Raw genomic sequence first — 72,089 nt, 5'->3', positions numbered from 1 at the left:
AAATAGTTTTTATCAAACGAACGCAGCTTTCATTTTTAATCGCTGAAAGATTTCCGCTGCACTAATTCACCCCCCCCTCTTAGTGCTCTCGATCCTAACAAAAAGCAACGTTTGCATGCAAATTCTTAAGAGAGGAATGAGTTTAAACCCCTTTAGATATGTCTCCTATGATTAACTCCATAGGATGAGCATCTACATACTTCCAATCCTTGGGTAATGTTTCGGAAGAAGATGCATCCAAGTTGCTAGATGGAGAAAGGGTTTCATTTAAATTCAAAGAATCAAAATTAACATCATCATCAAAATTATTTTTCTTAACTTCAAAAACTTCATAACATGAATAGATTCTTCTATAATCAAAGTTCTTTTGTTAAAGATACAAAATCTTTTAGAAACAAAAGAATATCCAAGAAAAATTCCTTCATCGGATTTTGTATCAAATTTACCTAAGGCATCTTTTTCATTCAAAATAAAATATTTACATCCGAAGACTTTAAAGTATGATACGTTGAGTTTTTTGTTGTTCCACAACTCATAAGGAGTCTTGGAAAGTAGTAGTCTTACTAGAAACCTATTCATAACATAGCATGCCGTATTTATGGTTTCGGCCCAAAAATATTTGGGTAGGCTATGTTCGTTTAACATGATTCTTGCCATTTCGTATAAATTTTTATTCTTTCTTTCTATTACTCCATTTTGTTAATGATTTTTTAGAGTAGAGAATTTGTGGTTGTATCCATTAGATTCACAAAATTCTTGAAAATTATGGTTTTGAAATTCACCACCATGATCACTTCGAATTGATGAAATCATAAAACCCTTTTCATTTTGAACAAGTTTACAAAACTTAGAGAAATCCCTAACCTAAAGCATTCACTTTTGTGTGCCAAAAAATAAGTCCATGTGTATCTACTATAATCATCCACGATGACAAATATGTATTTGCTATCTCCTAGGCTTGATGTAGTAATTGGTCCGAACAAGTCCATATGGATCAATTGCAAAGGTCTAGAGGTGCTTATTTGGTTCTTAAGTTTGAAGCTACCTTTTATTTGTTTTCCTAGTTGACATGTATCACGCAAATTATCTTTGACGAACGTGATATGAGGAATTCCTCTTACAAGTTCTTCAGATGAAATTTGAGAAATTAGTTTTATTCTAGCATGACCTAATCTCCTATGCCAAAGCCAAGCATCGCCATTCAAAACCAAAAAGCACATTTCATTACAAAGATCATCAATCTCGATAGTGTATACATTATTTTATTTTAGGACAATCATAGATGTGTTTTTGTGTGGTTTTTCAATAATACAAGCATTAGATTCAAATCTAATGATATATCCTTTATCACATAATTGACTAATACTTAAAAGGTTATGTTTTAATCCATCAACTAACAATACATCTTCAATAAGAAGGTTGGATTTGTTACCTATGGTCCATTTGGCAATGATTTACCCTTGTTGTTATATCCGAAGGTGATATATCCTTCGTTGGGCTAGTGAACTTAGAGAAATGAGATGGATCTCCAGTCATATGCCTTGAGCATCTACTATCAATATACCATCTCTTGCTCCTAGCTTGTGATGGTACATTTTTCTACAAAAAGAGATGATTTTTAGGTACCCATTTGACTTTAGGTACCTCAAAAATCGAACTACATAGCTTATCATATTGCATTGAGTCATTTGAGGTTCTTTTATGAATCCAAATCAATTTATGTGGACTACGTTTCTTGAATGGACAATGATAAGCTACATGCCCAAATTTACAACAAAAGTTGCATTTGTTTCGGGATGAAACATGCAAAGTAAGGCATTTAACAAAGATGGTTGGATTTTCGTAAGAGCTACTCACAAATCAAATTCCGCCTTTTCTATGAATGTGACCCTTGTTGGTAAGGATCATGTTCAAGGACTTACTACCAACCTCCAATTTTCTTAAGGTTTCCTTTAGTAGTAAGTTTTCTTTTTGAAGTATTTCTAGTTTATCACATTTCGTACATGGAGCTAAACTATCATTGTGCTCAACTTTTAATCTATCGAAATCACTAACAAGAGAAGCATGCTCCTTTTTTAACAATTTATATTTTCTACTAATTAATTTACATTCATCAAATAGACCATTAAAAGCATTTAATAGTTCATCAAATGATAAATTTACGTCAAATGAACTTGTTACCTCATCTCCAATGGCCATTAGTGCATAGTGAGCAACTTGCTCGGTGATGGTAGGCTCCTTTTCTTCGGATGCATTTGAATCGTCCCATGTAGCTTTGAGAGCCTTCTTCTTTAGTTGCCTCCTCTTTGCTTGGGGACATTCACTCTTGAAGTGTCCCAACTTTTTGCATTCATAACATATTACTTGTTCTTTGTTAGGTTCAAATTTACTTTTAGTATCATTTTTAAATTTATTTCTTTTTATGAATCTTTTGAACTTCTTTGTTAAGAGTGCCAAGTCATCATCAAAGCCCTCATTACTTGAGTTTTCTTTCAAGTGGTCTTCTTGTGTTCTCAGTATATGTCCTCAAGCTCTTCATGAGCTTTACATGTCATTTCATAGGTCATTAGTAACCCAATTAGTTCTTCAAAAGGAAAATTATTTAGATCTTTGGCCTCTTGAATGACCGTTACTTTAGGATCCCAACTTTTTGGAAGGGATCTTAAAATCTTATTAACCAGTTCAAAATCCGAGAAACCTTTACCAAGTCCTTTTAAACCATTAACGACATTCGTAAATCGGGGGTACATGTCTCCAATGGTCTCACTCGGTTTCATTCGAAACAACTCATAAGAATGCAGGAAAAGATTAATTTTTAACTCCTTCACTCTACTAGTGCCTTCATGAATCACTTCGAGTGTGTGCCGAATGTCAAAAGTCATTTCACAAATCGATACTCGATTAAACTCATTTTCATCTAATGCATAAAATAAGACATTCATAGCCTTTGCGTTTAAAGCAAAAATCTTTTTCTCCAATTCATTCCAATCATTCATTAGAAGATAAGACTTTTGAAAGCCATTTTCTATAATATTCCATAATTTAAAATCTATTAAAATTAGGAAGATCCTCATTCTAATCTTCCAATATGTGTAATCCGTCCCATTGAATATGGGTGGACGTGTAACTGAATGACCCTCTAGGTTGCCGACAAATGCCATCTCTCTTGGGTTTAAAACCAAATGAGAGTGAACATTGCTTTGATACCAATTGTTAGGATCAAGAGCGACACTAAGAGGGGGTGTGAATTAGTGTAGCGGAAAACTTTTCAAATTCGAAAGACTTTTGTTTCGATTAAAATTGATTCGAATGAAAATGGTTTCGATTCAATCTGTTTTGGAGAGATCATGAACTTGAAAGCATTCGTCAAAGTGCAAGAGAGGATTAAGGAGGTTTATAATAATATAAATTGCTCAATTGAGAAGCAAACCAGGATTTAGAGTGGTTCGGTCAACGTGTCCTACATCCACTTTCGGATTCCTCCTCTGACGAGATCTCCAACGTCCACTATGTTGAATCTCGTATTTTGATGATGAAACTACTTGATATATGTTTATGATTTAATCTGCATTTTGAGTGACGCAGGGTGCTTCGATCAGAATGAGACAATTAAAGCAGGAACATCATGTTATGCCGGAGGAACATGTCAGAAGATTGGACGTCGGGCCGGTGGATCGGTCGACGTATCGACAGAAGGCTTCGGGCCGTGGACTCGGGCAACGGGCCAAGAAGAGCGGGTATTGTGCCACGGATATCGGAGTTGCGGAGTCAACTGGCCGATTGGGCAATAGGCTGCAGGAAAGGACGATGCGCCGAAGAATCGGACGAAGCGTCGAGGGACCAATGACATGCCGGACAACTTGGTTAATTGCTTAGGATTAATTGTCTCGATCGAAGTTTTGCTTTAAATGTGCAGGATTATCTACGATGAAAGTTAGACAAGCAGCAGGAGTTGCGCCGGAGTCAAGTTCATGATCACATTGGAAGTTCGAGAGTTCGACGGAAGTTCGGACGGTCGTCGGAGGTTCTGCGAGAACAGATCCGAGAAGTCCAGAAGCTTGCCAAGCGAAGCTCGTCGGAACTTGCCAAGTGGATCGTCGCAAAGTCCAGGAGTTTGCTGGAAGTCCGCAGGAGCATCACCGAGGGTTCATCGGATGATCGACGGAAGTTCGCCGGAAACTCGCCGGAAGAAGCGATTGACGCACCGAAGCAAAGCTGCAGAAATTGTCTTAGATTTAATCATAGTTAGCACGTTGATTAAGTTGGAAAATGGGAGGTGATCCCTTTGGCTTAATCTTGGGGCAATTGGGCCCCTGAAAGACTGAAATTGGGCCGAATGAAACTAACCATTTGGACCCTGATTGCACCAGGAGGTGCAACCGCCTAGGCCAGGAGGTGGCACCGCCTGGGCTAAGCCTCCCAGCGAGACTGGGCGGTGCAACCTCTCCAGCCGGGAGGTGGCACCGCCTGAGCTCAGTCTTCGAGCAAGACTGGGCGGTGCAACCTCCCTGACAGAGAGGTGGCACCGCCTGAGCCTAGTCTTCGAGCAAGACTGGGCGGTGCAACCTCCCTGACAGAGAGGTGGCACCGCCTGAGCTCGGTCTTCGAGCTCTGCCAGGCGGTGCAACCTCTCCAGTCAAGAGGTGCAACCGCCTGATCCCGGAATTCCGCGATTTGATCGTTTTGAGCTCGAAATTTGAATTGGGTTGGGGCCTATAAATACCCCACCCATTCAGCACTGAAAAGATACAGACCTACACCGAAATCTTGATCTTTTCTGTGATTCTAAGAGCTCAAAAGTGTTGTAAAGCCTTTAAGTCTCCTCCTTCTGTTCTTCAAGTTTCCAGTTGTAAAGTAAGGAGAGAAAGGTCTGTAAAGGTTGTCTCCTGAGCCTGTCAAAAGGAGAGAAACTGTAAAAGGGCAATTGGCCTTCGCCTATTGAAGGAAGGCCTCTAGTTGACGTCGGTAACCTCATCGGTGGAGGAAGCCAAAAGTGGAGTAGGTCAAGACTGACCGAACCACTCTAAATCTCTGGTTTGCGTTTATTTTGAGCACTTTATCATTACTGCAAACCTCCTACATAGCTACTGCTCTCTGCGCTTTTACGAACGAGTTCTGTGCAGTTTACGTTCACGTCTTGATTTCACTTACAACTGCAAACTGTCTTCTGCGCTTTTTTACGAACAAGGTTCTGTGCAGTTTACGTTTACGTCTTTTGATTTCATTTACAACTGCAAACTGTCTTCTGCGCTTTTACGAACAAGGTTCTGTGCAGTTTACGTTTACGTCTTGATTTCATTTAGAACTGCAAACTGTCATATGTGTTTAGACGCAAACTGCGTTTAGACGCAAACTGCGTTTAGACGTAAACTGCGCTTAGACGCAAACTACGTTTAGACGCAAACTGCGTTTAGACGTAAACTGCGCTTAGACGCAAACTGTGTTTAGACGCAAACTGCGCTTAGACGCAAACTGTGTTTAGACGCAAACTATGTTTAAGACGCAAACTGTGCTTAGACGCAATCTGCGCTTAGACGCAAACTGCACTTAGATACAAACTGTGAGTCAGCTTTTGCATCATAATAGTTTCTATCGAACGAACGCAGCTTTCGGTTTTAATCGCTGTAAAATTTCCGCTGCACTAATTCACCCCCCCTCTTAGTGCTCTCGATCCTAACAATTGGTATCAGAGCGGGGTATTTCTCATTTCGGATTTACACCCGAGAGAAATGGCTCTTCAAGAGGGCTTTTCGGTCTTTCGTCCACCGTTCTTTAACGGATTGGGCTACACTTATTGGAAAACTCGAATGAGAGTTTTCTTGATTTCTCTAAATCTAGATTTATGGAATATCGTTGAAAACAATTTTCAACTTCCCTCTAAACCGACGAACGAATGGTCAGATTTGGAGAAGAAGTATTTCTCTTTAAACGCAAAGGCTATGAATGCCTTATTTTGCGCTTTGGACACAAATGAGTTCAATCGGATTTCTACGTGCGAAACAGCTTTTGACATTTGGCGAACACTTGAAATCACGCACGAGGGAACTAGTAGTGTCAAAGACTCGAAAGTTAACTTTTTATTGCATGATTTCGAGCTTTTTCGAATGCAACCAAGCGAGACTATAGGCGACATGTACACCCGTTTCACGGATGTCGTCAATAGTTTAAGAGCTCTTGGAAAATGTTTTTCGGACTTTGAACTCGTAAACAAGATTTTGCGTTCTCTTTCTAAGAAGTGGGATTCAAAAGTAACTGCAATATAAGAAGCTAAAAACCTAAACAACTTACCACTTGAAGAACTAATTGGTTCATTGATGACATATGAAATGGTGCACAATGCACATGATGAACATGTTGAACACAATCACCTTCCAAAGAACAGGAAGGATTTGGAACTCTGGACAAATGAATGCCACTTGAGCGATGACTCAAGTGATGAGGACAATGATGAACAAAACAACCTTCCAAAGAACAGGAAGGATTTGGGACATAGAACATTTAAAGACCACTCGAGCATAAGCTCAAGTGATGGTGAACTTAAACTACAAATGAAACGAAAATTAAAAAGCAAAAAGAATCGAACTACTTGCTTTAAACGCAAGAAGAAGAACAAAAATTGGGATGAATCGAGCTCCTCCGAAGAAGAGAAAGTCAACAAAAGCAAGGCGGCAAACTACGCCTTAACAGCCTACAATGATGAGGTAATCGAAATCCCCCTAATTTATTTTGAAATTACTTGATGCTTTCATGATGTATTTTTCTCTTTTAATTTAGAATTAATTTTCTTAAAAATTATATGTTAAAAAAAAATTATTATGATCATACTAAGTAATTTCGAAAATAATAATATTGCATATTTTATGATAAACAAATAAAATGATCTTGATTGAAAATATGAAATCATGGTTAAGAAGTAATAATGTGTATTACGTTGATTTCCATTGTTATTTCTCGATTTTGATTAAAGATCATGTTTGATTTGAAGAAATACATAATGATGAAATTAAATATTTTGATTAACAATTTTATGCATGAGATTTTAAGCCGATGATAAGCATGTGTTATTCTCATGAGTATATTTGAAAAACTATGGCAAAAATGTGCTCGAATGCATGAACGTGTTAAGATTATTTTTCGGACATTCTTGATTCAATGTTCAAAACACTTAATTGCCATGATGAGTTTACACTATAACATGTTGGAAATTATATGTTTTGGATACATAAATTTTTATGATCATGAGCATGTTTTATCTTCATAATTGAACTTGAAAATCTATAGCAAAATCTTATCCAAATGCATGAAAGTACTAATTTCATTTTCGGATTCACTTAACAATTGGTATCCTAACAATCGGATTTTCTCATACACTTATGAAAAATATTTTTCTAAAATGGATTTGATGAAATGATTCCTGCTTATAAATTCCATCTTGAAATATGAATGATAGTGTCTTTGCTTGCAAAGATTTGTTTCACATACATATCTCCTATGATTCATGTGCAGAAAAAGAATTTATAAATCATAATACAATGAGATTTCTTATGCAAAAATAAAGTGCTTTTGTGATTCTTTGCTAAAGAGAATAATTATTAAAATCATGATCTTGATAATTATAACATGAAGCTCTTTATAAATCAAGATCGTTCATTATGCTCCCTACATTTATCAAAAAGGAGTTCTTCAAATGAAATGCAACTTGTCTTTTGATTTCATGATATTTTGTGAATCTCGAAATTAATTTTAATGACTTGATTATGAGTTTCAAGTTGACGATTTGATTTGAATAAGTTATGTCTAAATCATAATCATGATATTGCAAAATTAAAATCACAAATAATATCTTTTGGTATTCATGAATTGATACTCACAATATGAAAGTATTGGTATTCATGACTTGATTTTGATTGAAACATTACATGCTTAAATTAATCATTCTTCTATGTTTCAAAAATTCTTTAAATGCCTTATGTGATGACTGAAAATTAATTTGCTTTATGATGAATCATGAATCATGACTTGATCTATGATATTGAAATATTTTAATCATGATTCTTGGTTATATAGTTCCTTTGCCCTATTAAAAGGATTTGTTGAATGGATCATGTCCTTCTTGAACTCTCTTGATATCATGACAAGATTTTGTAATATGGCCTGTATAATAATTAAAAATTTTTGGCCATTGATTTCTCCCTTCCTTTCGACAAAAACAAAGGGGAGAAAGCTTTTGCTAGTTATAACATGCAAAGAAAAGCAATTGCAATCTTGCACATGAAGCAAGTGTTGAATTGCCATGATTGAACCTAAGAATCTTGCTATGCTTTTGTGCTTATATGTTGTGATGAAAATATAGCTTCATGTTATAAAAACTTGCATATCTTTTAAAATAGCTAGAGCTACTTCTCCTTTTGTTGATGATAAAGGGGGGGAAATATATGAATTGATACTATAAATGCCATATTTGAATTTTCATCATGTTAAGATATCAAGAACTTGCATCGTAATTCTACTTGATGATATCTTGCCATGTGATGAAATGCTACGATTTGTTGCTAAAATGATGCATGCAATACTTATGCTTTCTACGTAATGTATTGCATATGATATGAACCTTGATTAAAATTGCCTTGATTTGAATTCAAGGTTTATCTCAATTATGGAATTTTGAAATAAAAATGATTACTCACCTTTGTCATGATTTAGAAATTGACAAAAAGGGTTTTCCCTTCTTTTTGACAATGACTAAGGAGGAGATAACATGCATGCACAATTCAAGAAGAAAGCAAATTTTCACTTCTCAAAAGAGAAGAAATTGCTATCTTGAACATCTTAAGAAACAAAAAGAACAAAGGTGCTATCTTGCCTATCTCAAGAAGCAAAACATGCTAACTTGCGCATCAAGCAAAGTGGACAAAATTTTCATATTTCAAGAAGCAAGAGTTGCCTTCTTGAACATATCTAATTTGCTAGCTTGCATAATGTAGAACTTGCTATCTTGAACATCTCTAATTTTCATACCAAGTGCTATCTTGTATGCTATAAAACTTGCATATCTAAAACTTGATAGCTTGAATATTCTAAGCATGATTCAACACCTATATTTTCTAGCAAAATTGCATGATGATAAAACTTGATATTATGTTTTTCATGCAATGAGTTGAACCAATATCACAAATACTTGATTGTGATACTTCTCCTTTTTGTTGATGACAAAGGGGGAGAAGTATGTTGATGAAAGTATGTTGATGACATGACATGTGATGCATAAGTTTATGCATATGTTCATGTTGACGTGTTGCAAGTATTCATGATGAATATTGCAATGACTTGAATTCAGTTTGAATTCAAGGTTCTATCAAGATGACATATTGATAGGGGGAGTTTGTTTAAACTCCGGGAGTTAAGTTTAACTCCGTCATCAAGTGGTTGTCATCATCAAAAAGGGGGAGATTGTTGAATCTCGTATTTTGATGATGAAACTACTTGATATATGTTTATGATTTAATCTGCATTTTGAGTGACGTAGGGTGCTTCGATCAGGATGAGACAATTAAAGCAGGAACATCATGTTATGCCGGAGGAACATGTCAGAAGATTGGACGTCGGGCCGGTGGATCGGTCGACGTATCGACAGAAGGCTTCGGGCCGTGGACTCGGGCATCGGGCCAAGAAGAGCGGGTATTGTGCCAAGGATATCGGAGTTGCGGAGTCAACTGGCCGATTGGGCAATAGGCTGCAGGAAAGGACGATGCGCCGAAGAATCGGACGAAGCGTCGAGGGACCAATGACATGCCGGATAACTTGGTTAATTGCTTAGGATTAATTGTCTCGATCGAAGTTTTGCTTTAAATGTGCAGGATTATCTACGATGAAAGTTAGACAAGCAGCAGGAGTTGCGCCGGAGTCAAGTTTATGATCACATTGGAAGTTCGAGAGTTCGACGGAAGTTCGGACGGTCGTCGGAGGTTCTGCGAGAACAGATCCGAGAAGTCCAGAAGCTTGCCAAGCGAAGCTCGTCGGAACTTGCCAAGTGGATCGTCGTAAAGTCCAGGAGTTTGCCGGAAGTCCGTAGGAGCATCACCGAGGGTTCATCGGATGATCGACGGAAGTTCGCCGGAAACTCGCCGGAAGAAGCGATTGACGCACCGAAGCAAAGCTGCAGAAATTGTCTTAGATTTAATCGTAGTTAGCACGTTGATTAAGTTGGAAAATGGGAGGTGATCCCTTTGGCTTAATCTTGGGGCAATTGGGCCCCTGAAAGACTGAAATTGGGCCGAATGGAACTAACCATTCGGACCCTGATTGCACCAGGAGGTGCAACCGCCTAGGCCAGGAGGTGGCACCGCCTGGGCTAAGCCTCCCAGCGAGACTGAGCGGTGCAACCTCTCCAGCCGGGAGGTGGCACCGCCTGAGCTCAGTCTTCGAGCAAGACTGGGCGGTGCAACCTCCCTGACAGAGAGGTGGCACCGCCTGAGCTCAGTCTTCGAGCAAGACTGGGCGGTGCAACCTCCCTGACAGAGAGGTGGCACCGCCTGAGCTCGTTCTTCGAGCTCTGCCAGGCGGTGCAACCTCTCCAGTCAAGAGGTGCAACCGCCTGATCCCGGAATTCCGGGATTTGATCGTTTTGAGCTCGAAATTTGAATTGGGTTGGGGCCTATAAATACCCCACCCATTCAGCACTGAAAAGATACAGACCTACACCGAAATCTTGATCTTTTCTGTGATTCTAAGAGCTCAAAAGTGTTGTAAAGCCTTTAAGTCTCCTCCTTCTGTTCTTCATGTTTCCAGTTGTAAAGTAAGGCGAGAAAGGTCTGTAAAGGTTGTCTCCTGAGCCTGTCAAAAGGAGAGAAACTGTAAAAGGGCAGTTGGCCTTCGCCTATTGAAGGAAGGCCTCTAGTTGACGTCGGTAACCTCATCGGTGGAGGAAGCCAAAAGTGGAGTAGGTCAAGACTGACCGAACCACTCTAAATCTCTGGTTTGCGTTTATTTTGAGCACTTTATCATTACTGCAAACCTCCTACATAGCTACTGCTCTCTGCGCTTTTACGAACGAGTTCTGTGCAGTTTACGTTCACGTCTTGATTTCACTTACAACTGCAAACTGTCTTCTGCGCTTTTTTACGAACAAGGTTCTGTGCAGTTTACGTTTACGTCTTTTGATTTCATTTACAACTGCAAACTGTCTTCTGCGCTTTTACGAACAAGGTTCTGTGCAGTTTACGTTTACGTCTTGATTTCATTTAGAACTGCAAACTGTCATCTGCGTTTAGACGTAAACTGCGTTTAGACGCAAACTGCGTTTAGACGTAAACTGCGCTTAGACGCAAACTGCGTTTAGACGCAAACTGCGTTTAGACGTAAACTGCGTTTAGACGTAAACTGCGCTTAGACGCAAACTGTGTTTAGACGCAAATTGCGCTTAGACGCAAACTGTGTTTAGACGCAAACTGTGTTTAAGACGCAAACTGCGCTTAGACGCAATCTGCGCTTAGACGCAAACTGCACTTAGATACAAACTGTGAATCAGCTTTTGCATCATAATAGTTTCTATCGAACGAACGCAGCTTTCGGTTTTAATCGCTATAAAATTTCCGCTGCACTAATTCACCCCCCCCTCTTAGTGCTCTCGATCCTAACACACTAAAGCCCTTCCTTCAATAGGTGAAGACCAACCACCTCTTTTACAGCGCTTTCTCATTTTCACGGGTTTAGGAGAGAACCCTTATAAGTCTCACACCTCTCTTAAATGATCTCAAAACTTAGAAAGGAAGGAGGAGACCTCTAGCACTTGTTTATAACTCTTTTACACACCAACAACTCAAGATTATCTTAATGCTTTCGTACCCTTTCATGCAGAAAAGGATGGTATTTTTATAGGCCCCAATGACTTCAAAAATAGCGCCAAAAAGTGTCTATCCTGGGGTCCTAGCGGTACCACCGTCATTATTGGGCGGTACCACCACTTGACACCTGACACTGGGTAGTACTATCGCTCAGTCTGGGTGGTACCACCACCTGATAGAGCTCGAAGATCGAGCTCTAGCGATACTATCGCCTGACAAGGGTGGTACCACCATTGACAGTAATAACTACTAGCGGTACCACCGCCCAGATCACCTAGGAGACTGGGTCTTCTGGGTGGTGCCACCACCAGCCCTAGCGGTGCCACCGCTAGCCATGTTTTCAAGGGCTGATTGGGCTATTCAATCTAGCCCAAATTAGCCCTGTTAAGGGCCCAATTGGCCCCTAATTAAGTTAGTTGTATTACCTCCTAATCCTAACTTAATTTATACTCTAACTACGATAATTAAGACATGATCACAGCTCTTCTTGTTCTGGTGCGTCAATTGCTCTTCCGGCGAGCTTCCGACGTACTTCCGGCGAATATTCGACGAACTCTCGGCAATGCTCCGACGGACTCCCGACAAGCTCCTGGAGTTTACGACAATCTTCTTGGTAAGTTCCGATGAGCTTCTTTGGCAAGCTCTTGGACTTCTCGGTTGGTTCCGACAGAACTTTCGAGAGTTGATTACTCTAGGAGAGCCAATTGCCCACATATTTCATATTAATCAATACAGTAGTATCTATGTAATCATTAAAACTTTGAAGCTGGCTTTTTGAAAGCTGTCTACCCCTAACTTTTTCATTTGTGTACCGAACAGTATTAAAGTCACCAAGAACAATCCAAGGTACATTAAGATAGCCATTTGCAATGTTCGTCAGATCAGTATATAGTATATTTCTTTCTTGTATACTATTTGATGCATATATACTAGTGAAATTGAATTGACAGCTATTCTTTTTGTCCTCCACCTTATGATAGATGAATTATTCAGTAGTAGAAATAAACCAAGCATTAATAGAGTTAGGATGCCATAAGACTCATATCCTATCAAAAGTTTCACTAGAGTTATTGATAAACAGTTCTGCGTTTGGCCATATTAAATTATTTAGAGCATGAACACACAATTGTTTAATTTTCATTTCCACAAGAATAGCAATATCACATGCGGCATACTTAATTATTCTGTTAAGCTCCCAATATTTTTCAAGCTTATTAAGTCCACAAACATTCCAGCAGGTTATCTTCATCATAAATAAAACAAATGGAAAAGGAAGTAAGGTATTCATCCTACAACTTTGAATGGACAATACCATCCTTTTTCTTATCCTTAGATTTTGCATTTTCCTCTTGCACAATATCCTTACCTTTTAAGGCTTTATTTATATATTTATCCACTTCGTCCACAGCTTACAAATGTTTAAACTTTATACCTTGAGTCAAGTAGTCCTCATTGGCAAGGTTTGTATCATGGTTAGTATGGTTTGTTGGGGCATAAGATAGTTGAGGTAGAATATCTTTGCTGGCGGCGGGGTTTGTTGGGGCTTGAGTTTGTTGAGACTCAAAGTCCTGGTTGGCGCGATGAGTGGATATTGGAATTCCTGTTGTAGACAGATCCGATAATATAGGAAGAGATGAAGATGAAGTTTCTGACTTTTGCTTTTCTTGTCCACGAGTACCATGGGAAACTTTTGTTGTGGAAGGCTCCGACATAATAGGAAGAGATAAAGTTCCTACTTTGTCTTTCTGTTCGCGGTGCTGTCCCTACGAGTTAGAATGCTTAATTATCTTCGCCACCACCGATGCTACTACCACTGGAGGAGACTCGCCTTGTTGTTGAGGTGCTTGACGTGGCCAATAGACCTTAGTGATTGGTTTCAGAGTTTGCTGATAAGCTCCATTTGTATGACCAAAAGATAAGCAATTTTGACATCGTTGTGGCTTCCAGGAATATGAGACATGTACCTTACGGGTGTTCCCATCAAGATCACGATAAAAAACCTCATTAGGAAGATCTTCGTCAGAAGAAACCAGTACACATGCTCGTGCAAATGCTAATCTCGTCTGCGCAGCTGTTGCTTTGTCGATATAGAGTGGCTATCCTAGAGTGCTGTATAACTTTGCAATAAAATATTGATTCCAAAAATGTGGAGGAAGACCCTGAAAGGATACCTATAAGGGAATAGATTATAGGCTGTCTAACTCTAAACAGACATCAGGAGACCAACATCGTAAAATCATTAGATGACCGCGAATAGTCCAGAACCCTTCAAGAACTCATTGCAAATCTTCTTCGAAGTATAACTTACAAACAAAGAAACCGTTCTCCTATATATTAAGATCAAATGCCGATATTCCTCTTTTTAGTTTTGATAAATGAGAATAGTGGGTAATAGGATGTTTTGAGACCTACCACATAGCCAACAATTGCTATAGACCATGTCTCAATTAGCTTTGCGGAATCAGTAGTCTCGTACATAACAATCTTCTTATCAATCTGAACTTTTGGAGCAAAGAAATCCAAGCTGAGATTTGGACTTCCAACCGGAGCCTTGAAGAGGCTAGTCCAAGGCCGAGTGTTACTGGAAATGAGAGTAGGAGGCCACGATCTAGGGCGCAACCTACTTTGATGCTGCTTCGTTAAAGGTGCATCTCATCGGAAAGAAGATAGCGGAAGAGCAACTTGAGAGGTAAGAGTTGGGAGCCTCATCGTCGAATCTCCCTTCCCGCCACCGTCGCCAGCCCCTAAGACCATCGTTGCCATGTCCCTGGAACGTTGGGAGGGCTGCACACTCGCCACCCCCCAAAGAAACCCTCCTCTTGTCCACCGAGAAGGAGCGCGTAGAATTGCCGGCCCTCTTCTTCTCTATTTCTCCGATGAGAAGAGGAAGATGGCATGGGGGCTGCTCGTAGAATTAAGAAGAGGGGCTGCAGAGAGAGATCACAGCAGGTCGAAAATCCCAACCTTCCCTTTGCAGGCGGCCCACCTCACCTTTTTTCCTCCTTATGAGAAGGGGGAAGAAGGAGAGTAGAGGGCTGCACACAGTCATCGCCCCCCAAGAAACCCTCCTCTATTCCACCGACTAGAACAGGAGGAGAGTAGCGGATGCAGAACCGCCGGCCGCAGTAGAGCACTGCTGACCACGAGAAGGGTGCGATCGCAGCGGCCTTCCTTCGATCTCTCGTCTTCTGTTCCGCGAGAAGAGGAAGAAGGAGAGCAGAGGGGTTGTAGAGAACCCCTCCTCTGTTCTATGAAGAGGAAGAGCACAGGACCTCCGGCCGCTGAGAGGCGAGGGAGGGCGCTGCTGCCCCAGGTCGCCTTCCTTGTGCGCAGTAGGGTGACACTGACCACGAGAAGGGTGCGATGGTGCGATCTCCCCTATTCCTGGAGAAGGGGAAGAAGGAGAGCAGATTGCGATCTCTCCTCCTCCGCCGGATCTGTTCTCTGGTCGCAAAAAGGGGCTACGTGCAGAAACAGATCCCTGTTCCTTGAGAAAGATAGGATCACAGCAGATCCCAGCCTTCCCATTGTCGATCCCCAGTCCAGAGGAGCCGTTGCCGCTATCACCCAGCCCACCTTGCCTTTGTTCCTCGCTATGAGAAGCGGAAGGAGGAGAGCAGAGGCTGCTCGCTGTCACTGCGCCCTAAGAAACCATCCTCTATTCCACCGAGGAGAAGAGGAGCGTGCAGAACAGAAGGAGAACAGGGGATGCAGAGAGGAGCGATTACAGCCCTCTCTCCGCTCCTCTGTTCCCTTTGCGATCGTGGCCCTCTCTCCACACCCAAGCAACTTCTTTCGTTACGAATGCGATCTTTTCCTCTCTTTCGAAAGCTCCACTAGAGATAATAATTCACTCGATTCATCGACTGTGGATGTACTAGACCACTACGTCGTAGTCTCCAAACGATACAAGGGAATTCAATCCATTTGACTTATTTGTCCTCAATTACCATGTACCTATAGTCCCTTATCCATCTAATATCCCAGAGACTGTATACTGGATATGGTGCTATCAGACCCATACGATTTCTACTCGAGTCTTACTCTAATCGGATTCTCCCAGAGAACTCTTTTTCTCTCAATCTGAATAACCCTAGCCAATGATTTATTTGAGTAAAAGCATATGAGATATTCCTCTCATAACACCGAGAGTGGATGATCCTTTATTAACACTCAATAGTCCTCGTAAGGTTGGCTACCACTCTTGATGGCCAACTGTGCTAGATTTGAAACCTCCACTCAATAGTCCTCAAAGAGTGGAGTACTCATACAGGATATCCTTGGTATCTCAAGTCTAAAGACTAGATACACCACTAAGACTACAGAATCACTGTCAGACAATAAGACATCATCAACTATCTAGCATTCCATAAGCAGATCAATCAGTGAACTCATTCTCCAATGAGTACCTGTACTATATCCGTAGTGTTCCCACATGAATAACTATGAGACCAATTACATCCATCATATGGACGGATATACAATACACCAGTCTATCTATTTATCTCGATGTCCCTCTCGAATAACCTATGACCAGGATTATTTAGGATCTGTGTTTAAAGATGAATCGGACTCATCATCATGATCCGATTCCTATTACACAGATCCATGGACATTATAATATATTCAGGCAACATGAAATATAAAGTGATAAAATGTCAAATAATAATAATAAGCAAAAGGACTACGTGTCAAGTCACATATGTCATCACTCACGTGATTGACTTGCAGGGTTCCTATGACTAGCAATCTTCCACTTGACCTAAAGCCAATCACCTATGTGTTTGATCCCCATCAAACCCTCGTAATGCTCAAAGACCATCTAAGACAACAACTTTGTCAGTGGATCTATAATGTTAACTTCGGATGAAATTTTTTCTACTACTTCATCTCCTCGGATCATGATCTCTCTAATATGCTAGAATCGCCTTAGAACACTTCTAATGAGACTTGGGTTCCTTCGCTTGAGCAATCGCTCCATTGTTATAGCGATACAAGGGAATCAACTCATTGCTGCCTAGCATGACTCCTAGACCTGTGATGAGCTACTTCATCCAAACTTCCTCCTTTGCTGCCTCTGTTGTAGTAACGTACTCTACCTCTATGGATGAGTCAACAGTTGTATCTTGCTTGGAACTCTTCCAGCACACTACTTCTCCATTCAGAGTATATACTTATCCCTACTTTGACTTGCTATCATCGACATTAGATTGGAAACTTGAGTCCTTGTAGCCTTCAACTCTGAGGCTACTACCTCGATATACCAGTAAAAGATCTTTAGTCTTTCTTAAGTACTTAAGGATACACTTTATTGCTTTCCAATACTCCAAGCCTAGATCCACCTGATACATGCTCGTGACATAGAGTATGCATTATATTAGGCCTGGTACATAGCATGATATACATGATAGACTCTATTATTGAGGCATAGGGTATCCTATCCATGTTTGCCTTTTCTCCAAAAGTCTTTGAGGACATACTCCTAGAAAGCGATATCCCACATCTCATCAGTATGAGATCTCTCTTGAAATTTTTCATACCAAACCTTTTGACAATGATGTCTATGTACTTGGACTTGGACAAGCTAAGCAACCTCTCAGATCCATATATATATATTCGCATCCCCATGATATAGGATACTTCCCCTAACTTCTTTATGGAGAAGTGTCTAGATAACAAAGCCTTTACTGTGGATAGCATTCCTACATCATTCCCAATGATCAGGATATCATCCACATATAACATCAAGAAGGTGATAGCGCTCTCACTTACCTTCCTGTATACAAAAGGCTCATCTTTATTCTTAACGAAGTCATAAGATCTGATTGTCTCATCAAATCTTATGTTCCAACTTCGAAAACCTTGCTTTAGTATATAAATAGACCTAAGCAACCATCACATGAATCCCTTATCTGAGCAGTCCTTAGACACAAATCTATCAGGCTATATCATATACACCTCCTCCTCGAGGTTGCCATTGAGGAATATGATTTTCATATCCATCTGTAAGATCTCAACCAATAGAATTCGGATGAATTTTAGCATAGCTACTATCACGCCTATCGAAAAATATCAATAATATTAAAATTTTCACCACAAACCAATCTAGGATCCAAACTAACATTTGAGGACACTGAAAAATGTTCTATCAATTCACATCTATAAAACCTGTGCAGTCTATAATCATATATCACATCACTCGATAATTCATATTTATGGCAATCCAAGCCAACTTAACAAAAATGAACAACATTTATAAATCCATAAGCTTAGTAATTTATACAATCAGAACTCCAACCATTTACCATAAGTTCATATCATCGTAAATTAGACTTAACATTTCGAAATTCCAAATAAGAGATATCTTCTAACACTTTTACATGGTATATCCATTCGATTAATCGACAACATTTCATTACATACAAAATATGCTTATACAACAATAACATAATAACCAACAAGATTTGCCCACAATTTTGAATAGCTATCCACTACCTCAGCCCAATACAAATATCTCAAAAAGTGATAAGCTGACCTGAAAGATTTTATATAACAATGGAGTGAGCTAAAAACAGCTCAACAAGTGACAAAGCATATTCCGAACAAAAGGGAATGATTTCAAACAAGTAAAGTATCATAATGCTAGAAAGAATACAAGAATTCTCAAGGATACCATCTTATTAGGTACAAAATCATATAATGTCATTTCAATCGAAATATATTTGGTTCCAAAACAAATGGAGCATAGAGTATTTGGAGTATATCAATAGCGTAGGAAATGTTCCGGAGCATATCAATAGCATATGGAATATTTCGGAGCATCCCAATAACAGATGAAATATTTCAGAGCATATCAATAACGAATGAAACATTTCAGAGCTTATCAATGGCGTATGAAATATTTCGAAGCATATCAATGACAAATGAGACATTTTGGAACATATCAATAGCATATGGACCATTTCGGAGCATATCAAAGAGCAAATACGAAACAGAAGCTCAAACGCCGAATTTGACATTGCATTCATATCATTCTTATCCAAAGCATGTATAGAAACACATAACCAAAGCTCTGGATATCATATCAAACATACAGAAGGTGAAGTAGGATCATAACATAATATGGTACATCCATTTCTGAATGACCACCAAACATAAGTCTCCCACGTCTGAGAGCTCTCTCACGTCTGGGAGCTCCATCCACCCACGTTTGAGTAAAGTCATAAGGGTCGGCAGAACATCACAGGCTCTATGCATAACTCCCTTCACCATTTCTGACAAAAGTTCACAATATCCCATAACACCAGAGTACAAAAGGATAGTATGAACAATAAATAGCACATATCGGAAGCACACACAGAATAATAAAACGTATATGTACCTTTACGAGTCAATATGAAGTAAGCAATAATCTTTCACAATTGTATTCAGATTTGAAAGGAAATGAAAGCAAGAGCACATACGGATTCCAAGCAATCACATATAGCTTAATTCAAATAAGAAGGTTAGATAAATTCGATATCCAAAGGAATGAAATTGGAATAAACATATATCGAAAGCAAATGCAGGACAATGAGATATACATGTGCCTATATGAGTCAATGTGATATAGCATAAACATTACACAATATATTTCAAGAATATAAATAATTTATAGACAAGAGCAAACCAGAATTCAAGCATTAATATAAGCCTCAATTGAGTGAAAGGAACTGGATGAAATATATTTCCAAATGAATGAAAATAGATTATACGAAATCGACTAAAGCTTGATTTCTGACAGAATTCGAGAGGCACATTGAACAAATGATTTAAACTATCAATCGTGCTCCAATTTACTTAAAAAATATATCATTAGAAAGATATTTCAATCTAATTTCTTATGAAATAAGTTTCATATAAATTAAAGTTTCCAACAAAGAGTTACCATTGATTTAGTAACCAAAGTTCAAAAATAAAATCATTGTTTTGCAGAACTCATAGGGTCGGATTCAACAGATAGCAGGATAGATATTTGAATTCCAAAATTTTCAATCTATATATCAAAAGAAAGGTCTATAAGTCTAGTTTTAAATTAAGTCAGTATAAATCAGAATTTCCAACAGGGACTTATAGGCATTTTAGTATCAAAAGGTTAGAAATTTTTATCCCTGTTTTGCAGCATCCATAGGCTCATTTGAAATAGAAGTTTGGGTAAGTATTCGGTGTCCAAAATTTTTAATATTAGTATCAAAAGAAATTATAAGAGTCTAGTTTCAAACGAATAAGGTCCTGCCTAAATCCATATTTGGTGCTAAAAATTATGGCTAAAACAATTTACAAGGGTTAGTTTACCGAAAAGTTCCAGATCCATAGTTTTGTGTCTAATAAGAGAATAATCAGATTCTAAGTAGAAATCTTTCAGATTATTCAGAATCAATATAAGAATAGAGACTAATATTTCTATAGGATGGGATTAAAATATTTTCCTTTGAGAATTATGACCCCAAATGGGAAGATTTGAGCAAGAAACCTCAAAACCCCAAATTTCTCTTCTTCTTCTCCTCCCTCCCCCCCTTTTTTTTTCTTCTTCTTTCTCTATTCTTCTCTTCTTTCATGCAGTTGCCTTCTCAGGTTTCTTGAGAACGAAGGTAGAGAGGCTTAAGCAGTGGGTTTTGTAATTTTGTATATTTTATAGATTAGTCCATGTATTATTATATTTACGATTAGGTCCTCAGGGTTTACATATAGGTCCTCAGGTTTTTTTTTTTGTGAACAGATCCCTAAATCTTATGAATAAGTTCTTAGATTTATACTTTGGTTCTTTTATCAAATTTAAAATAGATACTTACATTACAACTAGAAACTTATATGAAAATTTTGTAATGAGGCATGTTATACTCTCCCCCCCTTAAAAAAAAAAAATTTAGTCCTTTAAATTTATTATACCTCTATTGATGAAAAGTCAAGGATAAACGTTTTTTCATTTCCTCCTTTAGTTCCCAGGTTGTTTCTTCTCCGGAATGATGTCTCTAAATTACTTAAACCAGAGGGATGACCCGATTCCTTAGGATCTTTTTTTTCTTATCAACAATCTGAGCCGGCTCTTCCACATAAGATAAATCTTTATCGATCTCCATCAGCTTATACTTAATAATATGAGAAGGATTAGGTATATACTTTCTAATCATCAAAATAAGAAATATATTATGGATATGGCACAACGATGGTGGCATGGTAATCCTATAAGCGACAGAACCAACCCTCTCAAGGGCCTCAAAAGCTCCAATAAATCTTGGGCTTAACTTTTCTTTCTTCCCAAACCTTATAATGCCTTTGGAAGGGGAGACCTTTAAGAACATAAAATCTCCGATTTCAAATTCAATATCTCGTCTTCTATTGTCAGCATAACTCTTTTGACGACTCTAAGTAGTTTTTAACCTTTTCCTTATAACTTGAATTTTCTCGGTAGTTTCTTATACTTTGTACGGTGCTAACAACTTTCTGTCACCAACTTCCTCCCAACATATAGGTGTTATGCACTTTCGCCTATATAAAGCTTCATAAGGAGCCATCTGAATACTGGAATGATAACTATTATTATAAGTGAACTCAATAAGTGAAATATCTTTATCCCATTCACCTTTCTAATCCATAACATAGGCTCTAAGCAAATCCTCAAGTGTTTGAATTGTTCTTTTTGACTGACCATCAGTTTGAGGATGATATGCAGCACTAAACTTGACTTTAGTGCCCATAGATTCCTGTAATCTTCTCCAGAATCTAAAGAGAAATCTGGAGTCTCTATTAGAGATGATCTCCTTTGGAATACCATGAAGTCTTACTATTTCATTGACATATAAATCTACAAGTTTATCAAGCGAATAAGTCATATTAATCGGTAGAAAATGTGCAGATTTTGTTAACCTATCAATGATAACCCAAATAACATCATGCTTTCTAGAGGTTCTGGGTAGTCCTGAAACAAAATCCATAGTAACACATTCCCATTTCTATTCAGGAATATCTAAAGGTTACAACAACCCTCCAGGTCTTTAGTGTTCTACTTTGATTTGCTGACAAGTCAAACATTTTGAAATATACATTGCAATTTCCTTCTTCATGCCTTCCCACCAATAATGACTTTGGAGATCTCTATACATTTTAGTGCTCCTAGGATGCATAGTGTACTTTGAAGTATGACTTTCCTTTAGAATTTGGTTCTTGATATCTGGTTCATTTGGTACACAAACTCTATCCCCAAATCTCAATAGGCCATCCATTGAAACTTGAAATTTTGGCTTCAATTTCCTTTCTACTTCATTCCTCAAGTAGATTAAACGTGGATCTCGTAATTGTCCTTCCTTAATTTGTTGAGTAAGATCAGATTGCACTTGAATGAAGGCCATCAATATCGTTGAGTCTTGCTCTTTCCTTATAGCATTCAAATCAAAATTTTCTTCTAATAACTTCCATTGCTTCATGACCAGATTAGCCATAAAATTTGTAGATTTTCTACTAAGTGCATCAGCTACAACATTGGCTTTGCTTGGGTGATAATGGATGGCACAATCTGTTAGGATCAAGAGCACTAAGAGGGGGGGGTTGAATTAGTGTAGCAGAAAACTTTCGACGATTAAAATCGCGTTCGTACGATAAGAGCGATTTTGGTAGAAAATCCGATTCGTAAATCACTTTAACTTGTAACCAAGCAAGATGTAGTTAAAGCAAAGATATAAAGGCAATTTGCAGTTATGATAGAAATCAGAACATAAACGCAAACTGAAATATGATGTTCGTACGATAAAAACGATTTACGTCTAAACGCCGATTCGGAAAATGCAGAGCTTAAAACACGATCGTATATGCGTAGAAGGTAGTAAGCTTTTGAGGAGGTTTGTAGTAAAGATAAGATGCTCAAAGTAAATGCAAACCGAGATTTAGAGTGGTTCGGTCAATCTTGACCTACATCCACTTTTGGCTTCCTCCTCCGACGAGGTCACCGACGTCCACTAGAGGCCTTCCTTCAATAGGCGAAGGCCAACCACCCTTTTACAGTTTCACTCCTTTTGACGGGCTTAGGAGACAACCGTTACTGAATTTTCTTTCCTCTTTTATCAGATTAGAACTTGGAAGAAAAGAGGAAGAAGAACTTTCAACTCATACAACACTTTTGAGCTCTAAATATCACAAAGTAAAATCAGAATTTCGGTGGTTTCTGGGTTCCCTTTCAGTGCTGAAAGGGTGGGGTATTTATAGGCCCCAACCTAGTCTGAATTTCGAGCTCAAAACTGTCAATTCCCGGAATTCCGAGATCTGGCGGTTGCACCGCTTGACTGAGGCGATTGCATCGCCTGGCAGAGCTCGAAGACTGAGCCTCTGGGCAATGCCACCTCCTGTCAGGGGCGGTTGCACCTCCTGCCAGAGCTCGAAGACCGAGCTCAGGCGGGGCCACCGCTTGACTGAGGCGGTTGCACCTCCTACCAGAGCTCGAAGACCGAGCTCAGGCGGTGCCACCTCCTGTCAGGGGTGGTTGCACCGCCCAGTCTCGCTTGGAGACTGAGCCCAGGTGGTGCCACCGCCTGGCTGGGGCGGTTCAAACGCCTGGCAGAAATCAGGGTCCGAATGGGTTGATCCATTCGGCCCAATTTGGGTTTTTCAAGGGCCCAATTGCCCCAAGATTAAGTTAATGGGATCACCTCCCATTTCCAACTTAATTATTATGCTAACTGCGATATTTCCTAAGACATTTACTGCAACTTGCTCCGGTGCGTCAATCGCTTCTTCCGGTGAGCTTCCGGCGAACTTCCGTCGATCATCCGATGAACCCTCTGTGATGCTCCTGCGGACTTTCGGCAAACTCCTGGACTTGCGACGATCCACTTGGCGAGTTCCAACAAGCTTCTTTGACAAGCTCATGGACTTCTCGGATTTGTTCCTGCAGAACCTCCGACGACTGTCCGAACTTCCGTCGAACTCTCGAACTCCCAACGTGATCATTGTCTTGATTCCGGCGCAACTCCTACTGCATATCTTACTTTCATCATAATTAATCCTGCACACTTAAAACAAAACTTCGATTGAGACAATTAATCATAAGCAATTAACCAAGTTGTCCGGCATGTCATTGGTTCCTCGACGCTTCGTCTGATTCTTCGACGCATCGTCCTCTCCTGCAGCCTATTGCCCAATCGGCCAGTTGATTCTGCAACTCCGATATCCTTGGCACAATGCCCGCTCTTCTTGGCCCGATGCCCGAGTCCACGGCCCGAAGCCTTCTGTCGATACGTCGACCGATCCACCGGCCCGACGTCCAATCTTCTGACATGTTCCTGTTGGGAAATCATTGGGGGCGACATCATATGCGCAGCGGAAGAACAAGAAAACAAAAATCCCCGATTCCCAAAAAGATGTTCGTCGTTGTGCGAAGATTGGTGCGCAAAAATCCGCAAAACACAAAACTGCGTATAGAGATTATGTTACCTAGGGAGATCGTATATCCCTGTTTCCTTGCAGATCCTTAGGAGAGGGTGAAGGAGGTCAAGCGTCCTCCTCTCTAGCGGTGATCCACATAGCAGGGTTGCGACGACGCTCCTCAAAACTCCAGGCCTACTCTGAGGTGGAGAGGGAGAGGAGAATAGGAAAGGCAAGCAAAGACTCTAGCCTATGAGGCTGTGAATCCCTCCTATTTATAGAGATCCCGTGTCAAACCCTAATGGGTCCTTCCCTAGTGGGTATTGGATCTGCATCCAATAAGACAAGGGCTCCGTCGGATATCTCATATCCGAACCTCTACTCATCGCAATGCCTACCATATGTGTGTGACCCTCTAGGCCCAATATCGAGCTGGCCGTGAGTCATACCTGTCAGAACTCCTTCTAACTCGGTGAATTATTATCTCTGTAATAATTCACTCGACTCATCGACTACGGACGTACTAGGCCACTACGCCGTAGTCCCCAGACGATACAGGGGAATCCAATCCATTGGACCTGTCTGTCCTCAGTTACCATGTACCTATAGTCCCTCATCCATCTAATATCCCAGAGACCGTATATCGAGCATGGTGTTGTCAGACCCATACGGTTTCTACTCGAGTCTCGCTCTAATCGGATTCTCCCGGAGAACTCTTTCTCTCTCAACCCGAATGACCCTGGCCAGGGATTTGTCTGAGCAAGAACACATAGGATATTCCTCTCATGACGCCGAGAGTGGATGATCCTCTATTGACACTCAATAGCCCTCGTAAGGTCGACTACCACTCCCAATGACCAGCTGTACTAGATCTGGGGACAGCCAAACCTATAAGTCTGGTATCAAAGAGTGGGGCACTCATACAGGACATCCTTGGTGTCTCAAGTCTAAGGACCAAATACACCACTAGGACTACGGAATCGCTGTTTGACAATAAGGCATCATCAACCATCCAGCATTCCGTAAGCGGATCAATCAGTGAACTCATTCTCCAATGAGCACCTGTACTGTATCCCTAGTGTCCCTACACGAGCAGCTATGAGACCAGCTGCATCCATCATATGGACGGGTATACAGCACACCAGTCTATCCGGTTATCACGATGTCCTTCTCGAGTAACCTATGACCGGGATTATTTAGGATATGTGTTTAAAGGTGAATCGATCTCATTATCGTGATCTCATCACGATCCGATTCCCATTGCACAAATCCAAGGACATCACAATATATATATGCATTTATGCAATAGTTATAAAGTGATATACGCCAAAATATAATAAGCAAAAAGATTATGTATCAAGTCACACGTGCCATCACTCACGTGATTGGCTTGCTGGGCACATATGACTAGCAGTTCCTCCGGCACAACATGATTTTCTTGCTTTAATTGTCTCATCCTGATCGAAGCATCCTACGTCATTCAAAACACAAATTAAATCATAAACATATATCAAGTAGTTTCATCATCAAAATACGAGATTCAACACAATCATAATCCTTCAGAAGTTTTATCCATCTTCGCTGCCTCATGTTTAACTCTTTCTGAGTGAAAATATATTTTAAATTCTTGTGATCAGTAAAGATTTCAAATTGCCGCCCATACAAATAATGTCTCTAAATCTTTAGAGTAAAAACAATTGCTGCCAATTCCAAATCATGAGTTGGATAATTCAGTTCATAACCTTTTAGTTGTTTAGAAGCATAAGCAATCACTCTCCCTTCTTGCATTAAAACACATCTAAGGCCCTTTCTTGAAGCATCAGTATAAACTATAAATTCCTCACAACCACTTAGAATAGTGAGAATAGGGGCACTAGTCAATCTTCTTTTTAACTCTTGAAAAATTTACTCACAATTATCATCCCATACAAATTTCATATTCTTTTTAGTAAGTTTGTTGAGAGTTTGAGCGATTCGAGAAAATCCTTCCACAAATCTCCTGTAATAGCCTGCCATGCCCAAGAAGCTTCTAACTTCTATTACATTTATTGGTACTTCCCATTTAACTACAGCTTCTACTTTCTTTAGATCAACAGATATACCCTTCCTTGAAATCACATGGCCTAAGAAAGCAACTTAATTCAACCAAAAGTCACATTTGCTGAACTTTACATACAACTTCTTTTCTCTTAGTATGGATAATATATTTCTCAAGTGTTCCTCATGCACCTAATTACTCCTTGAATACACCAATATGTCATCAATGAATACAATTATACAGTCATCCAAGAGCGGTTGAAATATCCTATTTATTAGTTCCATAAAAGCTGCAGGGGCATTAGTCAAACCAAAAGACATCACCAAGAATTCATAGTGACCATATCGAGTTCTAAAAGCTATTTTTAGAAGATCCTCTTCCTTGATCTTTAACTGATAGTAACCTGACCTCAGGTCAATCTTAGAGAATACTTGTGCACCCTGTAGTTGATCAAACAAATCATTAATTCTGGGTATGAGATACTTGTTTTTGATGGTCACCTGATTCAACTGTCTATAATCAATACAAAGCTTCGATGTTCCATCCTTCTTCTTCACTAATAATACCGGAGCACCCCATGGTGAAACGCTGGGTTGTATGAAACCCTTATCTAATAATTCTTGTAGTTGCTTCTTTAATTCCTCAAGCTCGAGTGGTGCCATTCTGTAGGGAGGCTTAGATATTGAGGTTGTATTGGGGACCAAATCAATAACAAATTCACCCTCTCTATCTAGAGGTAAACCAGACAAGTCATCTGGGAATACATCAGGGAACTCTTTGACCACTGAAATTTCATCTAGATGGGTTTCCTGATTTGAATACTCCTTTACACACACTATATAACAAAAACAATCCTTCTGCATAAGACGATAAGCTTGAAGTGCTGATATCAAGCAAGGAGGCAAAGCATGCCTAATACCCTCAAAGTAAAATATAGGCTGATTTGGTATGCAGAAAGTAATTATTTTTGTGTAGCAATCAATACTAGCGTGATGAGAAGATAACCAATCCATGCCAAGTATAATATCAAAACCCTAGATCTCTAAGAGAACTAAATCAACAAAAAGTTTAAGTTTTCCAATAAAAATCAGACAAGAGGACCAGATTCAAGTTCGTTATCAAAGAATCTCCAATGATCGTATTTACATATAGCACATAATGCATTGGTCTAGGTTGAATACCCAAGTGATAAGCAAAATATTCTAAATTAAATCATAGATGAGACCCATGGTCAAACAAATATTTACATTCTTTCATAAACATGAATAATACCTTCGACCACTAATTCAAAAGTTTTAGAATCATATTCAGTGATAACATACACTCTTACATGAGCTGATGATTCAGGGGGCAATGACTCTTTCTTCTTGTTCAAAGGGCAGTCTTTTATTTTATGATCCAACTTTCCATAAGCAAAATAGGCTCCAATCACCGGAAAACACAAACTTGTTTCATAATTTAACCTGCAATTCACACATGATCGAGTCTTTTGTGGTGACTTACCTTTTCAAATTCAGATGTCTTGACCCTCTTGTTATTAATTTCTGATTAATTTCTAATTATATTTTTATTGGTAAACTTGTCCTTATCATTCTTGCCACTAATCTCCAAAAATTCTTTTCATTGTTTCAATTAATGATAAGCCTCTACTTCTAATATACGGTGGCAAAAGAAATCATTTGATCATCGGAACAATTTTGAACATCAAATATATTCTCTGTTAGGATCAAGAGCACTAAGATGGGGCGGGGGGGGGGGGGGGGGGGGGGGGTTTGGTTTGAATTAGTGCAGCGGAAAACTTTCAACGATTAAAAAGGTGTTCGTACGATAAAAGCGATTTCGATAGAAAAGCCGATTCGTAAATCTCTTTAACTTATAATCAAGCGAGATGTAGTTAAAGGAAATCTATGAAGGCAGTTTGCAATTATGACGAAAGTTAAAATGTAAGCGCAAATTGAAATATGATGTTCGTACGATAAAACTAATTTACGTCTAAACGCCGATTCGGAAAATACTGAACTTTAAATCACGATCGTAAATGTGTAGAAGACAGTAAGCTATTTAGGAGGTTTGCAGTAAGGATAAGATGCTCAAAGTAAATGCAAACCGAGATTTAGAGTGGTTTGGTCAATCTTGACCTACATCTACTTTTGGCTTCCTCTACCGACGAGGTCACTGACCTCTACTAGAGGCCTTCCTTCAATAGGCGAAGGCCAACCACCCTTTTACAGTTTCACTCCTTTTGACGGGCTTAGGAGACAACCCTTACAGAATTTTCTCTCCTCTCTTTAAAGATCAGAACTTGGAAGAAAAGAGGGATAAGAACTTTTGGCCTTTACAACAATTTTAAGCTCTAAAAATCACAGAATAAGATCAGGATTTCGGTGTGTTTTTGGTGCTCTTTCAGTGCTGAAAGGGTGGGGTATTTATAGGCCCCAACCCAGTTTGAATTTCGAGCTCAAAATTATCAATTCCCGAAATTTTGGGATCTAGCGGTTGCACCTCCTGACTGAGGCGGTTGCACCGCCTGGCAGAGCTCAAAGACTGAGCCTCTGGGTGGTGCCACCTCCTGTCAGGGGCGGTTGCACCTCCTGCCAGAGCTCGAAGACCGAGCTCAGGCGGTGCCACCGCCTGACTGAGGCGGTTGCACCTCTTGCCAGAGCTCGAAGACTAAGCTCAAGCGGTGCCACCGCCTGACTGAGGCGGTTGCACCTCCTACCAGAGCTCGAAGACCGAGCTCAGGCGGTGCCACCTCTTGGCTGGGGCGGTTCAACCACCTGGCAGAAATCAGGGTTCGAATGGGTTGATCCATTCGACCCAATTTGGGTTTTTTAGGGGCCCAATTGCCCCAATATTAAGTTAATGGGATCACCTCCCATTTCCAACTTAATCATTGTGCTAACTACGATATTTCCTAAGACATTTACTGCAACTTACTCCGGTGCGTCAATCGCTTCTTCCGGCGAGCTTCCAGCGAACTTTCGTCGATCATCCGATGAACCCTCGGTGATGCTCCTGCGGACTTCCGACAAACTCCTAGACTTGCGGCGATCCACTTGGCGAGTTCCGACGAGCTTTTTTGGCAAGCTCATGGACTTCTCGGATTTGTTCCCGTAGAACCTCCGATGACTGTCCGAACTTCCATCGAACTCTCGAACTCCCAACGTGATCATTGTCTTGATTCCGGCGCAACTCCTGCTGCATATCTTACTTTCATCGTAGTTAATCCTGCACACTTATCTCAACATATAGATTAGATAACAAATGACAATTGACTTCATCATCAAAATCCGAGATTCAACAATCTCCCCCTTTTTGATGATAATAATCAATTGATAATGGAGTTAACCTTAACTCTCCCTGTCTATATGCCATACTTGAGATAAGTCATTCTTGAAATCAAAACCTTTGAATTCAAGAGATATATTGATAAGTTAAAATCATTTAAACTTATCAATACTCCCATCATGATTCCCATCATGATGTTTATCTCTGAAGATGATGTCAAGGCTTGACATTCATTTTCAAATTTTACATTACAAGTTTGAATGATGGTAATAGTAGCAATTCATCATATTGTAAGATGTCAACATGTAAAGCTACGAAGTAAGATTTTGATATCATTACATGATGCACACATTTCAAATGTTTTAGCAATTATTGCATTTCATCACATGGTAAGATATCAATACGTAAAATTACGATGCAAGTTTTTGTTTGATATCTTAACACGATACAAACAAGGCATATCATAGCATTAATACTCATATATTTCTCCCCTTTTGTCATCAACAAAAAGTGTGGTAATTGTGATACTAGGAGAATAATATAAGTCAATTTTGAGCATAAGTGTGATAATTGTTCATGCCTTTACTAGGTTCATGTTATTTTACAAAGTGAGTGATAGGAAATCAATTATACAAGCATATAAAGGAAAGCATGATATGTAGATCGCTTTGAGTACTTCCTTTTTATTTGTTATGATCTTTTTGCATGAAGGAGGAAGGTTATTTGTGAGTTTACTTTGAGTGAAGTTAAAATCGATGAGAGATTAAATCATGCTTCATTTTTACAAGGATCAAGATATGTATGTGAAACAAATCTTTGCAAGTAAAAACACTATCATCCATATTTCAAGATGGAATTTATAAGCAAGAATCATTTCATCAAATCCATTTCAGAAAAATATTTTTCATATAATAAGTGTATGAGAAAATCCGATTGTTAGGATACCAATTATTAAGCGAATCCGAAAATGAAATTAATACTTTCATGCAGTCGGACAAGACTATGCTATAGATTTTCAAATACAATCATGAAGACAAAACATGCTTATTGTTATGGAAATTTTTGTATTCAACACATAATTTTCAATATGTTATTTAGGCATGTAATGGCAATCATGTGATTTGATCATTCAATAAAGTCCGAAAAATAATTTTAACTAGTTTATGTATTCGGACACATCAACATTCCTAATTCTCTTCTTATGAAATCAAATTGTTCTTCACTTAGAGGTTTTGTAAAAATATTAGCTAGTTGATGTTTAGTATCAATGAACTTTATGATTACATCATGATTAGTAACATGATCTCATATAAAGTGATGTCTAATATCAATATGTTTTGTTTTTGAGTGTTGTTAGGATCGAGAGCACTAAGAGGGGGGGGGGGGGTGAATTAGTGCAGCGAAAATCTTTCAGCGATTAAAAACGAAAGCTGTGTTTGTTTGATAGAAACTATTTTGATGCAAAAGTCAATTCTAAGATTACTTATGATTGAGTATAGTTTACGTCTAAACACGGTTTGCGTCTAAGCGCAGTTTACGTCTAAATGCAGTTTGCGTCTAAATGCAGATTGCGTCTAAGCACAGTTTGCATCTAAGTGCAGTTTGCGTCTTAGGCTCAGATTGCGACTAAGCGCAGTTTGCGTAGTTTGCATCTAAGCGCAGATTGCGTTGAAGCTCAGATTGCGTCTAAGCGCAGTTTGCGTTTAAGCGCAGTTTGCGTCTTAAGTGCAGATTGCGTCTAAGCTCAGTTTGCGTCTAAACACAGTTTTACGTCAAAACGTAGATTCGGAAAGATTTGAACTTAGACACTCGTTCGTAAAAGCACAGAAGTCAGTTTGCAGTTATAAATGGAATGTAAACGTAAACTGCAGAGAAACTCGTTCGTAAAAGCGCAGAAATCAGTTTGCAGTTATAAACAGAATCAAGACGTAAACGTAAACTGCAAAGAAACTCGTTCGTAAAAGCGCAGAAGACAGTTTGCAGTTATAAATAGAATCAAAACGTAAGTGTAAACCGTAATGTAGAGATCGTACGAAAACACCGATTTACGTCTGAATGCAGATTCGGAAAGAACAGAACTTAGAAACTTGTTCGTAAAAGCGCAGAGAGCAGTAGCTATGTAGGAGGTTTGCAGTAATGATAAAGTGCTCAAAATGAAAGCAAACCAGAGATTTAGAGTGGTTCGGTCAGTCTTGACCTACTCCACTTTTGGCTTCCTCCACCGACGAGGTCACCGACGTCAACTAGAGGCCTTCCTTCAATAGGCGAAGGCCAACTGCCCTTTTACAGTTTCACTCCTTTTGACGGGCTCAGGAGACAACCCTTACAGAACCTTTCTCTCCTCTCTTTACAACTCAAGACTTGAAGAACAGAAAGAGGAGAACTTTTGGACTTAACACAAATTTGAGCTCTTAGAATCACAGAAAAGATCAAGAATTCGGTGTAGTTCTGTGTGTTTTCAGTGCTGAATGGGTGGGGTATTTATAGGCCCCAACCCAGTTCAAATTTAGAGCTCAAAACGATCAAATCCCGGAATTCCGGGATCAGGCGGTTGCACCTCCTGACTGGAGAGGTTGCACCGCCTGGCAGAGCTCGAAGACTGAGCCTCTGGGTGGTGCCACCTCTGTCAGGGGCGGTTGCACCTCTCTGCCAGAGCTCGAAGACCGAGCTCAGGCGGTTGCACCGCCTGACTGGGGAGGTTGCACTGCCTGGCAGAGCTCGAAACTTGAGCTCTAGCGGTGCTACCTCCTGACAGAGGAGGTTGCACCGCCCAGTCTCGCTCGGAGACTGAGCCCTGGGCGGTTGCACCTCTTGGCTGGGGCGGTTGCACTGCCCAGTATCGCTGGGAGACATAGCTTGGGCAGTGCTACCTCCCTGCCTGGGCGGTTGCACCTCCCACAGCAACCTGGGTCCGAATGGGTTGAACCATTCGACCCAATTTGAGTTCTTCAGGGGCCCAATTGCCCCAAGATTAAGCTAATGGGATCACCTCCCATTTCTAACTTAATCAAAGTGCTAACTACGATTATTTCCTAAGACATATTCTGCAGCTTGCTTCGGTGCATCACTCGCTTCTTCCGGCGAGTTTCCGACGAACTTCCGTCGATCATCCGATGAACCCTCGGTGATGCTCCTGCGGACTTCCGGCAAACTCGTGGACTGCGACGATCCACTTGGCAAGTTCCGACGAGCTCCTTTGGCAAGCTTCTGGACTTCTCGGATTTGTTCCCGCAGAATCTCCGACGACTGTCCGAACTTCCGTCGAGCTCTCGAACTCCCAACGTGATCATTGTCATGACTCCCGCGCAACTCCTACTGCATGTCTTACTTTCATCGTAGTTAATCCTGCAAACTTATCTCAACACACTGATTAGTCAAACAATAATCAATTAACTTCATCATCAAAATCCGAGATTCAACAATTTCCCCCTTTTTGATGATGACAATCAATTGATAATGGAGTTAACCTTAACTCCCCCTGTCAATATGCCATTCTTCTTGAATTTAAAAACTTTAGAAATTCAAGAGTCATATTCCCATTATGATTCCTATCATAATGTATCTCTTTGAAGATGATGTCAAGGCTTGACATACATTTTCAAATTTAACAAGTTTGAATGATTGTAATTGTAGCAATTCATCATTTTGTAAGATATCGACATGTAAAGCTGTGAAATAAGATTTTGATATCATTACATGATGTACATATTTCGAATATTTTAGCAAGTGTAGCATTGCATCACATGGTAAGATATCAGTTCGTACGATGCAAATTTTTGTTTGATATCTTAATACAAGGCATATGGCAATCATATATTTCTTGGTGATGCAAGTATGGCCTAATCATAGCATCAGTGATAGCAACCATATCATCAAACATATCAGCATCAATGATCATATCATCATTAGTGATAGCAAACATATCAATTCATATATTAGCAAACATATCAATTCATATATTAGCAAACATATCAATTCATATATTTCTCCCCCTTTGTCATCAACAAAAAGCATGGTAGCATTCTCAAAAAGCATGGTAGATGTGATTCCAGCAGGTTATCAAGCACATAAAGGAAGGCTTGACATGCATTGTATATTTCTTCTCCTTGTTATGTTATAGTTCGTTGCTTGAAGGAGGAAACTCATTTTTCAAAGGTTTTCATAAGAGTGTACAGGAAAATCCTATTTTTAGCATTCAAACCGAAAATAAGATGAACTTTTCCATGCATTCGGATATGAGTAAGCTACTAATTTCCAAAAACATTTGTCACATAATTTTCAACATGTTATTTGATCAAGTGATACCAAGGCATGTAATAGTAATCAATAACGTCCGAAAAGTAATTTTAACTAGTTTAAGTATTCGGACACATCAACATTCATAATTCTCTTCTTATGAAATCAAATTGTTCTTCACTTAGAGGTTTTGTAAAGATATCAGCTAGTTGATGTTTCGTATCAATGTCATATTGCTGACTTATCAACTACATTGGTATGTCACTTTAGTTTCAAGGCATAAGGTTTTCAAAACATTTAGTTTCAATGTAAAATCTGAGATAAACAACAAGAGATGTTTGTGACTTTGCATATGCTTACAGATCAAGGTAAAGAGTAACACATGGAGTTTACAACGTAGCAGGTAACCATATTAAAGACAAAGTCCTTCATGATGAGTAACATAAGGAGTTTTCAACATGCCATATCAAAGATAAAGTCCATGAGGAGTTTACAACAACAGCGGATGATTGTATTCATACAAGTTTATTCATGAGGTGGAAGTTTAAGGTGCCTAAATAAAGAATCAAATTGTCGATGTATTTGCTGCAGCTCAGTTAGGATTTGATCTTGTCGATGTTCAAGTCGTTCTTGTCTTTGTTCGAATCGATCCATCCAAATCCCGATGTCTTCGACAGATGACGTGTGACTTTGCTCCAATAGATGTGTTTCCTCAAAGGGACAGATCGAAGGAGATTGGGTACCCCTAAAGACAGGTGTTTCCGGTTCTGGTTCAGGTTGAGGGGGATCAGTTCTTCTTGGCATTCTAACCCAATTACCGTTTTTATAAAAACATCTCAGTCGGTGAAGTAGATTTTTATTAATTATGTTGAATCTATCTACTTTTATTACTTCTTCTTCCGGTGGTATTAGAATATCATAGGCTTTCATTATTCTAGTTGTCATACCACCATATGGGAGCATCATGACTTTTTTAGATAGTTCTAACATGTTTTGTTGGATTAGATAACCAAGGCAGATGTCATGTCCTTTCATGATCATATACATAGTTCCTAATTCTAATTGGCTTACTTCATCATGATGATATTGTTTAGGAAGAATGATGCTAGTTAGGATGTGATGAAGTACCTTAGTGTTTAGAGGTAGTAAATGTTCACAACTTTTAGGAACAAATTCTAAGTTCGGATTAGCAAAAATTGTTTGTAGGGCTTCAACGTATGTTGTTCCAACATTTTCATCATCCCATGCTCCTTTAAAGTAAAGTCCTCTACTTTTCATGGGAATGCCTATCATGTCGCAAATGAATCTATCCGTAATCGAAATATGTTGTCCTAAGAGATAGGAGGACATCCTTTCTTTTTCATCTACTAGTATGTTGTTGTAAAACAATCTTACTAGTCTTGGATAGATGGGTTCATTAATTTGTAGGATAGGGAGTAGATCTAAGTTTACAAACCACTGGATTGTTTCTAAGTCTCTTAGCTTACTTAAATCTACGTATTTTCCCTTGTTAACATTCCTAAGTTCAAAAGAGGAAAATTTTTCAGCATGGTATTTTGAATCGAAAAGGGTGGAATCAAAATCTTCTACTAATCTCCTCTTTCCCTTGTCCCTTGAGGATCTTCTAGATCCCATAACTACTGTTGTTTAGAATAATAGTGATGAGCAAAAGCAAATGAATCAAGAAACAGAGTATTTGGGATGCTAAGATGAGGGAAATGGGGATGGAGGAGACTTAGGAGAGTAGAGGAGGGAAGGAAGTGAGTTGGGGTCGGTTTCACCGCCGGCCCTAGCTTGAGTTATAAAGGGGTAGAGTTGCGGGCGGTTGCACCTCTGGCTGGAGCGGTGCAACCGCTTGCAACCCGTGACAGCTGGAGGTGCTACCTCCAGTTGGGGCGGTGCCACCGCCTGGTGAACACTTGATCTGAAAATTTTTTGTCTTGAGGAGAGTTTTCATTCAACTTTTCCTACGTAATTACGTAAGAATTTTCAATTTAAGATAGGGGCTTTGGTACGATCAAGGTAGATTTTTAACGTGTACATTCTCAATGTCGTACACAAGTTTGTGATAGTTTCTTCAAGTTGATAAGTTTTGCAAGATCATGACAGAGTTAGTGATTTCATAATACGAGTTAAGTTAGAAGGTTATGAAAGGATGAAATTGATGGGTTTGAAAATCCAGGGATATGTGAATTTGAGAATCATATGTTTCTAATTCTTGAAAAGTTAAACAGGATTGTATCTAGGTCGTATTTGTGATTTTACCCTTGTTGTTGTTTCCGAAGGTGACATAGCCTTCGTCTTTGCTAGTGAGCTTAGAGAATTGAGATGGATCTCCGGTCATATGCCTTGAGCATCCACTATCAAGGTACCATCTCTTGCTCCTAGCTTGCGATGATGTGGGTTTCTACAAGAAAGGATAATTTTTAGGTACCCATTTGCTTTTGGGTGCCTCAAAGATAGATCTACATTGTTTATCATGTTGCATAGAGTTTATCATGGTTCCTTTAGGAACCCAAATCAATTTGTTTGGACTAATTTTCTTGAATGGACAGTAAAGTGTCTTGTGTCCAATTTTGCAACAAAAGTTACATTTTGCTTGGTGTTGAACATGTAAGATGGGGCCTTTTATAAAGGTGGTTGGATTTAGGTGAGGACTTCTCACAAATCCAATTCCACTTCTTTTTGGAACGTGACCCTTGTTTGCAAGGATCATGTTCAATGACTTGCTACCAACCTTGAATTTCTTCAAGGTGTCCTTGAGTAGCAGGTTTTCTTTTTGAAAAGTTTCTAGATCATGACATTTGATACATGAATTTAAACTGTCATGATGTTCAATTTTTAACTTATCAAAATCACAAGTAAGACTATCATATTCTTTTTTCAACAATTTGTATTTTCTATTGATAATCTTGCATTCATCAAATAAGTCATGGAAGGCATTTAATAATTCATCGAAAGATAAATCAGCATCTAATAAATTCGTTACCTCCTCTCCGATGGCCATTAAGGCGTAATGAGCAACTTGCTCGGTGTTAGACTCCTCTTCTTCAAACGCGCTCGAATCATCCCATGTTGCTTTGAGCGCCTTCTTCTTTGTTGGTTTCTTCTTGGCTTGAGGACAGTCACTCTTGTAGTGTCTCGGCTTTTTGCACTCATAGCAAATAACTTGATCCTTCTTGGGTTCAAGTTTATTTTTAGTGTCATTCTTAAACTTGTTTCTTTTAATGAACTTTTTAAATTTTCTTGTTAGAAGTGCCAAGTCATCGTCACAGTCCTCATCACTTGAGTTTTCTCTCAAGTGGTCTTCCAAAGTTCTAAGTGCCATATCCTTCCTGTTCTTTGGAAGGATGTCTTCTTGCTCTTCATGAGCTTTACAAGTCATCTCGTAGGTCATTAATGACCCAATTAGTTCTTCAAGAGGGAAGTTGTTTAGATCTTTTGCCTCTTGAATAGCAGTGACTTTAGGATCCCAACTCTTAGGAAGGGATCTTAGTATCTTATTTACTAGCTCAAAATCCGAAAAACTTTTTCCGAGTCCTTTTAGACCGTTGACAACATCCGTGAAACGGGTAAACATGTCGCCAATAGTCTCACTCGGTTTCATCCGAAAAAGTTTAAAAGAGTGTAACAAAAGATTGATTTTTGACTCTTTCACTCTACTTGTGCCTTTATGAGTTACCTCGAGTGTGTGCCAAATATCAAATGCAGTTTCACAAATCGAAACACGATTAAACTCGTTTTTGTCAAGTGCACAAAATAAGGCATTCATAGCCTTTGCATTAAGAGCGAAAGCCTTCTTCTCCGAATCGTTCCAATCGATCATTGGAAGAGAAGACTTTGAAAAACCATTCTCGACAAGATTCTAGAGTTCAACGTCCATAGAAATAAGGAAGATCCTCATTCGGGTCTTCCAATAGGTGTAGTCCGTCCCATTAAACATGGGTGGACGTGTAATGGAATGGCCCTCTTGGTTTCCGGCGTAAGCCATCTCTCTTGGGTTTTAATCCGTTTGAGAGTTAACCGGGCTCTGATACCAATTGTTAGGATCGAGAGCACTAAGAGGGGGGGGGGGGTGAATTAGTGCAGCGGAAATCTTTCAGCGATTAAAAACGAAAGCTGCGTTTGTTTGATAGAAACTATTTTGATGCAAAATCCGATTCTAAGATTACTTATGATTGAGTACAGTTTACGTCTAAACACAGTTTGCGTCTAAGCGCAGTTTACGTCTAAATGCAGTTTTCGTCTAAATGTAGATTGCGTCTAAGCGCAGTTTGCATCTAAGTGTAGTTTGCGTCTTAGGCTCAGATTGCATCTAAGCGCAGTTTGCGTAGTTTGCGTCTAAGCGCAGATTGCGTCGAAGCTCAGATTGCGTCTAAGCGCAGTTTACGTTTAAGCGCAGTTTGCGTCTTAAGTGTAGATTGCGTCTAAGCTCAGTTTACGTCTAAACACAGTTTTACGTCAAAACGTAGATTCGGAAAGATTTGAACTTAGACACTCGTTCGTAAAAGCACAGAAGTCAGTTTGCAGTTATAAATGGAATGTAAACGTAAACTGCAGAGAAACTCGTTCGTAAAAGCGCAGAAATCAGTTTGCAGTTATAAACAGAATCAAGACGTAAACGTAAACTGCAAAGAAACTTGTTCGTAAAAGCGCAGAAGACAGTTTGCAGTTATAAATAGAATCAAAACGTAAGTGTAAACCGCAATGTAGAGATCGTACGAAAACACCGATTTACGTCTGAATGCAGATTCGGAAAGAACAGAACTTAGAAACTTGTTCGTAAAAGCGCAGAGAGCAGTAGCTATGTAGGAGGTTTGCAGTAATGATAAAGTGCTCAAAATGAAAGCAAACTAGAGATTTAGAGTGGTTCGGTCAGTCTTGACCTACTCCACTTTTGGCTTCCTCCACCGATGAGGTCACCGACGTCAACTAGAGGCCTTCCTTCAATAGGCGAAGGCCAACTGCCCTTTTACAGTTTCACTCCGTTTGACGGGCTCAGGAGACAACCCTTACAGAACCTTTCTCTCCTCTCTTTACAACTCAAGACTTGAAGAACAGAAAGAGGAGAACTTTTGGACTTAACACAAATTTGAGCTCTTAGAATCATAGAAAAGATCAAGAATTCGGTGTAGTTCTGTGTGTTTTCAGTGCTGAATGGGTGGGGTATTTATAGGCCCCAACCCAGTTCAAATTTGGAGCTCAAAACGATCAAATCCCGGAATTCCGAGATCAGGCGGTTGCACCTCCTGACTGGAGAGTTTGCACCGCCTGGCAGAGCTCGAAGACTGAGCCTCTGGGCGGTGCCACCTCTGTCAGGGGCGGTTGCACCTCTCTGTCAGAGCTTGAAGACCGAGCTTAGGCGGTTGCACCGCCTGATTGGGGAGGTTGCACCGCTTGGCAGAGCTCGAAACTTGAGCTCTAGCGGTGCTACCTACTGACAGAGGAGGTTGCACCGCCCAGTCTCGCTCGGAGACTGAGCCCTGGGCGGTTGCACCTCTTGGCTGGGGCGGTTGCACCGCCCAGTCTCGCTGGGAGACATAGCCTGGGCGGTGCTACCTCCCTACCTGGGCGGTTGCACCTCCCACAGCAACCTGGGTCCGAATGGGTTAAACCATTCGACCCAATTTGAGTTCTTCAGGGGCCCAATTGCCCCAAGATTAAGCTAATGGGATCACCTCCCCTTTCTAACTTAATCAAAGTGCTAACTACGATTATTTCCTAAGACATATTCTGCAGCTTGCATCGGTGCGTCACTCGCTTCTTCCGGCGAGTTTCCGGCGAACTTCCGTCGATCATCCGATGAACCCTCGGTGATGCTCCTGCGGACTTCCGGCACACTCATGGACTGCGACGATCCACTTGGCAAGTTTCGACGAGCTCCTTTGGTAAGCTTCTGGACTTTTCGGATTTGTTCCCGCAGAACCTCCAACGACTATCCGAACTTCCGTCGAGCTCTCGAACTCCCAACGTGATCATTGTCATGACTCCCGCGCAACTCCTGCTGCATGTCTTACTTTCATCGTAGTTAATCCTGCACACTTATCTCAACACACTGATTAGTCAAACAATTGTCAATTGACTTCGTCATCAAAATCCGAGATTCAACAAGTGTTGTATAGGATTCTTTGTTAAGCATATTGCACTTGTGTTATCACATTTAATGAGAATATTTTTAAGATGAACTTTATAATCTTCTAAGGTGTTTTTCATCCATACAACTTGTGCAAAGCATGCACTTGCTGCAATATATTCAGCTTCGGTTGTTGATAGTGCAACCGAGTTTTGTTTCTTAGATGACCAGGAAACAAGGGCTTGTCCTAAAAATTGACATGTTCCTGATGTGCTTTTTCTGTCTAGTCTACAACCAGCAAAGTCCGCATCAGCATAAGCAATTAACTCAAGATTCTCTGATTTTGGGTACCATAATCCTAGATTTATGGTACCATTAAGATATCTAAGTATTCTTTTAACTACTTTGAGATGAGATATCTTAGGGTTTGATTGAAATCTAGCACAAAGTTCTACACTGAACATGATATCTGGTCTAGTTGCAGTGAGGTAAAGTAAACTTCATATCATGCCCCTATAAGTTTTTTGATCGAAGCTTTCTCCACTTTCATCAATTTCTAACTTAGTGGAGGTGCTCATAGGAGTGTTAAGAGCTTTTGAGCTATTCAAATTAAACCTTTTTAGCAAATTCATAGCATATTTAGTTTGACTAATAAAGATGCCATTACTTAGTTGTTTGATTTGTAAGCCTAAAAAGAATGTTAATTCTCCCATTAAACTCATTTTGAATTCAAGACTCATAGTTTTAGCAAAAGATTCACAAAGAGATTCATTCGTAGAACCAAAGATAATATCATCAACATAAATCTGAACAATGAGAAAATTATTTTCAAAATTCTCGATGAACAATGTAGTATCAACCTTGCCTTTTGTGAAATTATTTTCAATAAGAAAAGAACTAAGTCTCTCATACCAAGCCCTCGGAGCTTGTTTTAAACCATAGAGAGCTTTAGTTAATCTAAACACATGATTAGGGAGGCTATTATTTTCAAATCCAGGAGATTGTTCAACATAGAGTTCTTCGGAAATAAAGCCATTAAGAAAAGCGCTTTTAACATCCATTTGAAACAACTTAAAATTATTACTACTAGCGTAGGCAAGGAGCATTCTTATGGCTTCCAATCGAGCCACAGGAGCGAAGGTTTCTTCATAATCGATACCTTCTTCTTGGTTGAATCCTTTGGCCACTAATCTAGCCTTGTTTCTAACCACGATACCATTTTCATCTTCCTTGTTTCCAAAGACCCATTTAGTACCAATTACTAAATGGTAATTTGGCCTAGGAACAAGCGTCCACACCTCATTTCTCTCAAATTTATTCAATTCATCTTGCATTGCGATAATCCATGAATCATCTTTCATGGCTTCATCAACACATTTGGGTTCAATTTGGGAGAGAAAGGCGGCGTTGGCACAAAATTTTTTAAAAAAATATCGTGTTTGAACCCCCTTTGATGTGTCTCCTAATATTGGCTCCTTAGGATGAGCATCTACATACTTCCAATCCTTGGGTAAGGATGTTTCGGAAGTGGATGCATCCAAGTTGCTAGTTGGAGAAGGGGATTCATTTAAATTTAAGGAATCAAAATTAACATCATCATCAAGATCATTTTTCTTAATTTCGGAAATCTCATTGAAAACAACATGAATGGATTCTTCAATAATTAAAGTTCTTTTATTGAAGATACGAAAAGCTTTAGAAACCGAAGAATAACCAAGAAAGATTCCTTCATCGGATTTAGCATCAAATTTTCCTAAGTTATCCTTTTCATTTAAGATAAAACACTTACACCCAAAGACTTTAAAATATGAAACATTGGGTTTTTTGTTATTCCATAACTCATAAGGAGTTTTGGTGAGTAAGGGTCTTACTAGTACTCTATTCAAAATATAGCATGCAGTGTTTACAGCTTTGACCCAAAAGTATTTGGGTAGGCTATGTTCATTCAACATGGTTCTTGCCATTTCTTGTAGATTTCGATTTTTTCTTTCTACTACCCCATTTTGTTGAGGATTTCTTGGAGTAGAGAAATTATGGTTGTATCCATTGAGTTCACAGAATTCTTGGAAATCATGGTTTTGAAATTCTCCACCATGATCACTTCTTATTGACGAAATCATAGAACCCTTCTCATTTTGAACAAGTTTACAAAACTTGGTAAAATATCTAAAGCATTCATTTTTTTATTTTAAGAAGTAGGTCCATGTATATCTGCTATAGTCATCAACAATGACAAAGGCGTATTTGCTACCTCCTAGACTTGATGAAGAGATTGGTCCGAACAAGTCCATATGGATCAATTGTAAGGGCCTAGAGGTGCTTATTTGATTTTTAGTCTTGAAACTACCCTTAATTTGTTTACCTAATTAGCAAGTATCACATACATTATCTTTGATGAACTTGATATGAGGAATTCCTTTTACAAGTTCTTTAGATGATATTTGAGTGATTAGTTTCATGCTAGCATGACCTAATCTTCTATGCCATAGCCAAGCATCCTCATTTAAAACCGAAAAACACATTTCATTACACAAATCATTGATGTCAATAGTGTATACGTTATTTTGTTTTAATGCAATCATAGACATGTTTTTATGGGGTTTTTCAATGATACAAGCATTAGATTCGAATTTGACAATGTATCCTTTATCACATAATTGACTAATGCTCAAGAGGTTATGTTTTAAACCATCAACTAACAAAACATCTTCAATAAAGAAGTTGGATTTGTTACCTATGGTTCCTTTGCCAATGATTTTACCCTTGTTGTTGTCTCCGAAGGTAACATAGCCTTCATCTATGCTAGTGAACTTAGAGAATTGAGATGGATCTCCGGTCATATGCCTTGAGCATCCACTATCAAGGTACCATCTCTTGCTCCTAGCTTGGGATGGTGTGGGTTTCTACAAGAAAGGATAATTTTTAGGTACCCATTTGCTTTTGGGTGCCTCAAAGATAGATCTACATTGTTTATCATGTTGCATAGAGTTTATCATGGTTCCTTTAGGAACCCAAATCAATTTGTTTGGACTAATTTTCTTGAATGGACAATAATGTGTCTTGTGTCCAATTTTGCAACAAAAGTTGCATTTTGCTTGGTGTTGAACATGTAAGATGGAGCCTTTTATAAAGGTAGTTGGATTTAGGTGAGGACTTCTCACAAATCCAATTCCACTTCTTTTTGGAACGTGACCCTTGTTTGCAAGGATCATGTTCAATGGCTTGCTACCAACCTCGAATTTCTTCAAGGTGTCCTTGAGTAGCAGGTTTTCTTTTTGGAAAGTTTCTAAATCATGACATTTGATACATGAATTTAAACTATCATGATGTTCAACTTTTAACTTGTCAAAATCACAAGTAAGACTATCATGCACCTTTTTCAGCAATTTGTATTTTCTACTGATACTCTTGCATTCATCAAATAAGTCATTGAAAGCATTTAATAATTCATCGAAAGATAAATCAGCATTTAATGAATTTGTTACCTCCTCTCCGATGGCCATTAAGGCGTAATGAGCAACTTGCTCGGTGTTGGACTCCTCTTCCTCAGATGCGCTCGAATCATCCCATGTTGCTTTGAGCGCCTTCTTCTTTGTTGTTCTCTTTTTGGCTTGGGGACAATCACTCTTGTAGTGTCCTGGCTTTTTGCACTCATAGCAAATAACTTGATCCTTCTTGGGTTCAAGTTTATTTTTAGTATCATTCTTAAACTTGTTTCTTTTAATGAATTTTTTAAATTTTCTTGTTAGAAGTGCCAAGTCATCATCACAGTCCTCATCACTTGAGTTTTCTCTCAAGTGATCTTCCAAAGTTCTAAGTGCCATATCCTTCCTGTTCTTTGGAAGGATGTCTTCTTGCTCTTCATGAGCTTTACAAGTCATCTCGTAGGTCATTAATGACCCAATTAGTTCTTCAAGAGAGAAGTTGTTTAAATCTTTTGCCTCTTGAATAGCAGTGACTTTAGGATCCCAACTCTTAAGAAGGGATCTTAGTATCTTATTTACGAGCTAAAAATCCAAAAAACTTTTTCCGAGTCCTTTTAGACCGTTGACAACATCCGTGAAGCGGGTAAAAATGTCGCCAATAGTCTCACTCGGTTTCATCCGAAAAAGTTCAAAAAAGTGTAACAAAAGATTGATTTTTGACTCTTTCACTCTACTTGTGCCTTCATGAGTCACTTCGAATGTGTGCCAAATATCAAATGCAGTTTCACAAATCGAAACACGATTAAATTCGTTTTTGTCAAGTGCGCAAAATAAGGCATTCATAGCCTTTGCATTAAGAGCGAAAGCCTTCTTCTCCGAATCGTTCCAATCGATCATTGGAAGAGAAGACTTTGAAAAACCATTCTCAACAAGATTCCAGAGTTCAACGTCCATAGAAATAAGGAAGATCCTCATTCGGGTCTTCTAATAGGTGTAGTCCGTCCCATTAAACATGGGTGGACGTGTAATGGAATTGCCCTCTTGGTTTCCGGCGTAAGCCATCTCTCTTGGATTTTAATCCGTTTGAGAGTTAACCGGGCTCTGATACCAATTGTTAGGATCGAGAGCACTAAGAGGGGGGGGGGGGGTGAATTAGTGCAGCGGAAATCATTCAGCGATTAAAACCGAAAGCTGCGTTCGTTTGATAAAAACTATTTTGATGCAAAAGCCGATTCTAAGATTACTTATGATTGAGTACAGTTTACGTCTAAACACAGTTTGCGTCTAAGCGCAGTTTACGCAGTTTGTGTCTAAATGCAGTTTGCGTCTAAACGTAGTTTGCGTCTAAATGCAGATTGCGTCTAAGCGCAGTTTGCATCTAAGTGCAGTTTGAGTCTTAGGCTCAGATTACGTCTAAGCGCAGTTTGCGTCTAAGCGCAGATTACGTCGAAGCTCAGATTGCGTCTAAGCGCAGTTTGCGTCTAAGCGCAGTTTGCGTCTTAAGCGCAGATTGCGTCTAAGCGCAGTTTGCGTCTAAACACAGTTTTACGTCAAAACGTAGATTCGGAAAGATCTGAACTTAGACACTCGTTCGTAAAAGCGCAGAAGTCAGTTTGCAGTTATAAATGGAATCAAAACGTAGACGTAAACTACAAAGGAACTCGTTCGTAAAAGCGCAGAAATCAGTTGGCAGTTATAAACAGAATCAAGACGTAAACGTAAACTGCAAAGAAACTTGTTCGTAAAAGCGCAGAAGACAGTTTGCAGTTATAAATAGAATCAAAACGTAAGTGTAAATCGTAATGTAGAGATCGTACGAAAACACCGATTTACGTCTGAATGCAGATTCGGAAAGAACAGAACTTTGAAACTTCTTCGTAAAAGCGCAGAGAGCAGTAGTAATGTAGGAGGTTTGTAGTAATGATAAAGTGCTCAAAATGAAAGCAAACCAGAGATTTAGAGTGGTTCGGTCACTCTTGACCTACTCCACTTTTGGCTTCCTCCACCGACGAGGTCACCGACGTCAACTAGAGGCCTTCCTTCAATAGGCAAAGGCCAACTGCCCTTTTACAGTTTCACTCCTTTTGACGGGCTCAGGAGACAACCCTTACAGAACCTTTCTCTCCTCTCTTTACAACTCAAGACTTGAAGAACAGAAAGAGGAGAACTTTTGGACTTAACACAAATTTGAGCTCTTAGAATCACAGAAAAGATCAGGAATTCGGTGTAGTTCTGTATCTTTTCAGTGCTGAATGGGTGGGGTATTTATAGGCCCCAACCCAGTTCAAATTTGGAGCTCAAAACGATCAAATCCCGGAATTCCAGGATCAGGCAGTTGCACCTCCTGACTGGAGAGGTTGCACCGCCTGGCAGAGCTCGAAGACTGAGCCTCTGGGCGGTGCTACCTCTGTCAGGGGCGATTGCACCTCTCTGCTAGAGCTCGAAGACCGAGCTTAGGCGGTTGCACCGCCTGACCGGAGAGGTTGCACCACCTGGCATAGCTCGAAACTTGAGCTCTGGCGGTGCTACCTCCTGACAGAGGAGGTTGCGCCGCCCAGTCTCGTTCGGAGACTGAGCCTTGGGCGGTTGCACCTCTTGGCTAGGGCGGTTGCACCGCCCAGTCTCGCTGGGAGACATAGCCTGGGCGATGCTACCTCCCTGCTTGGGCGGTTGCACCTCCCACAGCAACCTGGGTCCGAATGGGTTGAACCATTCGACCCAACTTGAGTTCTTCAGGGGCCCAATTGCCCCAAGATTAAGCTAATGGGATCACCTCCCATTTCTAACTTAATCAAAGTGCTAACTACGATTATTTCCTAAGACATATTCTGCAGCTTGCTTCGGTGCGTCACTCGCTTCTTCCGGCGAGTTTCCGGCAAACTTCCGTCGATCATCCGATGAACCCTCGGTGATCCTCCTACGGACTTCCGGCAAACTCTTGGACTGCGACGATCCACTTGGTAAGTTCCGACGAGCTCCTTTGGCAAGCTTCTGGACTTCTCGGATTTGTTCCCGCAGAACCTCCGACGACCGTCCGAACTTCCGTCGAGCTCTCGAACTCCCAACATGATCATTGTCATGACTCCGGCGCAACTCCTGCTGCATGTCTTACTTTCATCGTAGTTAATCCTGCACACTTATCTCAACACACTGATTAGACAAACAATTGTCAATTGACTTCATCATCAAAATCCGAGATTCAACAGTCTGGTAGTACCACCGCCTTGTCACGGACTTAGCTGGTTTTGCCTAAGTCGTGCGGCACCCTTGCGTATCCGTCCGCAAAGGTTAGCCTCCCCGAAGCCTCCCAATGTCCCTTAGGACCAACAAAAGAGAGAACGGGTTAGAGAGAACGTCTCAATCGGGATCCACAAGCAAACATCTCCGAAAAATACTTCATAGATAATGCAAATTACAAACAGACTTTACAAGCTCTGAACAGTTGTACAACAAAGGGTAAAATGGTCCATTACAGATCAAAAATCTCTCGCACGTGTCCACATGACACAACTTTTATTTACAAGCCTAAAGAGGCCACCAACCCAACTAAAATGGGACTATTAAGCCTTCGACCATCCCTCTACATACTGTACAAGTCATGAACATACCAAAAGACACGGACATACATAAGCATTACATCAAACATCCTGTTTAGAAGTTTGTCCGTGACATTCTCCCCCACTTATTCCTTCGACATCCTCGTTGAAGCCTTTGTCGACACTGCAACTCCTCGCCTTTGCTGAGTCTTCAATCTTCTGCTCCAGCTACAATGCGCCTCTTGGCTCCTAGCTGCTCTCCGCTGTTGTTTTTGAGTAGTCGAACCTTTGATCCGCTATGCTGCTTCAACTCACCAATGACTCTAACTCGGGTGTGGGGTTGGCTGAGTTGTGTTGATCATTGTTGATTCCTGCGGATCCGCCAGATGAAGGAAAAGACTATCCTTACTACGCCAGTCTCTCAAATTCCTCATTCTGCTTGAACTGGGTGGATGCTTGTTGGAGCTTTAACAAGCATCGTCTCGCAAACTTCTGAAGTTTTAGGTCCTTCCTCCACAAAATTTGCTCATTAACTCTTCTTTCACTTAGTTGTCACATCCAAGTAGGTTCGCATCACTTCCACTTTTGATTGGCATTTCGTTGGGAAATGAAGCGAACAATCAACTCTTAGTAGCACTGATCACCGTTGGTGAGGATTTGACAACTATTGTCTTTCATTATCTTCGAAGGGTCTTTGAACTTGTGCAGAGCTCCTCTGCAGGATAGATAAGAGAATTGGGGTACTCGGTTTCGCCCATTCTCTTAAGAGTTGAGAAGGCAAAGGTTACTTGACTTCGCCCGCCTCCTCGAGGTTGTACTTAATGCATCGAGCTGGTTACTAGCCTTCGCCTGCTCTTTGCTCACACTTCTAAAGCACTTGAAGTGTTTGCACTCCTTGCGTTGAGTTAGCTACTATGATTCACCTTCTCAATGGCATCGAACTTCTGGAATGCGGGAAGTTTTCACTCCAACTTGGAGTAATTCTCTAATAGATGAAGTCGTCAATGGGATTGTACCGTCTTCTCCAATAACCCTGCCGCCTACTCTCCTGAGTCGCGAAGGTACAGCATCGCGTACTGCCTGCTTTATTCCTTGGTTATACACTCTTGCATGACCGAAGTCCTTCACTTTCGGCTATCTTGATGAGAAGCTCATGACACCGGTCTTACAAAGTTCCTCGGCCTCTGCCCTTCAGCCTTGTCTCGGTACCTAGAGATTGCCTCTGCATGCTCCACCTCCTCAACCCCTTTCATGACCAAGCGCTCTCTCTCCATGAGAGCAAGGGATCAATGACTTTCACGGAAGTCCCGCCTCTGCGGTACCATGGCGCTGCCATGCCCATGGCCCTACTATCCGTTGCCTCGCATATGCATCCATTTTCTTCACGATCAGTAGATATGTCTCCGTAGCACTCCTTTGAGTCCACCTACATTCTAACTGATGCTAGATTTTGGGTAGCTAAGTCCCTTTGGACTCGTCGTCGCTTCCTCGCCCCTTTCGACCCCCTACTTCAACACCTTTGTGTTCTCCAAGCAGCTCTCCTTTGGTCGATGGAAAGACAGACTGCAACTCCCATGCATGGCCTCTACCATCGCATTATAGGGTTTGCCCTGATTCTGTTCTCCTTAGCTTCCTTGGTAGCAACGTTCGCTTACTCGACCTTGTCCTCTGACTTGTCGGGCTCCCTTAAGCGAATATGAGCTCTAGAGTAGTCCAACTCTCCAGCTGCTTCGATCATACCTCTGCATGATCAAGTCCCTCCCATGGAACTCACTGGTACTTGCATTCGAACTTTTTCCTTGGTGGAACCCAGCCCCCATATGCTGATGACCAAGGTTTTTATCCGATGCAAAATTCGATGCAAGCACGGAAGACCCGCCTCTACGGTACCATGGCCTTCACTCCTTGAATCCATAGCCCTTCTTGCCGTTATGTTGTTCACCGAAGTGGAGCTTCTAGTAGCTCCCGATCATACCTCCATATGATCTAGTCCCTCACAGGACTATGTCGTGTGTATCGCATTGCCACGAACTATTCCACCATGATCCGTTGCACCATGTCGCCTCCTGGTGACATCTCCATTGCATTCTGATCCTTGTGGAATAAACTCGAATTGTGAACCCTCCATGTGTGGCCTTTGCCAATACAGCGTAGGGTCTCTTCCACCTTCGATTTTGTTCGCTCCTTTGGCAATCGACCTTCATCCACCCACTCTTGGGTCACACCTAAATGAAGCACCGCTCTAGGACAGTCCGTCGCCTAGTAGCTCCCGAAGTCCACCGACTTCACTGTAATTTGTGCACCATTGTCTAGATCTTGGGCCTCTGCCCCTACCAGCACAATCTCCGCTACGCACCGCTTCCTTCATGGCAACTTGAATGGCAACACTATGGCATATTCTTCAAGAGTACCCACCTCTGAGTCCTCTTGCCCCGTGCTAAGGCCTTCTGAACCCAATTTCGCCTCCGTAAATTGAGTCGCCTTAGTTCCTCCATCAAATGTGTATTTGCTACCTTCTAGGCTTAATGTAGAGATTGGTCCGAACAAGTCCATATGGATCAATTGTAAGGGCCTAGAGGTGCTTATTTGATTCTTAGATTTGAAACTACCCTTAATTTGTTTACCTAATTGGCAAGCATCACATACATTATCTTTGATGAACTTGATATGAGGAATTCCTCTTACAAGTTCTTTAGATGATATTTGAGTGATTAGTTTCATGCTAGCATGACCTAATCTTCTATGCCATAGCCAAGCATCCTCATTCAAAACCGAAAAACACATTTCATTACACAAATCATTGATGTCAATAGTGTATACGTCATTTTGTTTTAATGCAATCATAGACGTGTTTTTGTGTGGTTTTTCAATGATGCAAGCATTAGATTCGAATCTGACAATATATCCTTTATCACATAATTGACTAATGCTCAAGAGGTTATGTTTGAAACCATCAACTAACAAAACATCTTCAATAAAGAAGTTGGATTTGTTACCTATGGTTCCTTTGCCAATGATTTTACCCTTGTTATTGTCTCCGAAGGTGACATAGCCTTCGTCTATGCTAGTGAGCTTAGAGAATTGAGATGGATCTCCAGTCATATGCCTTGAGCATCCACTATCAAGGTACCATCTCTTGCTCCTAGCTTGCGATGGTATAGGTTTCTACAAGAAAGGATGATCTTTAGGTACCCATTTGCTTTTGGGTGCCTCAAAAATAGATTTACATTGTTTCTCATGTTGCATAGAATTTATCATGGTTCCTTTAGGAACCCAAATTAATTTGTTCGGACTAATTTCTTGAATGAAAAATAATGTGTTTTGTGTCCAAGTTTGCAACAAAAGTTGCATTTGCTTTGGTGTTGAACATGTAAGATGGGGCCTTTTATGAAGGTGGTTGGATTTTGGTGAGGACTTATCACAAATCCGATTCCACTTCTTTTGGGAACGTGACCCTTGTTTACAAGGATCATGTTCAAAGACTTGCTGCCAATCTCGAACTTCTTCAAGGTGTCTTTAAGTAGCAAGTTTTCCTTTTGGAGAGTTTTTAGATCATGACATTTTCTACATGAACCTAAACTATCATGATATTCAGTTTTTAACTTATCAAAATTACAAGTAAGACTATCATGCTCCTTTTTTAGCAATTTATATTTTCTACTAATAATCTTGCATTCATCAAATAAGTCATGGAAGGCATTTAATAATTCGTCATATGATAAATCTGCATCTATTAAATTTGTTACCTCCTCCCCGATGGCCATTAAGGCGTAATGAGCAACTTGCTCGGTGTTGGACTCCTCTTCTTCGGACGCACTCGAGTCATCCCATGTTGCTTTGAGCGCCTTCTTCTTTTATATTCTATTTTTGACTTAGGGACAATCACTCTTGTAGTGTCTCGGCTTTTTGCACTCATAGCAAATAACTTGGTCCTTCTTGGATTCAAATTTATTTTTTGTTTCATTCTTAAACTTGTTTCTTTTAATGAATTTTTTAAATTTTCTTGTTAGAAGTGCCAAGTCATCGTCACAGTCCTCATCACTTGAGTTTTCTCTCAAGTGGTCTTCTAAAGTTCTAAGTATCATATCCTTCCTGTTCTTTGGAAGGATGTCTTCTTGCTCTTCATGAGCTTTGCAAGTCATCTCGTAGGTCATTAACGACCCGATTAGTTCTTCAAGAGGGAAGTTGTTTAGATCTTTCGCCTCTTGAATAGCAGTGACTTTAGGATCCCAACTCTTAGGAAGGGATCTTAGAATCTTATTTACGAGCTCAAAATCCGAAAAACTTTTTCCGAGTCCTTTTAGACCGTTGACGATATCCGTGAAACGGGTAAACATGTCGTCCTCCTAGACTCCTAAAATATATCAAAGAAAAATTTCCCCGATCACTATAGTTTACTAGACCTCAATATATTTTGCACGTCAACATATCAAATATTTTAGTGATCCTCAAACCATGCTTTGATACCACCTCTGTCAAGCCTCTCGAAAAATATCGATAATATTAAAATTTTCATCACAAACCAATCTAGGATCCAAACTAACATTTGAGGACACTGAAAAACATTCTATCAATTCACATCTATAAAACCTGTGGAGTCTATAATCATATATCACATCACTCGATAATTCACATTTATGGCAATCCAAGCCAACTTAATAAACATGAACAACATTTATAAATCCATAAGCTTAGTAATTTATATAATCAGAACTCCAACCATTTACCATAAGTTCATATCATCGTAAACTAGACTTAACATTTCGAAATTCCAAATAAGAGAGATCTTCTAACACTTTTACACGGTATATCCATTTCGATTCATCGATAACATTTCATTACATACAAAATATGCTTATACAACAATAACATAATAACCAACAAGACTTGCCCACAATTCTGAATAGCTATCCACTGCCTCAGCCCATTACAAACATCTAAAAAAGTGACAAGCTGACCTGAAAGATTTTATATAACAATTGAGTGAGCTAAAAACAGCTCAGCAAGTGACAAAGCATATTTCGAACAAAAGAGAATGATTTCAAACAAGTAAGGTATCATAATGCAAGATAGAATACAAGAATTCTCAAGGATACCATCTCATTAGGTACAAAATCATATATGTCATTTCAATCGAAACATATTTGGTTCCAAAACAAATGGAGCATAGAGTAATTGGAATATAACAATAGCGTAGAAAATGTTTCGGAGCATATCAATGACATATGGAATATTTCAGAGCATCCCAATAACAGATGAATTATTTTGGAGCATATCAATAACGAATGAAACATTTCGGAGCTTATCAACGGCGTATGAAATGTTTCGGAGCATATCAATGACAAATGGGATATTTTGGAATATATCAATGGCATATGAACCATTTCGGAGCATATCAAAGAATGAATATGAAATAGAAGCTCAAACGTCGAATTTGACATTGCATTCATATCATTCTTATCCAAAGCATGTATAGAAACACATAACCAAAGCTCTGGATATCATATCAAACATACAGAAGGTAAAGTGGGACTATAACATAATATGGTATATCCATTTCTGAATGACCACCAAACATAAGTCTCCCACGTTTGGGAGCTCTCTCATATCTGGGAGCTCCAACCACCCACGTCTGAGTGAAGTCATAAGGGCCGGTAGAGCATCACAGGCTCTATGCATAACTCCCTTCACCATTTCTAGCAAAGGTTCACAATATCCCACAAACACCAGAGTATAAAAGGATAGTATGGACAATAAATAGCACATATCAGAAGCACACGCGGAACAACAAAACGTATATGTGCCTTTACGAGTCAATACAAAGTAAGTAATAATCTTTCATAATTGTATTCAGATTTGAAAGGAAATGAAAGCAAGAGCACACACGGATTTCAGGCAATCACATACAGCTCAATTCAAATAAGAAGGTTAGATGAATTCGATATCCAAAGGAATAAAACTGGAATAGGCACATATCGAAAGCAAATGCGGAAAAACGGGATATACATGTGCCTATATGATTCAATGTGATATAGCATAAACGTTACACAATATGTTTCAAGAATGTAAATAATTTATAGACAAGAGTAAACCAAAATTCAAGCATTAATATAAGCCTCAATTGAGTGAAGGGAACTGAATGAAATCTTTTTCCAAATGAATGAAAACAGATTATGCAAAATTGACCAAAGCTCGATTTATGATAGAATTCGAGAGGCACATTGATTAAATGATTTAAACCATCAATCATGGTCCAATTTACTCAGAAAATATATCATTGGAAAGATATTTTAATCTAGTTTCCAATAAACAAGTGTCGTATGAATCAAGATTTCCAACAAAGAGTTACCATTGATTTAGTATCCAAAGGTCAAAAATAAAATCACTGTTTTGCAAAACTCATAGGGTCGGTTTCAATAGATAGCAGGATAGGCATTTGAATTCTAAATTTTTCAATCTATATATCAAAAGAAAGGTCTACAAGTCTAGTTTCAAATGAAGTCAGCTTATTATAAATTAGAATTTCTAACAGGGTCTTATAGGCATTTTAATATCCAAAGGTCAGAATTTTTTATCCCTATTTTGCAGCATCTATAGGCTAATTTGAAATAGATGTTTTGGTAAGTATTTGGTGTCCAAAATTTTCAATATTAGTATCAAAAGAAAGGTATAAGAGTCTAGTTTCAAACAAACAAAGTCCTGCCTAAATCCACGTTTGGTGCTAAAAATTATGGCTGAAACAATCTATAGGGGTCAGTTTACCAAAAAATTTCAGATCCATGGTTTTGTGTCTAACAAGAGAAAGATAGGATTCTAAGCAGAAATCTTTTAGATTATTTAGAATCAATATGAGAATAGAGACTAATATTTCTATAGGATAGGATTAGAATACTTACCTTTAAGAATTATGACCCCATATGAGAAGATTTGAGCAAGAAACCTCAAAGCCCCAAATTTCTCTTCTTCTTCCCCCCCTTTTTTTTTTCTTCTTCTTTCTCTCTCCTTCTCTTCTTTCACGCAACTGCCTTCTCAGGTTTCTTGAGAACGGAGGCAGTGAGGCTTAAGTGGTGGCTTTTGTAATTTTGTATATTTTGTAGATTAGTCGTTGCATTATTATATTTACGATTAGGTCCTCAGGGTTTACATATAGGTCCTTATTTTTTTTTTTTGAACAGATCCCCAAATCTTATGAATAAGTTCTCAGATTTATACTTTGGCTCTTTTATCGAATTTAAAATAGATACTTACATTACAACTAGAAACTTATACAAAAATTTTGTAATGAGGGATGTTATAGCTACGGGTGAGAAGGTTTCATCATAGTCAACACCTTGCCTTTGATGATACCCCTTAGCCACTAGCCTTGCTTTATAGGTCTCTATGTTTCCATCTACTCTGATCTTCTTCTTGAAGATCCACTTACAACTGATGGGTATAATACCCTCGGGTGCATAAACTAAGTTCTAAACATTATTGGAGTATATAAAATCCATCTCAGAATTCATGGCTTTTTGTAACTTCCCGAGTCTATACTCGTAATAGCCTCCTTATAGGTTTGAGGATCAATATCCTTAATATCCCCTCCTCTAATATGTCCCATATATCTTTTAGGAGGATGGGATACTCTGTCGGACCTACATAAAGTCAGAACTTATGTGCTAGGTACCTGAACAAACTCGGGCTGTGGAGTGGTGCTTGGGCTAGGTTCTCCAACCTCGCTCAACTCTATCAAGCTCCCACTATCTCCGCCAATAATGTGTTCTTTCTCAAGGAACATCGCTCTCTAGGTTACAAAGACCTTTTGGTCCTCGGGATGATAAAAATAATACCCACAAGTTTCCTTGGGGTATCCCATGAACTTGCACCGCTCTATCCTCGATTCCAACTTATCGGTATTGTGTCTTTTAAAGTAGGTAGGGCAGCCCCAAATCTTAATAACCTTAAGATTGGACTACTTCCCTTCCATATCTCATATGGTGTAGACACTATCGATTTAGTTGGAACTCTGTTCAGAAGATATGCTGTGGTCTCTAGGGCGTATCCCCAGAATGAGATGGGTTGGTCAACGAAACTCATTATGGACTACACCATGTCTAATAGTGTATGATTTCTTCTTTCAGATATACCATTGAGTTGAGGTATATATGGAGGTGTCCATTGGGATAGAATCCCTTGATCCTTGAGGAATTGGGTGAACTCTATACTCAAGTACTCACCTCCTCGATATGATCGAAGAGTCTTGATATTCTTTCCAGTCTGGTTCTCCACTTCAATCTTATACTCTCTAAATTTTTCAAAGGCCTTAGACTTCTACTTCATCAAATACACATATGATAGAACCCTTGCAGATTCTAAACTTGGGGTTGATCTCTTTAGGGGATCGGCCTCCTTGGAACTCTATAGGGGTTCCTCCCTCCAAGTTGCTGCTCAAAGGCTGCAGAAAAGATTCATCTATTGCTTATGAAAAGAGAAGGAATACATGGCTATTTATAGGGCTTCTAAACCCTAACTCCTAATAGGACTCCTACTTAAGACTCTTACTTCTAACCAACTCCTAATATGACTCATACTCAAGACTCCTATTCCCTTACAACTCCTAATTCTTCTCTAAGAAAAAACCTCCTAACAGAATGTCCCTTTCAATTAGGACTCTCCTAGTTAGTCCTAACAGAGTGTCCCTTTCAATTAGGACTCTCCTAGCTAGAGTCCTAACAGAATGTCCCTCTCAATTAGGACTCTCCTAGCTAGAGTCCTAACAGACTCGCCCTCTTCAAATCAGCCTTGTCCTCAAGGCTGAGATTCCATGAACTCAGGGAATCGGATCTTCAGCTCCTCATATGGTTCCCATGTGGCGTCTTCAAGTGGTAGATTATTCCAATGCACTAGTACTTCAGTAGAGGGATGTCGGCGACGCATCACGATCCTGCGATCGAGGATGGCCTGTGGTTGGGCTTGAATAACTCCATCCTCAGTTGTGTTGGGCAGTTGGATCTGGGGTGACTCGTGTTCTCCCAACTTAGGCTTTAGGCATGATACGTGGAAGACAGGGTGAATTTTGGCATCTTCAGGTAATTTAAGTCTGTATGCCACGGCTCCAATACGCTCTGTGATATGATAGGGCCCATAAAAACGTGGGGATAGCTTCATGGAGGCTCGAGTGTTGATAGAGAGTTGCTTGTATGGTTGTAGGCGAAGATAAACCCAATCTCCCACTGAAAATTCTCTTTCACTTCGTCGTGTGTCGGCTTGCTGCTTCATTCTGGCTTGAGCGGTAGAGAGATTATCTTTTAACAGTTGTAAGAGTTTGTCCCTATCAATCAATTCTTGGTCAACCTGATCTACCTTGGCCGAGCCAATTACATACTTTGGAATCACAGGTGCTGGTCGACCATACAATGCTTCATAAGGGGCACATTTTGTAGATGAATGATATGTAGTATTATACCACCATTCGGCCCAAGGAAGCCATTTTGCCCACTCTTTCGGTCGGTCGCTAGCGAAACACCGGAGGTACGTCTCTAAGCACTTATTTACCACCTCTGTTTGGCCGTCAGTTTGTGGATGATATGCTGTGCTCATCTTGAGTTTGGTGCCTTGTAACTGAAATAACTCGGTCCAAAATTTACTAGTGAAGATCCTGTCACGATCACTTACGATGGACCTTGGCATCCCATGCAGTTTAACAAAATTTTCTATGAAAATCTGAGCAATACTAGCAGCAGTGTAGGGATTTCTCACAGCACAAAAATGAGCATATTTCGTAAGTCGATCAACCACCACGAGAATCGTGCTTTTACCTTTGGAAGATGGCAGCCCTTCAATGAAGTCCATGGAGATGTCAGTCCACACTGAGTTTGGTATGGGTAGTGGTTGTAGCTTCCCTGGATTTGCCACAGTTTCACCCTTGTGCTGTTGACATACATCACATTGTGCCACATATTCAGCAATAATTTTTTTCATCCCTCTCCAATAAAAAATTTGCTTCACTCTTTTGTAGGTTCTTAGGAATCCAGAGTGCCCTGCTGAAGGTATAGAGTGCATTTCATGCAAGATGATTGCGATGCAAGCGGAGTCAGGTATAAGCACAATGCGACCTTTGTAGCGTAAATCCCTCGAATCCCAAGTGTAGTGGGCTATTGCACTTGGATCCTCCTCCAATTTTTTTATGATCTTGCTGATCTCTGGATCCTTCTTCCATACTTCCCTAATGTCTTCGAGGAGACCGGTGGTAGGAAGGGAGATGGCTGAAACCTTAGTTTGTTCAGGTAGCCGTGAGAGTGCATCTGCAACAACGTTTTCTTTCCCCTTTTTGTAAATAATTTCATAATCAAATCCAAGAAGTTTGGTTACCCATTTTTGCTGCTCAGGGGATGATATCTTTTGCTCCAAAAAGTACTTGAGGCTTTTATGGTCAGTTTTAATTTGAAATCGCCGGCCGATCAGGTAGGGTCTCCACCTCGTTACTGCGTGTACAATGGCAAGCATCTCCTTATCATATACTGACATATTTTGATGGGAGGGAGATAATGCCTTGCTAGTGTATGCGAGTGGTCGACCATTTTGCATGAGAACGGCTCCAATTCCGACTCCAGATGCGTCGGCCTCAATGATGAAGGGTTTATTGAAATCCGGTAGCGCAAGCACCGGCGTTGTTGTCATGGTTGCTTTAAGTTTGTCGAAGGCAGCAGAGGCTTTGTCCGACCATTGGAAAGCATCTTTTTTCAGTAAAGAAGTGAGTGGTGCACTGATCTTCCCATAGTCCTTAACAAATTTTCGGTAGTAGCCCATTAGTCCAAGGAACCCCCGCAGTAATTTCACGTTTGTAGGTTTCGGCCAGCCTTGCATTGCCTCAATTTTTGTTGGGTCTACCGCCACTCCTTCTGATATTATATGCCCAAGGTACTCTACTTTTTGCTGGAGAAAGCTGCACTTTGGTTGCTTAACAAAAAGAGTATTCTCCCGAAGGATCGTCAAAACAATCCGTAAATGCTGAAAGTGAGTCTCAAGAGAAGGGCTGTAAACGAGAATATCATCGAAAAATACCAGCACAAATTTACGAAGAAAGCTCCGAAATATATCATTCATGAGATTTTGAAAGGTTGAAGGAGCATTAGTGAGTCCAAAAGGCATTACCAAGAATTCATAATGGCCATCATGTGTGCGAAATGCAGTTTTTGGAATGTCATCGTTACATACCCGAATTTGGTGGTAACCAGATCGGAGGTCCAACTTCGTGAAGACTCGAGCTCCTTTCAATTCATCAAGAAGTTCATCCACCACTGGTATTGGGTATTTGTCCTTGACGGTGATGCCATTTAAAGCTCGGTAGTCGATGCACATCCGCCAAGTTCCGTCCTTCTTGCGTACAAGTAGCACCAGTGAGGAATAGGGGCTGCAACTTGGTCGAATCACCCCTGTTTCAAGCATCTCCTTTACGATCTTTTCAATTTCATCTTTCTGGAGGTGAGGATATCGGTATGGTCGAGTGTTCGCTGGTGGCTTGCCCGGAAGGATTGGAATTCGATGGTCATGTTGCCGAGAAGGAGGAAGACCGCGCGGTTCAGCAAATATGTCGGCAAATTCAGTAAGCAATTGGACAAGATTTTGATCTTCAAATTCTATTTTCTTCCCCTTTGGTTGCTGCTGAAGGTGCATCAAAAAGGCACCATTTACCTTGTGTAAAACTTTCTCCATTCGTTGGGTCGAAACAGTGGTAACGTTGCTTCCGCGCTTCCCGCGTAGGATGATCTGTTTGCCCTTACAATAGAATTTCATAATTAATTTAGAAAAGTTCCAAGATACATCACCTAGTGTAGTCAGCCATTCTATACCAAGCACTGCCTCATAGTCATCGATTGGTAGGAGAATGAAATCGGTGATAATTTCTTGGTCTTGCAGTAATAGTTTCACCTACGGGCATCTTTGGTCGCACTTTAGGATTCTACCGTCGGCAACCTTTACATTGAACTTGCTGCAACCTTCAATATGCAGTGCCATCCGAGCAGCAACCTTACTATTCAGGAAGTTATTAGTGCTACCCGTGTCGATGAGAACAGTGATCGGCTGTTGTTTGAGAAGGCCTCCAACTTTCATCGTTTGCGGATTTGAATAGCCGGCTAGTGCGTGTACCGTAATGTCGGTCGGCTGTGGCGCTTCTTCCATATCTTCTTCTTCATGTTCAAGGCTCTCTTCTAGATGTTCAATGACCTCTTCTTCTACTGGTTCAATCATAAGAAGTCTACCTTTTTTACAGCGATGCTTGCGGCTCCACGGCTCGTCGCATTGCCAACATAACCCCTTCGCAGATCGCTCCCGAAGTTCTTCTCTTGTTAACCTTTTCGGTGCAGGGACTCGGTTGATAGTAGGGGGGGCTGAGGGCTTTAGTATTGTAGGTCATCGCTCCTCTTGAAGTCGTGCGAAAGAGATGGCTGCCATAAGCGTGTATGGTTGTCGCGCCTTAACTTCTCCCCGGATCTCCGGCTTTAAGCCCTCAATAAAAGTCCCCAATAACTGTTTTTCAGACCAATCACGAGTTTGATTAGATAACCTTTCAAACCTGGTTTGGTACTCCTAAATGGTGGAGGTTTGTCGGATCTTTGCTAGTTGTCCGTCAATGTTCTCGTAATAAGTTGGTCCGAAGCGGATCAGTAGTCCTTCTTTGAATTGTCGCCATGAAAGGGCTCCATAAGTGTGTTCAAACCAGTCAAACCATTGTATGGCATCCCCTTCAAGATGTATAGCTGCAATTTCCACCATGGATGCATCCGCAGTTTTATGGTACCGAAAATATCGCTCAGCGCGCGAGATCCAACCAATTGGGTCTCCTTCTTCCCATCTAGGGAAGTCCACTCTCATGCGCGAATAGTTGGGGTCGGTCATAGAGCCTCCCCTCTCTTGGAAGTCATCTCTTTGGGCATGATGTGATTGGTTAGAGCTCTCTCCTTGATGTGATTTCTTCGGGCTTGGTGGTCGGCCCAAACTGAATTTGGTAAGGAGAGTCCGAATCTTATCCTCCATTCGTGCCTCAAAGGCTTCAAATTTAGCATTGATTGCGTCCTCAGATGCCATAGTATATGACTCCAAATCTGTGATGTTAAGATCTCTCTTTTGTTGACGAGTTAAAGGCATGTATAGGTTTGATAAAAATCAGTGAAAGTTTGCTGCAGAATTGTGTTGTCTTGTAAGAGCAGAATTATCGTCGAAGAAACAGCGGTTTCTTGACGAAATCTCCACAAAAATTTGAGAGATTTGAGGAGAGAGTTGATAGCAATATCTCAGTTTATATGATAGCAAGGATGTCCATCAAGAAAATTTCGACAGTAACAGCAAGAAAATTGGTGTAAGTTGCGATAGCAGAATTCTCGTCGAAAAATTTCAGCAACTTACGATGAAAATTTGCAGCAATATAGGAACGAAATTTTTTTTTTTTTTGGGATTTTCGGATAGGGATAAATAAATTGCAGCAGTAGTAAGGTAGGAAACCAGAACCTGTTGCAATTCACGGGGAGATCAAAGGTTGATCTGCGGTGGTGGAGATGATGGTGGAATTCGGCGACGATCTTTTAAGCAATTGTGGGAATTGCTTTGGATGGTTGTGGAGGGTTGATGGATGGCAATGGAAGGGCAGCGAGATGCCAAGAACGCTGCTCTGATACCAAGTGATAGAACCCTTGCAGATTCTAAACTTGGGGTTGATCTCTTTAGGGGATCGGCCTCCTTGGAACTCTATAGGGGTTCCTCCCTCCAAGTTGCTGCTCAAAGGCTACAGAAAAGATTCATCTATTACTTATGAAAAGAGAAGGAATACATGGCTATTTATAGGGCTTCTAAACCCTAACTCCTAATAGGACTCCTACTTAAGACTCTTACTTCTAACCAACACCTAATATGACTCATACTCAAGACTCCTATTCCCTTACAACTCCTAATTCTTCTCTAAGAAAAAACCTCCTAACAGAATGTCCCTTTCAATTAGGACTCTCCTAGTTAGTCCTAACAGAGTGTCCCTTTCAATTAGGACTCTCCTAGCTAGAGTCCTAACAGAATGTCCCTCTCAATTAGGACTCTCCTAGCTAGAGTCCTAACAGAATGTCCCTCTCAATTAGGACTCTCCTAGCTAGAGTCCTAACAACATATCCATACCTTGAGAAATCATCAGTAAAAGTAATAAAGTAGGAGTAACCACCTATGACATGAGTTGACATGGGTCCACGTATATCACTATGTATGAGTTCCAACAGCTCAGTGGCTCTTTCTTCAGTTCCACTAAAATGAGAGTTGGTTAGTTTTCCACGAAGGCAAGACTCACACGTTGTGTATGACTCATAGTCAAATGGATCTAGATATCCATCCTTTAGTAACTTTTGGATCCTTCCCCCATGGATGTGACCTAGCCTATAATGCCATAGGTATGCACTGTTCATGTTATTTTGTTTCCTCTTGGACACACTTACATTCATGATATGTGGAGCAGTGTCTTATTGAATCTTGGATTTTGATGATGAAATTAATTGATAAATTGTTTGATAAAATCTATATGTTGAGAAAAGTGTGCAGGATTAACTATGATAGCGATCAAGGCATAAAGCAAAATAAAGTATCAGAGTCAAGATCGAGATTTCATTGGGAGTTCGAGAGTTCATCGGAAATCCGAACGTTCGTCGGAAGTTCTGTTGGAATTGACCGAGAAGTCTAGGAGCTTGCCAAAGAAGCTTGTTAAAACTCGCTAAGAAGATCATCATGAAGTCCAGGAGCTTGCCGAGAGTCCGTTGGAACATTGCCGAGAGATCATCGGAAGATCGCCGGAAGCTCACTAGAAAAAACCTAGATTAACCGAACTTGTTTTGCTTAGTGTATGCCTTAAGAATTATAGTTAGCATGCAATTGGGGTTAGGTTTGGGAGGTAATCCCACTAACTCAGTTAGGGGCCAATTGGGCCCGTAATTGGACTAGTTTGGGTCGGATTCAACGCTCAACCAAGTTACAGGACCCTGTTTGGCGGTGGCACTACCAAACTGGGGTAGTAGAACGGTCTCCCAGGTGGTCTGGGCAATGATACCGCCCAGACTGGGTGGTGGTACCGTCGATAATTATTATATGCCAAGCGGTGGTACTGCCCTGTCAAACGGTGGAACTGCTAGAGTTCAGTATCTAAGACTCTATCAAGTAGTGGTACCGTTAGACTGGGTGGTGGTACCACCCAATGTCAGAGTGTTAGGCGATGGTACCGCTCAATACTGGTAGTGGTACTGCCAATACCTCGAAAATCCGGGATGAGATACTTTTTAGCTCCAATTTTGAAGCCATTGGAGCCTATAAATACCCCCACCTTTATCTGCATAAAAGGGTAACAAAGTGCAATTAAAGTGTGAAAAAACTCTAAGTGTTAGGGTGTTAAAAGTATTAGGATCGAGTTGACACTAAGAGGAGGGAGGGGGTGAAATAGTGCGTCGGTAAAATTATGTTGAGCCTAAAAACGTATCGGAAAGATGCTTAACTTGAAAGCGTACAGAAGCATAGTGAAAGTAAGAAATCAGTTTGCAATATAAAGAAAAAACATGAAGGAAATGTAAACCAAATTTTTATAGTGGTTCGGTAATCGTGACCTACATCTACTCCGAGTTCCTCTTCACTCGAGGCCACTAGCTTCCACTACCGATCTTCTATCAACGGGCAAAGACCAACTACCCTTTTACACTCCTCTTCTCCGCTTCATAGGTTTAGAAGACAATCTTTTACAAGCACTCACTCCTCCCTAAATAGAATTCTAAACTTAGAACTAGAGGAGGGGATCTCTCAAGTGATTGCTGTTGAATCTCGTATTTTGATGATGAAACCACTTGATATATGTTTATGATTTAATCTGCATTTTGAGTGACGCAGGCTGCTTCGATCAGGATGAGATAATTAAAATAGGAAAAATCATGTTGTGCCGGAGGAACATGTCAGAAGATTGGACGTCGGGCCGGTGGATCGATCAACGTATCGACAGAAGTCTTCGGGTCGTGGACTCGGGCATCGGGCCAAGAAGAGTGGGTATTGTGCCAAGGATATCGGAGTTGCGGAGTCAACTGGCCGATTGGGCAATAGGCCGTAGGAGAGGACGATGCGCCGAAGAATCGGATGAAGCGTCGAGGGACCAATGACATGCCGGACAACTTGGTTAATTACTTAGGATTAATTGTCTCGATTGAAGTTTTGTTTTACATGTGCAGGATTAACTACGATGGAAGTAAGACATGCAGCAGGAGTTACGCCGGAATCAAGATAATGATCACGTTGGGAGTTCGAGAGTTCGACGGAAGTTCGGACAGTCGTTGGAGGTTCTGCGGGAACAAATCCGAGAAGTCCATGAGCTTGCCAAAGAAGTTTGTCGGAACTTGCCAAGTGGATCGTCGCAAGTCCAGGAGTTTGCCGGAAGTCCACAAGAGCATCACCGAGGGTTCATCGGAAGATCGACGGAAGTTCGTCGGAAGCTCGCCGGAAGAAGCGATTGATGCACCGGAGCAAGTTGCAGTAAATATCTTAGGAAAAATCGTAGTTAGCACAATGATTAAGTTGGAAATGGGAGGTAATCCCATTAACTTAATCTTGGGGCAATTGGGCCCCTGAAAAAACCCAAATTGGGCCGAATGGATCAACCCATTCGGACCCTGATTTTTGCCAGGCGGTTCAACAGCCTCAGTTAGGCGGTGGCACCGCCTGAGCTCAGTCTTTGAGCTCTGGCAGGAGGTGCAACTGCCCCTGACAGAGGTGGCACCGCTTGGGCTCGGTCTCCGAGCTCTGGTTGAGCGGTGCAACCGCCTCAGTCAGGGGGTGGCACCGCCTGAGCTCGGTCTTCGAGCTCTGGCAGGAGGTGCAACCGCCCCTGACAGGAGGTGGCACCGCCCAGAGGCTTAGTCTTTGAGCTCTGCCAGGCGGTGCAACCGCTCCAGTCAGGCGGTACAATCGCCATATCTCGGAATTCCGAGAATTGACAGTTTTGAGCTCCAAATTCAAACTGGGTTAGGGCCTATAAATACCCCACCCTTTCAGCACTGTAAGGGTACCCAAAAACTATCGAAATTCTGATTTTACTTTGTGATTTTTAGAGCTCAAAAGTGTTGTATGAGTTGAAAGTTCTTCTTCCTCTTTTCTTCCAAGTTCTAATCTGTTAAGAGAGGAAAGAAAATTCTGTAAGGGTTGTCTCCTAAGCCCGTCAAAAGGAGTGAAACTATAAAAGGGTGGTTGGCCTTCGCCTATTGAAGGAAGGCCTCTAGTTGACGTCGGTGACCTCATCGGTGGAGGAAGCCAAAAGTGGAGTAGGTCAAGATTGACCGAACCACTGTAAATCTCGGTTTGCATTTACTTTGAGCATCTTATCCTTACTGCAAACCTCCTCAATAGCTTACTGCCTTCTGCGCATATACGATCGTGTTTCAAGCTCTGCAGTTTCCGAATCGGCGTTTAGACGTAAATTGTTTTTATCGTACGAACATCATATTTCAGTTTGCGTTTACGTTCTGATTTCTATCTTAACTAAAAACTGCCTTTATATCTTTGCTTTAACTGCATCTTGCTTGGTTACAAGTTAAAGTGATTTACGAATCGGATTTTCTATCGAAATCGCTCTTATCGTACGAACACAATTTTAATCGTCGAAAGTTTTCTACTGCACTAATTCACCCCCCCCTCTCTTAGTGCTCTTGATCCTCACAATTGGTATCAGAGCCCGGTATTTCTCATTTCAGATTTACACCTGAGAGAAATGGCTCTTCATGGCTTTCAAGAGGGCTTTTCGGTTGTTCGTCCACCGTTGTTTAACGGATTTGACTACACTTATTGGAAAACTCGAATGAGAGTTTTCTTGATTTCTATGAATTTGGATTTATGGAATATTGTTCAAAATGGTTTTCAACTTACCTCTAAACCGATGAACGAATGGTCGGATTTGGAGAAGTATTTTTCTTTAAACGCAAAGGCTATGAATGCCTTATTTTGCGCTTTGGACAAAAATGAGTTCAATCAGATTTCTATGTGCGAAACGGCTTTTGACATTTGGCAAGCACTTGAAATCACGCATGAGGGAACTAGTAGAGTCAAAGACTCAAAAGTTAACATTTTATTGCATGATTTTGAGCTTTTTCGAATGCAACCAAGCGAGATTATAGGCGATATGTACACTTGTTTCACGGATGTCGTCAATAGTTTAAGAGCTCTTGGAAAATATTTTTCGGATTTTGAACTTGTAAACAAGATTTTGCATTCTCTTTCTAAGAAGTGGGATTCAAAAGTAACTGCAATACAAGAAGCTAAAAACCTAAACAACTTACCACTTGAAGAACTAATTGGTGCATTGATGACATATAAAATGGTGCACAATGCACATGATGAACAAAATCACCTTCCAAAGAACAGCAAGGATTTGGAACTCTAGACAAATGAATATCACTTGAGCGATGACTCAAGTGATGAGAATAATGATGAACTTGAACTTTGAACACTAAATCTTAATAAGTTTATTAAACAAAAATCTAAAATAAATAATAAACTTGAACGAAGGAAGAGGCCAAAGAAGAAGAACACAAAGTGGGATGAATCGAGCTCCTCCGAAGATGAGGAGAAAATCAAGAAAGGCGAGGTGGCAAACTACGCCTTAACCGCTTTCAATGATGTGGTAATCGAAATCCCCCTAATTTATTTTGAAATTACTTGATGCTTTCATGATGTATTTTCTTTTTTAGTTTAGAATTAATGTTTAAGAAAAAAAATTATGATCATACTAGTAATTTCGAAAATGATAATATTGCATATTTTATGATAAACAAACAAAATGATTTTGATTGAAAATATGAAATCATGGTTAAGAAGTAATAATGTGTATCATGTTGATGTCCATTGTTATTTCTCGATTTTGAGTATATTAAATCATGTTTAATTTGAAGTTATGATTAATGAGTATATATTTTTGAAATTATGTATGATGATTCTTGATAATTATGGATTATCGATTTTCATGATAATAACAGTGGCTTTAAAAATTGATGCATGTTTTGATTTGACATAAATGAAATAGGCATGGTTATATGAAATAGTGTAAGTGTCATGCTTGATGATTGTATACTCAATGATGCATAATGATATAATAAAAACACTAAATGTTTGGATACCATGATTTATGATTTTATGCATGAGATTTTAAAGTTATACATGATGATTTTTGTGACTTATTGGTCTTGATGGTTTTATGATGAAATTTATTTTACGATCCTAAACGTTGATGCATGTTTTCAATGAAATCGATCACTTAAGATGAAACACTTAAAAAAGGGGAAAAAATATATTATCAATGAAATCATGAATCTATTTATGTTATAAATTTTATGAGCCATAAAAATGATTTTGATGATTTAAATTTGAAATGAGTTTTATTAAAATCATGATCATGATTTGTCAAATTGAATGAATTGAAAATGAATGATGATTTTTCTCTTGAATGATTGTGACCTGTATTCCTTGTATTTATGATATGATTTTTATGCAATTCTTTGTATTCATGAAAGGTTTATCTCATCACCCAATTATTTTCTTCTTGATATTCCTTATGTGATGATATGAATACATGAAATATTCATTAATTTATTTTGATGTATACAAATGAAAAGTTATGATCATGCATGGTAGGATATAATTTAACAAAATTGATACCATCATGATATGAAACATTTATGATTTGCAATGATGCACGAGCTTTTTAATTATGAAGTGATGTATTGCATATGATGTGAATCATGATTTAAAATGCTATGAGTTGTTGCTAAAATGAAGTATTATAAATGTTGATTTAATGTCATGAATGCTCTAAATGATGAATGTTTGGTATCATGATCAAAATGAAGTGATAAATACTTAAAAAATATTGATTTAATGTTCGGTATCATGAACACTTTATTATCATACATGAAAATAGTGATAAATACTATGAAAATAGTGATAAATACTTTGAAAATAAATGTTTGTATCATGTTAGATGGTTTGACATATTGTGCATGATAAGCTATAAAGATTATTGAAACAATGATTGAAATAATAGGAATGATGATTTGGAATCATATAATAATGAGTTTATATGTTTTAAAAATATATATGATGATAATGATGCATGCAATGATGAAATATTCATGATAAAATAATTGTTTTGACATTCAAGACTTGAATTTTCATCAATGCTATTTACCTTTGTCATAATTTAGAAATTAACGTAAAGGGTCTTTCCTTCTTTTTGACAATGACAAAGGGGGAGCAAAACATACTTGAAAGCTAATTTGCTAGCTCACATAATTCAAAAAAAAAGGAGAAAGAAAATAATTACACTTCTCAAAAGAAAAGGAATTGCTATCTTGAACATCACCAAGAAGTGCTATCTTGCAAATCTCAAGATGCACAAATGCAAACATGCAAAATTTGTAATTTTGCACATCATTAAAATTTATGATGCTTTGGTGATTATGCATGTTCTAAAATGTTATAAGATTCACTAGCTTGCATGATGTAGAACTTGCTATATTGAACATCACCAAGGAATGATATCTTGCAGAAGCAAAAAGTTAACTTGAACATCTAGCAAAACTTATATTTCAAGAAGCAAGAGTTGCTTTCTTGAATATCTCAAAATTACTAGCTTGCATGTCTTAAAATTGTAAACTTGCCATCGTACTACCATGATGATGAGCATGCCTTATCTTCATGATTGTATTTGAAAAACTATGGCAAAAATACGTCCGAATGATTGAACGTGTTAAAATTATTTTTTGAACTTTCTTGATTGAATGATCAAATCACTTGATTGCCATAATGATTTTACACAATTACATGTTGGAAATTATGTGCTTAATACAAAACTTCCATGATAACAAGCATGCTTTACCTTCATGATTGTAATTGAATATCTATAGCAAAACCTTGTCCGAATGCAAGAAAGAGTCAAATTTCATTTTCAGATTTTCTTGATCCTAACAATCAGATTTTCTCGATACATTACTCTCTTCCGAACTTAACAAGCATATGTCATATCAAGTTTAGTTCATATCATTGATTTTTGACATATGTAATCAACTGACAAATACATCTCTCATACACATATCATGTGAAAAATAATTTTTTGAGAAATGGATTTGATGAATATGGATGAAAGTGTTTTTACTTGTAAGGATTTGTTTCACATACATATCTTGATCCTTGTAAAAATGATTTAATCTCTCATCAATTTTAACTTCACTCGAAGTAAACTCACAAATAGCATGTATCACAAATAGTCTTCCTCCTTCATGCAAAAAGATAATAACAAATAAAAAGGAAAAGTTTTCAAAGCTATCTCCATGTCATGTTTTCCTTGAGATGTTTGTATAATTGATATCCTATCACTCACTGTTGGAAAATGATATGAACCTAGTTATGACATGAATAATTACAAGCACTTATGCTTAAAGTTTGCTTATATCGTTCTCCTTTTTGTTGATGACAAAGGGGGCGAAATATATGAATTGATGCTATGAACACTAATGCTATGATTATGCCATGCTTGCATCATCAAGAGATATATGAATTGATATGATTGCCATATTTGCAATGCTTGCATCATCAAGATATATATGAATTGATGCTATGATTGCCAAATTTGTATTATGCCAGGTTTGCATCATGCGTTAAGATATCAAGAACTTGTATCGTAATTTTACGCGTCGATATCTTACCATGTGATGAAATGCTACAATTGATAAACACTTGAAATGTTTGCGTTATGATATCAAAAGCTTACATCGCAATTTTACATGTTGATATTTGATAATAGCAAATTTGCATGATGATAAAACTAGTTTTTCATGCAATGAGTTGAACCAATATCACAAACACTTTATTGTGGTACTTCTCCTTTTTGTTGATGACAAAGGGGGAGAAGTATGTTGATGACATGACATGTTATGCATAAGTTTATGCATAAGTTTACGATGACATGTTGCTTGGACTTTTGAATCCAAGAGTTTCTATCAATATGGCATATTGATAGAGGGAGTTTGTTTAAACTCCGGGAGTTAAGGTTAACTCCGTCATCAAGTAGTTGTCATCATCAAAAAGGGGGAGATTGTTGAATCTCGTATTTTGATGATGAAACCACTTGATATATGTTTATGATTTAATCTGCGTTTTGAGTGACGTAGGCTGCTTCGATCAGGATGAGATAATTAAAACAAGAAAAACCATGTTGTGCCGGAGGAACATGTCAGAAGATTGGACGTCGGGCCGGTGGATCGATCGACGTATCGACAGAAGGCTTCGGGTCGTGAACTTGGGCATCGAGCCAAGAAGAGCGGGTATTGTGCCAAGGATATCAGAGTAGCAGAATCAACTGGCCGATTGGGCAATAGGCCGTAGGAGAGGACGATGCGCCGAAGAATCGGACGAAGCGTCGAGGGACCAATGACATGCCGGACAACTTGGTTAATTGCTTAGGATTAATTGTCTTGATCGAAATTTTATTTTACATGTGCAGGATTAACTACGATGGAAGTAAGACATGCAACAGGAGTTACGCCGAAATCAAGACAATGATCACGTTAGGAGTTCGACGGAAGTTCGGATAGTCGTCGAAGATTCTACGGGAACAAATCTGAGAAGTCCATGAGCTTGCCAAAGAAGCTCGTCCGAACTCGCCAAGTGGATCGTCGCAAGTCCAGGAGTTTGCCGGAAGTCCGCAGGAGCATCACCGTGGGTTCATCGGATGATCGACGGAAGTTCGCCGGAAGCTCGCCGGAAGAAGCGATTGATGCACCGGAGCAAGTTGCAGTAAATATCTTAGGAAAAATCATAGTTAGCACAATGATTAAGTTGGAAATGGGAGGTGATCCCATTAACTTAATCTTGGGGCAATTGGGCCCCTGAAAAAACCCAAATTGGGCCGAATGGATCAACCCATTCGGACCCTAATTTCTGCCAGGCGGTTCAACCGCCTCAATCAGGCGGTGGCACCGCCTGAGCTCAGTCTTCGAGCTCAGGCAGGAGGTGCAACCGCCCCTGACAGAGGTGGCACCGCTTGGGCTCGGTCTCCGAGCTTTGGCTAAGCGATGCAACCGCCTCAGTCAGGAGGTGGCACCGCCTGAGCTCGGTCTTCGAGCTCTGGCAGGAGGCGCAACCGCCCCTGACAGGAGGTGGCACCGCCCAGAGGCATAGTCTTTGAGCTCTGCCAGGCGGTGCAACCGCTCCAGTCAGGCGGTGCAACCGCCAGATCCCAGAATTTCGAGAATTGACAATTTTGAGCTCCAAATTCAAACTAGGTTGGGGCCTATAAATACCCCACCCTTTCAGCAATGAAAGGGTACCCAAAAACCATCGAAATTCTGATTTTACTTTGTGATTTTTAGAGCTCAAAAGTGCTATATGAGTTAAAAGTTCTTCTTCCTCTTTTCTTCCAAGTTCTAATCTGTTAAGAGAGGAAAGAAAATTCTGTAAGGGTTGTCTCCTAAGCCCGTCAAAAGGAGTGAAACTGTAAAAGGATGGTTGGTCTTCACCTATTGAAGGAAGGCCTCTAGTTGACGTCGGTGACCTCGTCGGTGGAGGAAGCCAAAAGTGGAGTAGGTCAAGATTGACCGAACCACTGTAAATCTCGGTTTGCATTTACTTTGAGCATCTTATCCTTACTGCAAACCTCCTCAATAGCTTACTGTCTTCTGCGCATATACGATCGTGTTTCAAGCTCTGCATTTTCCGAATCGGCGTTTAGACGTAAATCATTTTTATCGTACGAACATCATATTTCAGTTTGCGTTTACGTTCTGATTTCTATCTTAACTACAAACTGTAACACCCCTCATTTCCGAATGTTCGTATAAATTTCTGGTGATAACGTAAGCATCTATTTTAATTGACAAAAGAAATAGAGTATGAATCAGAGGTAACTTATTTTTAAGATTTGGGAGATCTGTTCAAAAAAAAAAAAAGAAAAAGAAAGAATCTGAGGACCTATATGTAAACCCTAAGGACCTAATCGTGAATATGATAAAAACAAGGACTAAACTGCAAAATGCACCAAATGACAAATTCCACCGCTTAAGCTTCTCTGCCTTCGTTGTTAAGGAAGCAGAGGAGGCAGCTCGTGAGTGATCAGGGAAAGAAAGAAAGAAAGAAGAAGAAGAAGAAGAAGAAGAAGAAGAAGAAGAAGAAGAAGAAGAAGAGAAAGAAAATTGGGGCTTTTAGGGTTCTTGCTTTAATCTTGTCATTTCGGGTCAAAATTTCCAAAGGCAAGTGTTCTAACCCTATCCTACAGAAGTATTAGACTCTGTTTTTATGTTGATTCAAAATAAATTGGAAGATTTCTATTTAGAAACTGATATGTCTCTCCTTGGACATAAAACCATGGATTCTGAAAGTTTTTCGGTAAACTGACCCCTAAGCACTGTTTCAGCTATAAGTTTTAGTACAGAATGAGGATTCAGGCAGGAACTATTTTTGTTTGAAATTAGACTCATATGTATTTCTTTTGACACTGATTTTGTAGATTTTGGACACCGAATACTTACCCAAAAATTTGTTTCAAAAGAGCCTATAGACGCTGTAAAACAGAGTTCAAGATTTTTGACCTTTCGATACTAAAACGCCTATAACTCCCTGTTGAAAATTCTGGTTTGTACCAAACTGATTTTATTTGAAACTAGACTTGAAATTATCTCTTTTGACATATAGTTTGAAAATTTTGGAGTTCAATTGCCCACCCTATCGTCTGTTGAATACGACCCTATCAATTCTGCAAAACAGTGATTGTGATTTTGACCTTGTGTCACCAAATCAGAGGTAACTCTGTGTTGGGAGCCCTGTTTCATATGAAATCTGTTCCATCCGAATATAGATTGATATATGGTTCGACCATAGCCTTCTTATGGGTATTGGAGCATAATTGTTATTCTGAAATATTTGTTTGATGTGCCACTGGAATTCTGTCCGAAATCGAGCTTGGGTCGATTTCGCGTATTCTGTTCCGTTTCCTTTGGATACTTGAATTCGCCTAATCTTCTTATTGGAATTGAGCCGATTATGATTGCTTGGAATCCCTGTACACTCTTGCTTTCATTTCTTTCCTAAAATGAATACTTTTGTGAGAGATTTGTTCCTTGCATCACATTGCTTTTGAAAAGGCACATGTACGTTTGGTTGTTCCGCGTGTGCTTCCGTTATATGCTACTTATTGTTGAAACTGCCTTCTTGTACTCTGGTGTGTGGGATTGTCTG

Source organism: Musa acuminata, chromosome BXJ2-5 (assembly GCF_036884655.1).
Source record: "Musa acuminata AAA Group cultivar baxijiao chromosome BXJ2-5, Cavendish_Baxijiao_AAA, whole genome shotgun sequence".
NCBI lineage: Eukaryota > Viridiplantae > Streptophyta > Magnoliopsida > Zingiberales > Musaceae > Musa > Musa acuminata.
The sequence above is the reverse complement of the archived record's forward strand: the minus strand, read 5'-3'. Positions refer to the sequence as shown.